This window comes from Chenopodium quinoa, unplaced genomic scaffold, assembly GCF_001683475.1.
Source record: "Chenopodium quinoa cultivar QQ74 unplaced genomic scaffold, ASM168347v1, whole genome shotgun sequence".
NCBI lineage: Eukaryota > Viridiplantae > Streptophyta > Magnoliopsida > Caryophyllales > Amaranthaceae > Chenopodium > Chenopodium quinoa.
This window is the reverse complement of record NW_018743331.1, coordinates 6,669,595-6,733,191: the sequence shown is the minus strand read 5'-3', so window position 1 is coordinate 6,733,191 and position 63,597 is coordinate 6,669,595. Positions and strand designations below refer to the sequence as shown.

General features: G+C 38.7%; 1 protein-coding gene across 1 annotated transcript; it reads right to left on the bottom strand.

Moving 5' to 3' along the window:
- Window positions 1-8,337: 8,337 nt before the first annotated feature.
- On the bottom strand, window positions 8,338-13,241 carry LOC110737847 (protein trichome birefringence-like 41). The gene is made up of 5 exons (XM_021918192.1): window positions 12,672-13,241; window positions 10,733-10,904; window positions 9,448-9,623; window positions 9,179-9,337; window positions 8,338-8,745 (listed from the first exon to the last, which is right to left on the bottom strand). Exons 1-5 carry the CDS (start codon window positions 12,935-12,937, stop codon window positions 8,457-8,459), a joined length of 1,062 nt encoding a protein of 353 aa, XP_021773884.1. The 5' UTR covers window positions 12,938-13,241; the 3' UTR covers window positions 8,338-8,456.
- Between the last annotated feature and the right edge of the window lie 50,356 nt (window positions 13,242-63,597).

Here is a 63,597-nt window from a genome sequence, read left to right as displayed (position 1 = left end):
GAAGATATTGATCATAATCACTTTGGTTGCGATGATCAGAAAAATGTTGGGCGAGTAAACATGCATTTGAAAGAAAGTTTTGAGCACAAGGATTATAAACAGAAGAAAAACAAAATGTCATGTTATATAATAGTTGTAAAAATTGCATATATCTTTCACATTTATCCCAATCATCCTCGTATATAGCATTTTGTGGGAATTTTTGGTTGTAAAAAATTGTTAAAGGATTCTTATATTCAATTGCCTTGGTTAGCATGTCATAGGTGGAATTCCACCTAGTTGGACAATCGGATTTGATTTTTATTGCTCTTATCTTTTGTTGTCTTATAAAACCTTTTCATTCTTAGTATCTCATGTTTGAACTATTAATAGACATAATAACTTCTCTAGTTTTGTTATAGTATGGACCAATTGCTTTAATTCCATCTTGTACACATAAGTTAAGAACATGGCAAACACATCTATATGAAGTGTGTCACCATCTAATATTACATCAGTTAAATTTTGTTTCACTAAATTAGCAGTATATGTCATTGAGGTTGCATTGTCAAATGTCATAGACATGATTTTTTCTGTAAGATTGTATTCATTTATAGCTTCCATTAAATGGTGAGCAATGTTAATACCGGTGTGGGGGTATTCTAGCATTTTGAAATAGATTATTCGTTTTTGTAACAACAATTGATCATCTACCCAATGGCAAGTCACACATAAATAGTGATATTTATAACCACTAACCCAATAATCGGCTGTCAAAGACACTCTACAATTAAGTTTACTCAATTCGTCTTGTAACCGCATTTGGTACTCGGAACGAACGATTTTCCTAGAGATTCTTTTATGTTGGGGTTGTAATGCTTTGTTAATGTAAGTGTTAAATGGGTCACTTTCGGAGAAAAGAAAAGTTTGTTCGGCGTATACTATCATTTTCCCTAGTTCATCCCTATCCCTCTCACAGTTGTAGGTAAAGCCGTGTGGATGGAATTAGGAAATTTTTGGCTGGGTTGAATCACTAGATGGTTGTGCACATTTTCTAAAGTGTCTACTTAAGTGTCCTGTCCGAGAGTTGGATGTGGCCGAGTATAGTTTACCATATGTTTTACATTTTGCTCTTGTTTGGTCTTTATTTAGCAAAAAATAATTCCATACATCACTTTTGTGGCTTTTAATATTTTCCATGTCTTGTGCGGTTAACCATTTCTCTTGTGCGTTTCGGATTTAGGTGTTTGTAGATTCGGGGGTTTGTTGTTGAGTAGTAGAATCGGAGGTAAATGGGCTATCTTTTTTGTTACCTTGGCTAGTATAAAAATTTTGTGGGTCAAAGAAATTAGATGGAATTGACCGAATTGTGGAAATTAGTTTTGTGGTGGAATTTGGTTTTGTGGAAATTGGGTTTGTGGAAATCCGGGCATATTCATGTTATAGGGTTGAAAATTGGAAGTACCACCATGCCTAAATTTCACAAAACCTAGGGGGGCGGTTCGGGGTCATTGGTTGGACTCGGAATTGGGGGGGTCATTGGATTAGGTGATTCCCTAGAACTATTACCACGGACAAATTGGGCTTTCCTAGTGGATGATGGGTTGTTCATCTTTGGTGATTCCGTAATTAAAAAATTAACAATTTTAATAATAACAATAATAATAATAATTAATTACAACAATTATAACAATAACAATAACAATAATAATAATTAATAACAACAGTTATAACAATAATTATAACAATAATAATAAGTAATAACAACAACAATAACAAAGATTAGTTAGATCTTACAACCGTGCTTCAACGCTTTCCACTAATTACGTTTACGAACTTTTAATTTTTTCGATATTAATAAATAATAATTAGAGAATATAAGAGATTAAGAAAAAGTTGAGTTATGATTTGGAATTGAAGGAAATGGGGTATTTATAGTAATTTTGGGGCAAAATAGCCATTGGGAGCTTAGGAAATAGCCGTTGAAGACAAAATAGCTGTTGGGAGCTTAGGCAGAAATGGCTATATTTCGTGGGCTAGGCCATGCCACGGGCCGTGCTTTGCGGGCCGCCTACGTGCCAAAAAACGGGCCAACACGGCGGGCTCGTGCCTTGCCGTGCCTGTTTTCTAGCTGGCTTGGCCGCGGCACGGCCCATGGCACGCCTGGCAACCAGCGAGCTGTGTCATGCCGCGCCGACCAGCGGGCCGTGCAGGGCCGCCCGTAGGCTTGCACGGCCCGTGCCCACTTTTAATCGCCAATGAGTTTTAGGAAAACTCATAAACCTCGTTCATGCCTTTCTCCCAAATAGAGTTCAAGTGATATTTAGCATGAATCATAAGTTTACCCATGCCCAAATTGGTCTACTTTACCAGAAATGAGTACGGGAGTGGGGGTACTAAAATAACGTTCCTTTTAGGGAGGAATCGCTATTCTAGCCCTAGTGTGGTCTCTACTAGCTCTTCCTTTTTCACAATTTCATCACCAAACAATATATGCAACGTGATACCTAAAACTAAGTTAGTTGATTTTATTTACAAGCGTTAATCACATAAAGATTACATTGCAATGAATGTCGTTATTCTTTTGTTATTCAAATTTGTGAAATGAACAATATTCGCCTTGACTTAAGTGATAAAACAACAATTAATTATTCAATTCTAGTCTTTAATTAACGTAAGAATCTATGTGAAATTAATTAATTAAAAGTTTGTTTAAAGTGATCAAAACAACAGTAATCAATCAGTTAAATTTATTTAAACAATAAAAGAAAAGTGATTTATCTAAGTGCTCAGGAAACTAACCGTTCTTCTTTTATGCTAAATCTCCATTTTAGATGTTTATGAACCTTCTTTCTTCTTCGTACCTCCAAGGAATTCAAATAGATGGATTAGGGTTGAAGAGTAGTTGGGAAGAAAGGAGAAAAGTAGTATGATAGTAAGAGGGTTTGAGAGATTAGGGTTTTCAGAATTTAGGGTTTAGAATTCTGGTCTTTTTTGTGTCTTTAGGGTTAAACGAAGACCCCTATTTATAGGCATAGGAATCTAGGTTTAGGGTTTTAGAGCCGCGGCGTCAGGTGGCGCGCACAACTCTCGGAGTCGCGCTGGAGAGTCTAGCGAAACTCTTTGACTTGCGCTCGGCAGGCGCACACAACTCTGATAGTTGTGCGCGGTGCGGTTTGCCTTATACGAAAATGTGTATTTAAAACTTTCATAAGTTTTGATTGCGAATTCCGATTAAGGAATATAAGATGTCATTGGAAAGATTTGATTGTATAATTTCCAATTCCGTTGGAATTAGGTTAAAATATATTATGGATCAAAAGATATATCCGTTTGAGTGCAAGGGTATCGGTTTTAGCGTCCGACTTAGTATTTTGATGATAACTTGTTCGTTTTAACTCGGAATTGGGCTTATAATATACCGTTGGAAATATTTTTGAAAGGGCTATCCATCTGTATAGGTCTTACACGGAAATCTGATGGTTGGTTTATCTAATTGGCTCGGTTTTTTAAAAACGTAAGATCCATTGGATCCAATCATTGCATTTGACGCATTTAGGTCCGTTATTAATCAAGTTTAAACATGTATGAGCACGTTTTAGGCCTAATTATTTATCGGACTAGGATCTAAGATAACTTGGTCTCAAATATGGGTTTTAAGTTAACTTCATAATGCATTTCGTAGTCCATAAACACTTCAACTTTGATCTAGCATGAAGAACGGGTTTTTGTAACATCATTGCACGTCCTGTCGGACAGGAGGCCAAAAGTAGGTGTCTACTGGGATCGAAAAAGAGGTTAATATTTCAATTACAATCTAATGAATCAGACGAAAATTTTCTGCACGGCTACAACAGATCGATAGACCCCCTCGCCGAAGAAGGCTATAAATCACAGTGAAATGAAAGAGGGTATGAAGAATGTACGATTTACAACAACGATCGTAGCTTTGCTTGCGAAATGTTGTTATTTTTTGAATTAATTATTATGTATTTGGTAGATCTAAATCTCTCTGTAGATGTCGTATGACTTTTATGTATGAATTAATTTTATTTAAAATATATATATGTAGCACTAAGGGTTACAAATAAGCATTTATCATTCTTAAATTAATTTAGAAATGAATGGCAAAATCACAAGCAAATCAGTGTTGTTTTTTTTTTATATATTAATTTGTTTTTTCTATTTGTTTTTTTTATATATTAATTTGTTTTTTCTATTTTTAGCTCTTTACAATCTACATGTTTCCCTAAGGGCTAGTTATGTATATCATTTTCCTTAATCTATATCTTATACTTAAGCAATAAATTTGCTTTTTTTATTTTATATATTTTACAGCTACAATTGCATTAAAATATTATTTGATTTCAAAACTACAATAAATCGAAAGACACCACTGTATCAAACATCAATGTGAAAGAGGGTATTCATCCATAATATCAAATCTCATCTACAACGATCGTGATTTTATCCAATTTGAATATTATTTGATCCAATTTATATTATATTTGCTAGTTTTGATTTATATTGTAAATGTACGTAGTATGACTTTGTGTATATAATTGATATGCAATGATTGATATATACTTTTTTTTATGGGAATGATTGATATATACTTATATAGTTTTTATTTATAGTAAATAAAAGGAAAATTTGACTTTTACCACCTCAAAAAAACCACTTATTGGCTTTTACCACCTACATAAAAAAAGGTTTTATTTTACCACCACATAAAAAAATGAAAGTTAGCTTTTACCGCCAATCACCTCCAACTAAAAGATTCCGTCCATAAATCCGATAGTGGGACCAACCATGTATACATGTCACTATATTATTGGGTAAATTTTTTTAACAAATAATAAAAATAACAAAAAAAATTAAAATTTTTTTTAAAAAAAAATCAGCCATCAACTGGCGGTTGCTGCCACCGCCAGGCCGGCTACCAGCCCCACTGCCGGACCGACTACTAGCCCCATCGCCGGACCGACTACCATCCCCACCGCTAGACCGCTACCAGCCCCACCACCAATTCGCCACACATCAGCCACAACCACCGCACCGCATCGCACAATGCACAAGCCACCACTACCGGATTCCGACCCCCTTTCCACCAATTTCCAACCTCAAAAACCTAGCCACCGATTTCCGACCACCCATAAAGCCCCCTCCTAATTCCGGCCACTCTTAAAAACCCTAGCCACCACCAAATTTCGCACTCCTAAGCTAAAACCCTAGCCACCACCTAATTCCGACCACCTCCCTAGCCCACACCAAATTCCGACGACCCCTCCTTAGTCCCACATGAAATTCCGACCTACCGAGGTAAGTTGATTTCATTGCCGATTGGTTGACATGGAAGATCGGGGAAGATGAAGAGAAAATGTCAAAAAGGTGGGCCCTACTAACACATTCATGGACGGAATCCGTCAGTTGGTGGTAAAATCCAATTTCTGGTAATTTATTGGTGGTAAAATAAAACTTTTTTTTATGTAGGTGGTAAAAGCCAATAAGTCGTTTTTTGGAGGTGGTAAAAATCAAAATTTCCTAAATCATAACCTATTTTAAAAATAATTTTATTTTAAAAAAGAACTTTTATATATTCAATATTATTAGGAAAACCAAATATTTGTTCAGGATTTATTTAGTTTATTCTATAAATAAATTTTGTTTTATAGATTTTTTTTTAACTATCAATATTAATCTATAAATATAATACTCTGTCTGCATTGTCTACAAAATTAATTTCTAAACTCCTTCTGCAATACTTTTCTTTTACGTCCACATTATAATAATTGCTTGCAACACTTTTTTATTTGGTCGGTAAGGATCTACTTTTATTTTGTTATTTCTTTCTTCCAATATAACCTTATTTTCACAAATATGGTACTACATCATCCCATAATGTTTTTCCCATTTTCCATTTTGGCTATCCCATATTGTTTTTCCCATTTTCCATTTCAAGTATCCCAATTTATTTTTTATTTTTTTCATTTTCTGGACACTATGAAAAGACCAAATTGCTTTCGTATTTTTTTTTTTGTTTTTATTCACTCAACTACCTAAAATATCCCATATTTCTTTAAATATTTACGCCCTCACTCATGTGCGTACTTTTTTCTTGCACCAAGGATTTGTGTCCCACTCACATTTCTTATACAAAGAAAATAATACACTACCCATTTAAACATTAAAAACAATTAAAACAGTGCTATAAATCTATAAATTCAAAAGAATTATGCAATGGAGAGCATAAATAAATCCTAAAAAATAGTACAATTCTATTTTTATTACTTAAACATTTCATTAAAAATACGGATTTTTCACCATATACCCTTGAGTTATTTTTTTTATGTGAATTGCTAAACCACGTCCGGTATTTATCAGGTAACGCCCGTATTTTAACATGACTTTACAAACATGCCCCCATATAAAATGTACCCAATTTCACTTTCACTTTCTTTAACCAATATCTAACTTGTTACCCCACCAACCAACAAACAACCATCACCTACGAACAACCACCACGTCATAAATATTTTTAAAAAATTGCTTTACTATTCACCAATTAGCGCAAACGATGAATGACGAGTTTAAGGAAGCAACGACGCCACTGGAAAGGTCGTCGGAGCATACGGAGTCGGTGAATGCTCTGAATTTTTATCGGTTTTTTTTTTTATTTTTTTTTGTTTTGTAATCATAGAAGGAACACCTTAAATTTTAGAATCACCCTTGGAATATTCTAAAATTTCAAGCGTTCAAGGGGGGAAACGCCTGAAATTTTAGAAAGTTCCGGGGAAGACTCTAAAATTTCAAGTGTTCCTCCCATGGAACATTCTAAAATTTCAGGCGTTCGTCTGGAACGACTAAAATTAAAAAAAAATGTAAAACAAGTACCTGATCGCCAACCCCCTTACCTTTTCAATTTCTTGACATTGTCCCTTATAGCCGGTCGCAACCCTTGGTGGCAACGGAATTGTGGCGGCTTTGTTTGGTGGTGAAGGAATTGTGGTGGTTTGCTTGGTGGTGGTGGTTTTCTTGGTGGTGGTGGTTTGGTTAGTGGTGGTTGTGGATGAAATTTTTAAGGTGAAGAGAGAGAGAAAAGTAAAAGTGAAAGTAAGAGAGAGAAGATTGACGAGTTATTTAAGAATGGGTTACTTAAGGTAGTTCATATAAAAATACGAGCGTTACCCGGTAAATATCGGACGTGGTTTAGTACCCCCTTTTTTTATTCACCATATACCCATTTTTTTTTTCAAATTCACCATAAACACTCGAGTTTCAAAAAATTATCACCAGATGCCCTTAATGACTAACGACAGTTAATTCCGTTTGTCATTAGGGTTAATTATGCCACGTGGCTTCATCTTATTGGTTTTTAAATTAATTAATTAATTATTTTTTTATAAACTTAAAAAAAACACCACCTTAAACCCTTACCAGCCACCTTAGCCAAGTTACCTCCCCACAACTGCCACCCAACCAAGCCTCTTTGCCGCCGACGCCCCTCCCCAACGCGACGGCGCCACCCTTCCTTTGAACCCCGCGCTGATGCCCGCCCATTCTCCTAAACCACCATGCCCCACCCCCCTCTTGAACTGTTAAAACCCCTCCCTGCCTTTCAACCTTAGCCGAAAATCAGGCAACCACCCCGAAACCACTTCGTCGGCAGCCCAAATCCCCTCCCCCCACGTCACCGTCACCCACCATAGCCGATAACAATCACCTCGACACCCTTAAACCCCAAAATCGAAATCCCCAAATTAAAATTGAAACCCTAGATTTCAATTTAAGGGATTTTTAATTTGGGGTTTTGGTGTAGTAGTTCAAGGGGTGGAGATAGCAGGGGAAGGGGCGGTTTGGGTTTGCCGGCGCGGGGAGGGGTTCTTGGACTTCGGCGGTGGGGAGGGTTTTTCGAGGGAGAGGAGGAGGGGGTTTTTTGATTTGGGGCAGGGGTGTTTGTCGAGGGTGGGGAATAGAGGAGGGAAGGGGGTTGTGGGTGGAGGGGATGGAATCGCCGGCGAGGGATGGGTCACGCCGACACTGGCACGGGGGAGGGGGTGGATGCCGGCGGCCAGCTAGTAGGGGGATGGGTTGGTGGGGGAAGGGGGGTGGCTTGGGTTTATATTTTTAAGCTTTTATTTTTGTATTAATTATAATTATTTTAATTAATTAACTTAAAAAATTAAAAGAGAACCAATCCTAGCGTGCCACGTGGAATATTTAGTCTTAATGACTAACGGAGGTTGACGTCGTTAGTCAATTAGGGTATTTGGTGATAATTTTTTGAAATTCAAGTGTTTTTGGTGAATTTGAAAAAAAAAGTTGGGCATATGGTGAATAAAAAATAACAGGGGTATATGGTGAAAAATCCGTTAAAAATAAATGTGTAATTCAACATATTAAGTCTATCAAGAATGAGACTTTAATTGTGTATACCTTAATTAATCATAAAAAATGAAAATTAAAGGCCTAAAAAACTATAAAGAAGCATAAAGGAGTAAATTCCAAGTATCAGGAACACCAGCAAGACACCAATGTGTGCAATCTCCACCAGTTTTTGAGGCACCATATTTCTGTGGATGTGCATCGGGCCTTAATTGGGTCAACAATGAGACGTCCAAAAAGAAAGGTGGGTTATTCATTTGGCCCAATATGTTCTTCACTATACCAATTCCTGGGCTTGGTGGCGCTGGGCTTTTTGATCCAAGTATTGGTTGTGTCTCCTTATAACAACCTTGTGCTGTTGGTTTCCCAAAATCAATGCCACTGCCAATTTCATGAAAATTATGTCATTTAGGATGTGTTAGAATATAAAATCAAAGTTGGCAAATATTTAGTAATTGTCTTTTATATGTTGCTTTAATTATAAAAAACAAAAAGACAAAGAAAAAAGAGAGGTTATTGTATTGGTACATGTAACATACACATGGAGTAATAACATCTCGTTTGTAATTTGACGGACTATATGATATAAGTATTTAGTTAAGTGGTCAGATAAGATGATAAGAAGAATACAAGTTCAGTTCATGTCATCTACAATTCTACGTAGTACTATTTTGTATAGCTACGAGTACTTTGTCTTTTAAATCTATTGTTCTACCTATAAATAGCTGATTATCTACAATATGCATGTAGTGTAATTTCTAATTGAAGCATAATATAGTTTTCACGGTGAAGGATAAGGCAAGTATTATCTTACTGATAGTGCGATGCTGAGATGCCTTGATAAAAAACTTTGGTTCTACTATGATCAAGCGCAGAATCAACCCATTTTGCCCAAGTTCCTAGCCCAATCTTGAATGCCTCTATCCGATTCATATCCTTCTTTGTTTCATTTCCCAATTGTATGAAATCCCATCTACAAATGTACTCAAATATACATTAACAACATTTTAGCAAAATGCTTTAAGTAGTAGATACTTGAAAAGTATAAAAAAAAAAAAAATATAAAAATAGAGTGAGACATACGGTTGCTGGGGTGGAATGTAAAACCACCAATGCCAACTATCAAAGATGAGCAAGTCAAAATCAGTCCATGCATCACCACCCTTGATAGACTCAAGCTTTAAAATTCTGCCTGTTGGTTCCACATCTACGTCCACTAGGAATTGATGCCATTGCATATTAATTGTGAGATTATACTCCTGCAATTCCAAAAACATATTTGAAAATTAGTCATATCTCGAAGAGAAAATTGTTTGTTTATTTTTCATAATTTTTTAAAATTAAATACTTGAACTTACACATATTTAACTCAATCAAGTAGTGTGTGGTCCAAGTAATGTCCGAGTTACTACTTTAAATATTCATATTATAATGTATAAGTTTCTAAATACATAAAGTGCATAATAAATATTAGTAAACAATATAGGAAGAAAAAATAAACCAAAATAAGCACCTCCAATCAAAATTAGATGTAATTCATTTGAGTTAAATGTAAAAACATAAGTAAATTGGCTTAGATGGTTAGAACTTCTAACTTAATTACCATTGGTCATGTGTTCAACACTATAAAAATTAGTGAATGCAAAGATGTCACATGACACGTATACTTTGTATGTTATGAAACTTTTTTTTTCTTTTTTCTAGATCAATAGGAACATAGGTCTCTTTCCCTCCTAATTTAAGTTACACAAAATCTTATATGTGGTTGGTCACACCGTGTGGCCGGCCACTATAGAGCTTACTTCGTTAGTGTAATGGGGGTTACTTGTTCAGTGTTAAAGGGGTTATTTCGTCATTGTTGTAGAGTTACTCGGTCAGTGTTATAGGGGTTACTCGGTCGGTAATATAAAGGTTACTTAATCAATGTTATAGGGTTTACTTTAAGTGACCACACGGTGTGGCCGGCCGTACACAACACGGGCTGTTTAAGTTAATTAACCACCGAGTACAACGAAATCCAACATTTTATTCTACCCAACATGTCAAGTCATTAGCAACCCCGTCACTATCGTCCCCATTACAACTACATGTCTACATTCAACACTTAGCCGATAAACCCAATAGTGCCTTATCATTGGCGGCTCTATATACCACTTGTCTCATTCACCCAACGTAACGAGCAACCAAGTGTATAAAATTGCCTATTTTTTAGGGTGTTTAGAGAGCCACAAGGACAGACGATGAGAATCAATTCCAAGATCAATTAATATTGGTTTAAAAATTATTGTAATTTAGTCACCATGAATTAGTTAAGAATTGATAGTGCAATAGATTGAATGGTTAATAATAAGCTAATTAAGTGACTTACAGGAAATTGAAAGGAATACATGGGTTGTTGTTGCGTCAAGTTGTATGTAGCGTTTGGATTGCCCGCATGAAGCATGCAAGTAAGAGATTGCCATTGATTAAGGCTTAGTGAATCGCCCACAAACAATATTTTCTTTCCACTAAATTTTGTGAAAAAATCATTTACATCATACCTGTATTTTAAGTTAAAAAAAGGGGGTCAATTAAATTGAACTAATAAATCAATTTCATACTTTGCAAGTAGCTTGAAAATTATTATATTCACCTAAATGCGGGATGCATCACCCTAGATTAATTTTAATCATTAATCATTTGATGAATAAATGAGCAATAATTATCTAAACAATCGAAAGATACCTACGAGAGTACCTTGTACCCGTGTTTGTATAAAAATCACTATAATAGCTAAATTATATATCTTAAAGAATAAGCGGGAAAAACGTACAAAATGATATACTACGTATTTTATTTTTATCACCAAATCACCAACCGATTGTTTTGAAAGAAAATCCAGTAGAGCGTAGATCATCTTACTCAGTTCACGTAGCTTTTTTTTTTTTTTTTTTTTTTTTTTCATTTGAGAGCCATAAGTATAGGGGTGAGAATTGATGCTAGGATCTCCTGGAATCAGGTGGAAAGCTCTTACCATTTGAGTAATCCCTTATTCTCAGTATTATTATAATTGTTGTTATATTCTTATATGACTCCAATTACTATTTAGAAAAACCGAAATTAAAGCAAGAAAAATAAATAAAGCGTGATATATTTTTCTTATATGTTGTGTATAGCTTACCTACCAAGAGTCCAAGAGTACCAACTAATGGGATGTGTGTACCAAACAACATTAGCTTTAACTAGAGTGAAAAATATATCCAGCTACTATGGGATTACATACACTTTCTTATCCAATTTGAAAAATAGGATAAATGGCAAAGTTTTCTTATTTAATCAGGGGTGTAATGAAATACAAAATATGTAAGATCTTTAATTTTTCATTGTCTGAAAAAAAATTATTTATGATAATCTCAAACAATAATGTGCTAATTAATACACAATGGTTTGTTGCGCATTCTTCTTTAACTTGGTTATCATCCTACGGTAATCTTACAGCATATATGCTATGTCTATCCGATTTTAGAGTCAAGAGTAATTCATGTTAATTAAATCTCACATTATATATATTAAAAATTGATATTTATTATTGAGTCTAAAGATATAGGAATATATAATTTGTATAATTTAATTTTCTATGAGTATTTCATAATTTATTTGTCTAGGATCGAATATTAACATATACTTCGTGTAATAAAATTGTCAAGCAATATTGCAAGATATTTATTATTCTACTACGTAAGTATATATTATTCATGACTAACACGAGGTCAATACAAGAAATCATTATGTTCAAGGGTCACGGGTAAACAATATCACGTGATTCATGTTAGTTAATTGACTGGTGTAAATTATTTTCAAATTATCTGGTTTTAAAAATTATCGAAATATAGTATTTTCTCTGTTTTTATTTGTTGTTTAAGTTTGAAATTTTTTGTGAGAGAAAACAGGTCAAATCGTAATCAACAAAAAAATCGATAAGAGTATATATAACTTGTAAAATAGTATCCCATTTCTTATTATTTGCAACAAGGGAAGAATACTCTTTATTAAAAATACCGGAATAATTAAAAATAAAGGTAGTATTATTAATGATTACATTTTTAATTATTATTTTAATTAAATTATTACGAAAGATATGTCTAACAATAAATTTGTGAAAAACAAGCAAAGTATTTATGGAACATAAGAACGTAAAAGTAATAAGAGAATGTTATGTGTATATTCTCATAATTTTCTCTAACACAAAGAATCTTGTAGTAACACATTCAATAATATTTAAAAATAATTATCTTGTAACACATTCAATAATATTGAGATAGAGTTACCTGGTAAGATTACATCCAGTAGGCTGCCATCTATAGCCAAGGTAAGACTTATCTGGCCTTCCATTCTTTTGGCAATCAAATTGTTTACGCAAAAATGGACATACCGACGAATCGTATAACGGGTAACTCGGATCCGACACCCAACTCCCCTCAAATCTGTTGCAACCATCATCAGCCGCCATCGATTCTGAGATCGTGACTGATAGAACCGTAAGCAACACAATAACGGGAAGAATAACAATCGAAGTACACCTCCGACGTACCATTTTGTTTGAACAATGATTGTGTCACAACTCGAGAGAGTCCAGACTAAAAATAATGTGTGATAGATAATATGGTTTGCTAAAACAAAATTTATGCTACTTATATATATATAAATATATGCGTAACATCTATATGTTAGATAAGAGCTATAAAAATGAAGGAGTATTATTTTTGTTACCTTTTTGTGAGGTTAGATAATTAGCTTATAAAATGAATAATACATGCATGCATACATATATACAGCTAATTAGTTTGATGTAAGAGATTTGTTTTGCTTTCACATCATGATTTCATTTTATTTCCTTCCTTTATTGAAAGATTAACGTATCAAAGCAAATATATTGATTGAGATGTGATATATATCTATCGTTATAAAATGTGAGATTATATTGCAAATTTTTTTATCCCAAATTCTTGTACGTGGTTGACACAGTGTGGCCCGCTAGATGTTACTTCGTTAGTGTTATATGGGTTACTCAGTCGTCAGTGTTACATGTGTTAGTTTGTTAATGTTATAGAGGTTACTCGGTCAGTGTTATATGAATCTTTTTATAAGAGGTCACATGATATGAACAGCCGCACACAAAAGTATAGTTATTATTATTTTATTTTATTTTATTTTATTTTTATTTTTATTTTTTTTTAAGAAATCTTGTGAACAGAATTAATAATATTATTTATACATATATATGTCATTTTATTAAGAATTATTATTTTTGTTTTGATTGTCATTATTATACTGTTATATATATATAGTATATACCAGTCTTATAAGCAATACTAATGTAGTGGTAAAAGTAACAGATTCTTTTTTTCTATGAGATCCTTTTCATGTTTTCGTTAATAATAATAATGGAGTGATGATAATAGCTGATATTCTTGGATTAATTGAAAGTTGAAACTTTAATAATTTTATGGAGTGACAAGCTAGATTCATATTCTGGGTCCCATAATAATTTGGTACATGCAATCATGCAAGTCCATTAAAAAGTTTGTGTTTACAGAATAAGAAGTGGATGGTGCGCTCAAGGTTTACAATTTTTGTAAACTTAGCTTCAAAGGGAAGGCAATATTATAAATATATATATTTTTTTTTAATCTTATAAAACCTAAGCTTTAACAACTTAAAATAAAATAAATTGATGTACTACCTCCTTTTTATTAAAGTTTGACTCACTTACTATTTATGGGGTCAAAATTAAATAACTTTTTATAATTTTTCCCTTATACATAGTTGAAGATATTCATGGTCGAATATGGTCATTGAAGATCGCACAAATGCAAAATGAGTTGAATTATCAGGAACGGAGAGAAAATAATTTATTGGATGGAGAATCATTTTTAATTTATTGATTTGGAAAGAAAGATTGTTTATATATATGCACATATATTATTTTAAAGATGGAAATAATAATAATAATAATAATAATAATAATAATAATAATAATAATAATAATAATAATAATAATACATTCCAAATCTTATTATAAGGTTTGATTATATTTTCACCAAAAAAAAAGGTTAGATAATATTATGTTAGGTGGAATATTTGCGAAAAATATATATCTAGGCATATTCCAACCAATTAGTTGATATGAATTTGATAAATTCAAAGTATTTAAAAAATCTAAAAACAAAACATCATAATAGACTAATGTTAAAAAAAGGAAAAAGGAATAATGTTTTTTTTTCTTTTGGACATCAGCATAATAGACTTATAATAAAAATTACAAACTATGGAGTAGGTTCGATAAACTACCCAAAGAAGCTTTACTAACTCCAATGGTACAACTATTACATATAAAACTACAGAACATCATCCTTGCAAGAAACAACCGGCTTGAAATAGAGAAAATACAAGTTTATAACCTTGATAAACAAAAATTGTTTATCAAGGGGTGTATATGTAAATTATATCTAACTTTTGGTTAACTATTATTTTCTCTCTCATCCTTCAACCTTTTGGTGTTTTCTGATTTTCTCTTTTCTCCTTCAACCTTTTGTTGTTTTCTCTCTCCTCCTTCAACCTTCAATTTCAATGGTGGAAATCTGAAACCCAAAGTCCCAAACCCAGAAACAACTTCTTCCTCCACGGCACCACCACCTATGGTAGTTCAAAATGCCGCCACGAATAAAAGGCTTTCCCTAAGGGGTTGATATGAACCTAATTTACACTCTTTTCTAGTAGGGTGTCTTTTTGTTTCGCCGCGAAGCAGCCATTGTTGATGAAGAAGAGGAGGACTACGGGAAGAAGAGGAAGACGACGACGGGACAAAGAGGATGAAGAGGAAGGCTTTTGTGGGTTTGATTGGCGGAAGGCAGATAGAGGTTGTGGCTGTGATGGGTTTCGGATGGTGGTCGATGTGATGGTGGTGGACCACATGATGGCTATGGTAGTGCTGCCGGTGGAAGATTTGAGAATGGTGGGAGGAAGAAGATGAATGGTAACAAATGGTGAATTAACACCGTTAACTCTAAAAATCTTTTCAACTTGTCATAGTGGCCCAGAAACAATAAAAATATATATTTTTTAATCAAAAGATTAAACACAATTTTCAATGCAACTTATTTACGAAAATGCCATTTGATAAACATATTTGTTCATCAAGGTTATAAACTGGGGCTTGCTCCTTGAAAAACCAAGTGTTTGCCTTCGAACATGCTTTAGGAGATACCTAATGTTATCATTGTTATCTTTGCATCCCATATACCGTTGATCTTGGAGAATGGATAAAAGAGCACAGAACACATAGTTGTTGGTTGTTAACAATACACGAGCTCAAAAAGATACCAATAGTCCTTAACATTAGGCAAAAGGGGTAGGAACAACTGACGACCTAGGCTTGACAACACACTTAGAGTCACTTTAAAAGGTGACTCGGTACCCTTAACCATGGTACCTTTGGCCTCTTCTCTTAGAAAAAGACCATTACCATACTAAAAAACCCCCAAAAGAAACATGTATAATTCTAATTTTAAATACGTAGAAATTATACTCTTGGGAGTTGGATAAGGAAATTAAATAAGAATAATGGAGGGAATATTACTTTGTGAAAAAAAAAGTCACAAATAATTTTTCTATTGTTAGCAAAAAAATTCATACATTTTCTGTTGGAAATATAGGCTATATGAACTTATGAAGGCTTTTAAAGCCATTGATCCAACATTTTTGCCTAAGGTTTATGTTCATTATCTCTATTACATAAAGGAACTATTAAGGACTTTTGTGCCTGCGCTGAAAGCCAAAAACATAGCTTGAAGCCTTGAACCAATGAATGAGGTTAACGAATTTTTCATTCATAATTACACAAATATTTCATTTTCACTTGGTTCTAAACATTCAAATCAATAAATAAACGTGTTTCATTAAATAAAATTAATAAATAGACGTATCAAAAGAGACTAATTAATTAAGCAATTCAGTTAATACGTAAGTTCATGTTTATCAATTGTCAAATAAACATTGATTGAATTTGGATAGTAGCTAAATCACATAGGTTGTCCAAATCCTAAGTTAATTGGTTCACATGGAATTAGTCCCCTTCTCTCCATATTCCCCACCCACCAATACGTAAGTTGTTCTCATTTCATTTCATAAAGATAATAAGAAAGTAGTTATCATAAGCAAGCAACTTGATTCAATTATTGATTGCATAGTTGCATGAAGTTTTAGAAATCCATAGTATTTGGGCCCGAGTAATGCTCGTGGTCATTTTATAGAACTTGTAAAGTAAGTAGACATGTAGTTTATAAAATTATAAGTCAGTCTTTTCTTAATTAAATTTTATTTTTACATTATCATCTCTTACTATATTTTGATTGTTTTTTTCCTTTGCAAAAGAGAACATGAAATATTACTTGGCTTAGTGGTAACTTGTAAGGCATTTATTGTTTGATCTTGAGGTTGTATCAATTGTATGTTTAAATCATATGAATACCCACAATATCTTTATTTTTTGACTTAAGTTGATAATATGCATGAAATTGAAAAAGAAACAATAAATGAAGGCATGTAAAATTTTAATTTGGAACGCTTATTTTATTTATAAATATATAAAATAAAGTATTACTCGAGATGGGTTACTCGGGGTAGTTCTGAATATGATTGTATGGATGTTTTCTCCCAAAGTGTTTTTATTTTGGCGGGCAATCTATTAACTATTACTAAAACAAAACATTGCTGACATCATCAAATCTCAAATTATCCTACGTCTCATTCTAACATTAAAAATTTTCCCTCCATTTTTTCTATGTTTGATGTCATCATTTATTTTATTTTTTTAAACCTACACTATACATTATTCTAATAAAAAATATTACCTGTCTTTTTTACACATACGATAAAAGTTTATTTCTTGCATAATAATGAAAATTAATTAAATTGTGCAACGCACGAGTCTAATCTAGTGATTTAGGCCCTGTTCACTTTACCTTTTTTTGTTGACCTAAAATTATTTTTACTGAACTGAAATTATATTTGCTGAACTGAAATTATTTTTATTGAACTGAAATTAATTTTACTGAACTGAAATTAATTTTTCTGAACTAAAATTATTTTTGCTGAACTAAAATTATTTTTACTGATTTTCTATTATATTTTTCTTTACTGATTTTTATTGAACTGAAATTATTTTACTGATCGAACTGAACTTATTTTTGCTGAATTGAACTTGTTTTACTGAAATGTAATTAATTTTACTAAACTAAAATTATTTTTACTGAATATTATTTTGGTAAGGTGAAGTAAACATGGCCTTAACATAAAAAAGCCTCCCTAACGTTTTTCTTCAAAAAAAAAAGTATGGATAATCAAGTGCTTTATCCAAGCTAAGTTCAGTGAATTACTCCCTCCGTTTCGCATTAGTTGCAACACTTTTCATTTTCGGCCGTTTCATATTAGTTGCAACACTACTATATTTGGAAAGGGCCCACCATTAATTTATAATTTCTCTCTCCCATTAACCCCACTTTCACAAATATTTTATTATTTCTCTTTCCTACCAACCCCACTCACACTACTTTTTTTATTATTTCTATCTCTACTAACAATACTTTATATTATAGTCTATAAGCCTAATCTATAATTTTCTTAAACTATGAACCAAGCCTATAGTTACAGCTAATGCGAAGCGAAGGGAGTACAACATGAAATATCTATCTACTGATCATTGAGCGTGCAATCGCGTGCTGGATCCCCCAATCTTGTGGAACTAATTTTGAAGGAGGGAAATCGGGACACGATGCTTCAGGGAATGATATATATACTTGTAATTGAAATGTGGTGATGTTAATTTGTACTTGTAAAGTTGTAAGGTGAAGAAAGATGTAATGTTGTATTTATAAGTGAATAGAGATGTTTAATCAAGTGTTTGATTATTTGGGGTGACTTCAAATATGTTCATCCTGTACTTATTTATTTACAAGGTTAAATTCTTTGAAATATAATAAATTTTCACAATAAAAAGTACAAAGAACGCAAACAAAGTTATGAAATTTTATGACAATAATATTTTGGAAAAAATACTCTTTAATAATTTATTATTGTCGATTTATTTCTAATAATCTCAGTTAAAGTTTATCATCTAGTAATCTCAACTACGGTGTCAGATGCCTTCAGTGGTCCCAATAACCGGTAACCTGCTGAAAGGGTAATAATTTTTTTTAAAAAGCCACGTGTCATCACGTGATTAGTTAAAAAATAAAAAACAAAAACCATTCCCAGCCTTCCCCTCCCCTTCCCCTACCGTGAACCCTAGGCCAACCCAACCCACCGTAAACCGACCGGCCGACCACCTCTTTAACCTCCTGAAAACAGCCGACCGACCCCTCCACCTCCGAAACACACTTCCCAGTCCTCTAAGCACCCGAAACTCCGGCCGCGTGTCAAACCCAGTCAAGGTCGAAACGAGGGGGGGTCTGGGCGTCGCTTATTTTAGAGGGTTAGGGGAGATGTTCGGCGGGCTAGGGGTTGGCCGTTGGGCTTCGTGGAGGCGGAAGAGGAGAGGGTGGTGGTTGTTATGGTTTTTAGGGTTTTTTTTTTTATATATATTTTTTTTAAATTTTAGACCAACCACATGCTGACACGTGTATTAGTTACATGTTACAACAAGTCGTTGACCGGTTGGGATCACTAGAGGTAAATTGACCCCATAGTTGAGATTATTAGAAGTAAATCCCAATAATTGGGATTATTAAAGTGTATTTTCCTAATATTTTACCAAATGTAAAAGGTAATTAAATACAACAAAGTTTATTTAAATTTATTTTCTTAAAAAATATTAATCATAAATAATATTGTTTTTGTACCCATTTGAGTGTACTATTCTATGACTAAATATTGATACCTTAGTTACGAATTACTTTTTATTAAATTGTTTTGTTTTTTTTTATTTTAAAAAATGCATTATCAGTTTTGCATGTTTCATATGCTGATTTATGTACCATTAATTATGTAAAACCTATACTATATAGGAAATTTTGCAAACAACTACCTATTTAAGTCTCTGTTTTGAAAACAACTACCTTTTAATTTTTTTTTTTAAAACAACTACAACAAACTTGTAAAAAGTTAGAGTAGCACTACCACTTTTAAAATTCCGGCAAGAATCTCCGGTGAGTGGGGCCCACATTCGTCCTTTTCCTCCAATTTTTGACTTGGACTTGAACCCTAATTTTAAAATTTATGTATATTATGAATTGGACATGATTTAATTCGCAAATACCTTGCAAATACATGGATAACAACCAATTAATAAACCCTAATGTGAATAAATATGTCAATATACCCAAAAAGCCAAAAATTGCAAAACCCTAATTTCCCCAATTTCCCCAATTTCCCAATTACGAACCCAAATTAACATATAAAACTATGAAATTACTTGATTTGATGTTCTTGCCAGAATTTGGGCATATAAAACTATAAAACTATGTCAAAATTGGAGGAAAAGGACGAATGTGGGCCCCACTCACCGGAGATTCTTGCCGGAATTTTAAAAGTGGTAGTGCTACTCTAACTTTTTACAAGTTTGTGGTAGTTGTTTTAAATTTTTTTTTTAAAAGGTAGTTGTTTTCAAAACAGAGACTTAAATAGGTAGTTGTTCACAAAATTTCCTACTATATATTTAAAGACGTTCCTTTACATGACACTCTTTAAAGTATATGCGCCATGTCACAATGCCACATCACTATCCAAAATATATGCACGCACCACATAAGCTTGCCACTTCATTTAAAAAAAATATTATGTTTTGAGCTAGATTCAAACCCGTAACCTCCAACACATAAAGGTGATACATTTACCATCTCAACCAACTTTTATTAATATTTTAATTTTCACATAACATTATATTTATATATTCCTTTCATTTATTAAGTAAATTAGAGGCTATATAATTTATTTATTTTTCACAAAGTTAGAAAATAAATACATAAGGTACAAAAAGTGTGACCAGAAGCAACGCCTGGACTAAACTAGCAATTTGAGACATCACCCGGCCACACACTAGTGTATACTTAAAAAGGGGGTGGGGTGCATGGATTTATTTTATTTTATAAAGTGTAGTATTGTGCATAGGAAAAGTCATTTATGTTTAATGGATATGTGGTTGTTCTTTTCTCAAGTACTATGCATTACTTTGAAGTTGGAAATGTATATTTATTGATCTGAATCAGAAAACGAACTGTAAATAGTGTTATAAGATGTTTACGAGAAATATGTTTCCTATAGCAATGATAGTTTCATACTTTCATAGAGCATGATTCTAATCCTTTGTATTATGCAAGTACTCTCAATTAAGTACGAAATATATTTACAGAGTACAAACATAATCGAATTTTACATCAAAGAAATCGAATTTTACATCAAAGAAATATGCAGGGAAAAAAAAATCAAAATTCACCAAAAAATGCACTAGTAGAAAAATAGAAATTAGTACCGAAGATATAGTACCGGTTATTAAAAACCGGTAGGCAAAAAAACAATGGCACCGGTTAACCAATGCTATTTGTTTTAGAAAATAAATTCCCGAAAACAAAACAAATGGCACCGATTAACCGGTGCCCCAAAATCTCTATTATAAACCCTTTACTCTCATCCGCCTCTTTTCATTCTCTGATCTCCTCTCTCGTCTGTTCTTCTCTCTCCTCTCTCGCTCATCTGTTCTTCTCTCCTTCTCTTTTCCCTTTTCTTGTTTTCTTTCTCTGTACTCCTCTCCTCGTTTCCCCCTCCTGACTTCCTCTTCTTCATTCTCTCTCCTCTCATCGTTTTCTTTTCTCACTTCTTCATCTCTGATATCGCGTTCTTCTCTCCTTCTCTCTCATCTCTCATTCTTCTTCCTCTTCTCAACAACCACGAAGTTTCGAAACCAATCAAGAAGCAACCATTGCCGCCGCCGTCAATAATTCGAACCATGCAAGCATCAGCCACTGTCATTAGAACCAAGTGGTAAATTGCCTTGATTTTTTTTTAGGTTTAATTGTTGTAATATTGCGGGTTTCTGGGTTCTGGATTTTTTTTGGGTTTCTGGGTTTTGAGCTTTCAGGGCTTCTTTGGGTTTTTTTTGGGTTTTGGATTTCTTTGAGTTTCTGGGTTTTTCTGGGTTCGAAATTTCTAGGGTTTTCTGGGTTCAAAATTTCTGGGTTTTTCTTTGTTCGAAGTTTCTGGGTTCTGTATTCGATATTTCTAGGTTTTTCTAGAATCGAAATTTCTAGGTTTTTTTTTGGTTTTTTCTTGGTTTCGGTTTCTGGGTTGTTAATTTTTCTTGGTTTTTTCTCGGTTTATTGTGGGTAATTTTATTAATATTGGTGTTTTAATTGATGCAGGTAGTACTCCACATAGAAGAAGGATTCAAGATTCAAGGCCATGATTGATTTTGTTGTTCATTATTGTTTTTTTTTTTTTTTTTTTTTTTTTGAAGGTATAATGGGCACCAGTTAACCGATGCCAATTGTAGTTAAAACCAAAATACAAAAAGCGCCGCACGTACTTTAGCATCGGTTAACCGGTGCTAATTCTTAATTTTCCCACCAGTTTTGAACCGGTGCGAAAAGTGTTTCTTTTTAGCAACCCTCAAATCCGGACCGGTTCAAAACCAGTGCAAAAGGGGGGTTTTGAAATGGTGCGGATTTACATTTTTCGCCTAGTGATGATTCATTATTCATATGTGATACTGACTAATACCTGAATATGATTTATTTAAAAACATTTATATATAATACCGACTGATTCATGTGATACTTGCGACACTTCTACACCCTGTTAACCCAATCTGGTCTCTAAGACAAAACAAACCTGGAAAAAATCATAACCCGCGACTGTCTACAACATAACAATCTTATACTCATAAACAAAACTATAAACCTCATACTCCTACTTACGAACTTTCCCTTTTCATTAGGTTTTCTAGTGCTTCACACTTTTACAGTGAATTTCCTTTAGGTCTACTCTCCAAATTAATTTGTTACCCGTAAGCAATTTCCAAAACACATCAATCACAACTTTTATCTGGGCTATGTAAGATTCGAACTCATATCTTATGCATGATAGCACATTGCTATACCAATTAAGCTAATAGCCTTCATATACCTCAACTAATCTATATGATATAATTTTAAATACCCGCCTCAAATTACACATAGCTCAAAGAATGCTATAAAATACTTGGTCAGAAAATGAGCTTGTGCTGTGTAGCTATCAAATATTTGGTATAAAACATTATCAAATATACTGACCTATAGTCCTCGCATTATCTTCCTGAGTTATAAACTCAAGAGAGATTGGAGAAAACGGCTTAACCTTGCATTGCTAATTGCGACAAATATATTAAACAATAAAAGAGGCCTAACTTGCCTAAACTCCTAACAAGATAAACTTGAAAAATATACAATATTAACATGCATAAACCAACCGACTTCTAATACTCCCCCTCAAGTTGGAGCATGCAAATTACGAATGCCCAACTTGCGTAACAGAAACCCAAACTGTTGTCGACCAAGAGCCTTCGTAAGAATATCTGCTAACATATGAAGTAGAAATATTACCCTTCAACAACTCATCACGAACAAAATGACAATCTACCTCAATATGCTTTGTACAATCATGGAACAATGGATTCTTAGCTATAATTAAGGCCGACTGACTATCACAAAACAACTTCATAGATTTCGAATGTTCAACACCAAGAGCAAATAACAACTGCTTCAACCATTTCAACTCAGAAGTAGTGACTGCCATAGACCGGTTTTGGCTTCAGCCGAGGATCGAGATACGGTAACAGGTTGTTTCTTAGTCTTACAAGTAACAGGTGAACGACCTAAAAATATAAAATAACCTTATAAGGAACGCCGAGTCTAAGGACATGCCCCCCAATCACTGTCACAAAACATCGTCAAACGTAAATCCTTCATAGGTCGCAACAAGATGCCTTGTTCTGGACTACCCTTAAGGTAGCACAAGACATGAATAGTCGCATCCCAATGAGAAACCTGCAGATCACTAAAAAATTGAGCCAAAACATGCACCGAATAACTCAACTCTGGTCGAGTAACTGACAAATATACCAATCGTCCAACCAACAGACGATATTGTTCCGGATAAGCAAACGGCTCACCGGAAGCATGGGCAAGACGATGATTCTGCTCCATCGGAGTATCAATGGGTTTGCAACCTAACATACCTGCCTCAGTCAAGATATCCAAAGCGTAATTTTGTTGAGAGAGAAAGATACCCTTCGGACTACGAGCAACCTCAATGTCTAAGAAATACTTAAGCACACCCAAATCCTTCATATAGAAGCATTTGCACAAATAGGCTTTAAACTGAAAAATGGCATCATGAGAGGACCCTGTAATAATCAAATCATCGACAAAGACAAGAACATGCAAAGAGACACTGCCCTGTACATAGCCAAACAGAGAGTAATAAGCATATGTGTTTTTAAACCTAAAACCTCGTAGAGCACTAGACAACTTCGAAAACCATTGTATCAGGGCTTGTTTCCAGCCGTATAAAGACTTCCGCAACCTGCAAACTTTTCCAGGTGTCGGAGTATCGTACCTTGGAGGAAACTGCATATACACCTCTTCATCCAAATCACCATGAAGAAATGCATTATGAACATCCATCTGATGTAACTCCCAATTCAAAGAGACACCAACAACTAGAAAAAGACGTACCGTACCCATCTTTGCAACAGGAGCAAACGTCTCATTATAATCAACACCGGTAACCTGTCAATTGCCATGAACAACCAAACGAGCCTTGAGGCGTTCCACCTTCGACTTGTCGGTGTGCTTGATTTTATACACCCAACCACTACCGATCGCCCTTTTTCCGGGAGGAAGATCCTCAACGGTCCATGTTCCATTACGCTCAAGAGTGTCAATCTCATCTTGCATCGTCTTACGCCAACCGACGTCTTTAACTGCCTTTTTAAACGAAGACGACTCCTTTCCCTTAGTGATCGTCGCCAAAAAACACCTGTGTCCCATAGAAAAACGATTATATTCAACATGACAAGCTATTGGGAAAGGTTTACCTGAAGAGCGTGATTGAGAAGGGACGACAATTGATGGAGTGGGGTCTATATTTTCAGTGATGACAGTATTCGTGACATAGTGACAATGCCACGACGGAGGACGTTTTCAAAATTATCACGACCAAGAACCTCCTCAGACGATGACGAATTCCCCCTCAAATTCAAAGGTGTAGTAACCATAGTCTCATCAACAATTTCTCGTTTAAGAACACTCGAAGACCGTGCATCACCGCGCGAACCACCTACATCAAGCACCTCGGCCTGCCAGAAAATCGCTGAAACTGGTGCGGACTACTTAGCAGGGAGCTGATGCACCTGCTGCGGCTATTGGTCTGCTGACTCAGGGCTGCTGTGCTGACTATGGCTAACGCCCGAGTGAAATCCAGCGGGCTAGACAATGTGCTGGTGTGGTGCTCAACTATACTACCAGTAGGCGCTGGGTGCCGAGGGGGTAAAACAGCAGTAGCAGGCTGCTCCGCGGCATGGCTGCAGCTGGGCAGCTGCTCCCGCGGCTAGGCTGAGGAGCTTGCTGTCTTGGCCAATGAACCACTCGGCTGAACACCTTGAGACAAAAAAATTTAACACCCCCAAATCTCACTCTACGGAAATACTAGTATAATACGTATAATTATGTCGTAGAGATAGATTTAGGCGTATTACTGCCGCGTGATTAAGCAAGGCTACTAAAAAATACTTAACTCAATAACAAAACTTGTAGCGGAAAACTCAACTTTATTTTATTAACACTTATAAAAATAGTAACATTGTTATAAGTACTCAAAATAAAGACAAAACCAACATTCATAAACTAGGTGAAGCAAATCCCGGGACTCTCACATGCTCATTCATGACTCCTCCTGAAAATAGTCAACATTGCTTACCATTACGGTAAACAGGCCGAATCAAAACAAATAGGAAATACGAATTAGCAAAATATGCTAAGTACGATAAGTGCAAGATAACGTAAACTTAATTTATTTGCAAACATGCTTTTTAAACCAATTCCAATAATTAATCCAATAATTCAAAAACTTATGATTAAAACCAATTCTCAATATTCTCAAAACAATTCCAATAACTCAATAATAATGATTAATAAAATCAATTATTTTCAAAAACTCAATCTCCTCTCTAAGTGTGTACACCCCCAAGCTAGTCTCCTACTATTTCAAGGCTATTCTTGGAGAAAGACTAGGTCATACTAAGTCCATAGTCTTCAATGAATCCGCATAATGGGATTAATATAATAATCATGCTTGGAAAGCTTTTTAAATAATAATTTAATAAATCCTCTTCAAATAAAATCAACCTTTATAATAGGGTAACTCAAAACTCCTTTATATTTAATTCAACATAATTTCAAAATCAACCTTTAATAAATACTTGAGAATTAAATCTCATATATAACTCTTCAAAAATCAATAACCGTTCCTTTCAAGATCAAAACCTTTTATTTAATTCCAAAAGCTTTTCAAATCCATTCCTTTATTTAAACATGATAACTAACTCAAACCATTCAAAAAATGATATTAAAATCAATCCTTCAAATATGTTTATTAGACCAAATATTAAAATTAATTCCTCCAAACATACTTTATTTCATAAATCATAATTTAAATCAATTTAATTCAATCAACAATAAAATCATATAAAATTAAACATGTTATTTAAACCAATCACTTTCAAAGGTATCCAGCCACCTAAACGTACCTTAATTCCGGATATCAATCAACACTTCGCATTTTCAAAATTCAATTACGAATACACCTTGCAATTAACATAACCATAAGGTTATAACACTTGGGGAATAATCAAGGATGAAATAAGTTAGGAAAATAAGATGATAAAATATTTAGTAGATGGGAAATAAAAATTAAGGAAAATAATAGATTTAAGGGAGATAATTAAAAATACAATTTACCAAAATAAGTCACCCAAATTTTAACCAAGATGGCCGAAAATTTTGAGCTTCCATAGCTCAAATTTTCGGACCACTTTAGTAGTATTTAGGAAATTATATTGCTAGATTTAAGGATTAAAAATGATTGTGTAAATAATATATTTTGTATAAAATAATTAATTAGGAAAATACCAATTATTCACTAATTAATTTCACTAAGAAAATCCGAAAATTCCTAGTTAATTATATAGGAAATTCGGCTTTTTTTAATAAATAGGAAAATATTATTTTTGCTTCATAAAAATATTTGAAATATATATAAATAATATGGTTTTTAAAATAAAATAAATGGATAATAAATCTTATCCAAAGTCCAATAATAATTGATTTTTAAAATACTTTTGGCGCAAAAATTCAAATATCATTTTGGCTCCAAAATTCAAATAGTAAAATAAATTATTAAAATACCCTTTTAAGTGAATATTAATTAATTAGAAAATACGTTTCAAATATACGGGGTATTACAAAAAATCAGCCCTCCCTTCATCATCCCACGCCAAGGGGTTAGAAAAATACCGTTCCCACAACACTCGTCGCTCATCGAAAAGAGATTCAAGATACGGAAATTGATCCTAAAAAAAAATGAACGTCGCTGTTTCGGGGTTTTCTGGTGTCCTGCAGGAGAGTTACAATTTCGGGACTGGAACCGTGCGCCTGTACTTGCAAAACAACGGAGACTCCGGGTGGTGGGAGCTCCGCCTTCGACGGTCAAATTAGTACTTGTTTGAGGAGTGAATGATGCGGAAAGTAAAGATGGGAGATCTGGTTCCTCTAGGGGAGGAGTGATCAATGTTTTTTCTCTAGGTGAGAGTAATTAATTTGCTTCCTCCCCTTTAATGAGGATTAATTGGAGTATTTATATGCCTTTGGATGCGTGCCAATCCTAGGTTTAGGTCAACCTAGGGCTGATTGGGCTTCCACAAGTCTTTGGGCCGGTTTTCCCATTTGGCATGGGGGAGGACACGTGTCTTGACACAACTGGTCCATGGTGGATAGATCAACGCCTGACACGTGGCAGGCTACTATTGGTCCACGTGGCGGACACATGGCAGAACCTGATTGGTCCACTTGTCAGGCGGTGATTGGTAGGGAAAAATCCCCTAATCATTTGCCCCTCACAGGTGGCACGTGACTGTTCACATGTCACCTGTGACAGGTCTCGGCCTGTAATAGGCGACGGCTTGCTACAGGTGTCCCCCTATGACGGGCCGAGCATTTTTCCCGCTCATTTTCTGAATTTGGAGGCGACTCTTCGCATTCTCTTTTTCCCTATATATAAAGGCATGTTGACCAAGTCTTTTGTTCACATTTGCGAACTTTTTCAAGAGAACTCTCGGACCCCTGAACTTGAGCTCTGATACTTTGCAACTTTTGACTTGCCAGGATGACTGTTTTACTAGGCGCCTACTCGATCAAGCTTTTCAGAACTTAAGTTTCAAGTAACTGTCTGTTCCTTTATTCTTCTTTCTTTTGTAATTTTTCTTCTCTCATTTTTTTTTTTGAAAACGAGACCTCAAAAGCATCCGGTACGGCCTAGGTTAACAATCAGCCGGTCACCGGGGACGGCTGAGTCTAGGACTAGGGGTGCCGACTGCCCTGCGATACTTCAAACTTTGCGCAAGTCCCGGAATCCAACTGTCTTTGTATCTATGTAGGACAGTATGGAAAGAACAAAAAAGACCAAGATAATAGAAAACTCTGATGGCTCCTCTTTCCGGGTTCCGATTAGTGAAACATCGGACCAGCCGCCTGATAACGTAGGGACCCAAGGCGCCCCTTCTGCCGAGAGCTCTGAAGAGGGAGCTAAGGTAGCCCCTTCCCAATTTATTGTTGACCTAGCCAGTCAGCAGACAGCCCCTGAAGAGGAGGAGGGGTCGGCCCCCTCAGGGAGTGGGGAGGAGTCGAACTCTTTTGATAGCGAGTCTGATTCTAGCTCTTCAAGCCGCCTATCCATAAGCTTAGAGGAGAAGCATAATCGCTTGCATGAGGCGAGAGCTTCTCATGCAGCTGAAAAGGGGGAAGGCTGGTCGGAACCATCCGCCTCTCATAGGGAGTTGAATACTCCTTATTACTGTCATGTACCCAAGGGCCGAATCAAGGCCATGAAAGAGCGAATAGAAACTTTTCTTTCAGACCATACGATGGGTCCGGATTATCAAGCATTTGTGCCGGATGGTGAGGATACCATCGTCTGGCGCGAGGGCTCTAGCTATGGGGACACCTGTTTTGGCTATTACGAGGCGGACATCAAAGCTGGATTGCGATTTCCCCTGCATCCGGCCGTTCAACAAATCCTCGATGGATACGAGGTGGGGCTTTGGCAATTAGCCCCGAACTCCTGGTTCAACATCCTTGGCTATGTAGCCGGATGTGAAATGCACGGGGCAGAGCCGAATTTCGAGGCGTTCGCCCATATGAACTACCTCAGCCGGACCCCCAAAGCAAGCGGTAGCGGCTGGTATCAAATAACGAGCCATAAGGGCTACCTTATGACCAAGGGCAAAGAAAATAAATGGAAGGATTGGAGAAACACCTTCCTCATCATTTCTAGCCCCGACCGCCTGCTGAACAAGCGCTACAACAGGTGGAACAAGGATTCGCCTCTTCTAGCAGGCGGTCGCAGCATGCCGCTTGTCCCCCTCAAGGCCAAGGAAGAGATCCTGGACCGAGGGCTTTTTAAAGTAGAGATTAGGGCAAACTCTACTACTTGGGTACGAGAGTAGGTGCCCCTAAACTGCGTCCCAGAGTTTCAATGGCTCTATGACGAGTTTTTCCTGACCGCTTGCGGCCTTAGCAGTCGGTCCTCCAGAGGTAGCCGACCTCTTGAATACATGCACCCTTCTTTTGATTTGTTTTCAAAATTTTTCTAACTCTTCTGGTTCTTGTTTGTAGTTGAAGCTATGGACCAAATCTCTGCGTCCAAGAAGGCGGCTGCTATGCTGCGAGCCTCCATTATGCAACAGAAGCGGACCTCTTCTGATTCTCCTGCCAAGGGGACGCCCACAGTGAGTTTCATGCCTTAGCATTTGTCTTAAAAAGTTGTTTAAATAAGTATTGACCACTCGTCTTCTTCGCAGGCGGGCACTTCCAAACCCTCCTCCTCCCACCAACCGGACTCGAAAGTTCGGAAGACGAATGGTGGGAGTACGCCTGGTTCTGCCAGGAAACAGTTGGTTGACAAGCAGCCGGTCACCCCACAAAGTGTGGGGAACCCACCACTTGTTTTCAATCGGCCACCGAGAGGTATAGGCTGCTCTTTCAGACTTAGCTTCTTTCCTCATCACTTTCTTCATGTTTCTGATGTTTCTCTTTGTTTTTGATGCAGGCGGCCCTACAGAACCGGACTTGGTCCAAATGGCCAAGTCCATGATTAAGGTCGTCCCTCAAGAGGAGAGGGATGCGGTCAAGGGAGTCGGCACCCTTGACTTAGACGGCATCATGGGTCTCCTTTCTGAGGTAGACTTAGAAAATTTTTTAATTTGGTTTCTTTGCATGCCGCCTGCTTTCCTCAAACCCGACGCTTGTTTTTCCTTTTCCCAGACCGTGCTGAGAGTACACGGCTTCCGAAGGCTAATTAGCGCCAAAAATAAAGAGGTAAAGGCTGCTAAAGATGTGGCCGCCTCTGACGTAGATAAGGCAATGTTTCAAATTGCCCAAAATGAAATTTTGACAACTGATATTCTTTATTATCAGGCGCAGGCCACTTCCACTATTCGAACTGAGTTGGAGGCGGCCAAAAAGAAAAATGATGAGCTGGAGGCGACAGTAAAGAGTCTCCGAGATGAGCTGAGGCCGCTTAGGCAGAAAATTACCCAGTTCGACACCATGGAGAAATCCTTGGCTGCTGCCAAAGAGCGCCTGCAATAGCAGGAGAAAAGCCTCACTGATGAGCTCTCGGCCAAGGCCGAAAAAGAGAAAATGGAGCTGGCCCAAGTCATGATGGTGGACTCGGCTCAAATCATGAGGATGACTTGGACGACTCTCTTCCCAAAAGCTCATTATGCCGCCTGGGAGAAAAAATTCAATGCTTGTACTGAAAAGTCTAATCAACAAGTCATGAGGCAGGCGGCTGAGGATGACAAGGCGGCCGAGTCCAGCTCAGAAGAGGAAGAGGAGGTGACGGTGGCCCTGCAGCCGATTGTGGTAGATGCATCTAAAGACGCTTCCCCTGATGCCGAAACAAGTAAGAAGGAAGCCTCCCAGAACTAGGCGTCCCTTGCTGATCAGGCGGCAGTCAATACTGAACCTCTACCTCAATCTTAAAGCTTTTTGTCTTTAACTTTTTCTTCAGCCTATGTGCCGTTTATTTTTGTCTCTTTACCCGGCCAGGGGGCAGGGTATTTGAATATTTTGCCGGTCTTTATGGCCGGCTGTTTACATGAATTCGGCGACGATCTTTTGGTCGTTTTTGCTCATTGAATTTTGTTTCAAGTTTATTTTTGCTAAGTGTCGAGGATCCTTGATTGATATCCGCTTGCATGTCATACCGACTGTTTTGGCTAAATTTGTAAGCCAAAAGTTGCGAACAGGTACAAAGTAACGACTGCCTATGCCCCTGGACGACTGGTTGTCTTGGTTCCAGGTTAGGCGATCAGTCGACCATTGATCCAGTCGGACCCCAACATATTTTAGGCAATACGTTAGGTTTGTTTAACTTTTTCAAGTTAGAAAGGGACATAGCGCTTATAACTAGCCCGCCTGTTAGTTAAGATAGAAATAGTACTTGAGTCCTTGCTTGCCAAAAAGCAGTCGACCTACGAACCAGATTTTCAAACATGTTTGGTTTGAAAAGAAACCGTATTAGCACGGTCGGGGTACGAGAGTTCTGGTTCGACTTTAGACAGGCGGACTCATCATACCTTTTGAATCCTTACTAAGTATGAGGGAGCGACTTGTGAGCAAGCTTTGTGGTTACCCATTCGTCATTTTTTACACTTGAGTAGTAGAAGAACCAAGCGGCAAAGGCCGGCTGGTCTCCTTGATTCGCCAAGGTTTGTTGGCTATTAACCCAAGTAGTGATAACCTAGTAGGAACAGGGGTTTGAATGCCTCTGTTTGCCAAAAAACTGGCGGTCTATTCAAACCTTTTAGGTTCCATACCAAGTTTGTGGGAGTGATTATAAGTTAACATTGGTGTTACTCTGTTGCGGTCACTCCTGCTTAAGTAGTAGAGGTATCAGGCGGCGGAGGCCGGCTGGGCCCCTTGATTCGCCAATGTTTGTTGGCTATTAACTCAAGAGGTACCGACTGTACTTATCCCAAGTAATACAGTCGGCTATCCGACGCGAATGTTAATTTCTAACACTTGTTTGGTTTAGTGTTAGAGTTATCCTTGTCTCAAAAATGGCTACGTGGTTGTCCTTGGGGACAGTCGTCTGGGTGCTGTGTAATTAGTTTATAGAAAAATGTTCCACCCAAAAGGGAGCTGCTCTCTGCGACGAATTTCATCCGAATGGATGCTGCCGGACGCCTGCTATGATGTTGGGACAGGTCGTATTAGTTTAAAGATTGGATCAGTTGGCTAGGCGCCTGGTCTGATTATTCGGCTGTAAGCCATAGATAGTTTTTGACGAACTAAGTATAGGAGAGTAGTCGACTGTATATTTACAGGCGGCGTGCCCCTCTTTATTGAATGTAAATTGGAGTGAAATGGAGAGTAGCCAACCGTTTTACCAGTCTGGCATGCCCCTCAATTGATTGAAAAAGTGGAGAATAGCCAGTTGCTCATGGAGCAGGTGGCATGCCCCTCATAATAGATGAAGTAAAATAGCAAACTTTTATTACTAGCCCTTGGCTATTTACATCATTCATAAATAATACTTCTTTAGATTATCTACATTTTAGGTTCGAGGCAAGGGTTGGCCGTCTGGTGTTTTTAGGTGGTAAGTGCCGTCTCGGACCTCTTCATAGATTCGGTAGGGTCCCTCCCAGTTGGGAGTTAATTTGCCTGACTTATTTGCCCTACCGACTGATTCCATTTTTCTTAGTACAAAGTCTCCCACCTTGAGTGGACGCCTGTGCACTCTTTTGTTATATGACCTTGTCATTCTCAGGCGGTAGATTTCATGGCGCAGGGCTGCATTGCCCCTTCTTTCTGGAAGTGAGTCCAATGCCATGCGCATGGACTCCCAGTTCGCCTCTTCGTCATACAACATTACTCGAAGAGTCGGCTCGTAGTGTTTAATTGGAAGAACAGCTTCTGCACCATAAGTTAGGAGGAATGGAGTTTCTCCAGTTGACCCTTTTTCAGTCGTCCTAATGGCCCAGAGAACATGTGGTAGTTCGTCTGCCCATAGGCCCCCTGCTCGCTCAATCTTCTTCTTAAGTCCGTCTGAGATGATCTTATTGAAAGCTTCTACCTGGCCATTTGCTTGAGGAGAACCGACTGATGCAAAGCGGTGCGAGATGCCTTGGTCTCCCAGCCAACTTTTGAGAACAAGCGTCTCAAATTAGGGAACATTATAAAAAACCATAGACATGGGCACCCCAAACCGAGTGATGACATTTTTCCAGATGAATGAAATCACATCCTTCGTCTTGATTCCCTTAACAGCCTCTGCCTCTACCCATTTGGTGAAGTAGTCGACTGCAACAAGTATGTACTTCCTGCCGCCTGTAGCAGGCGTATAGGGACCCAAAATATCCATGCCCCACTTAGAAAACGGTAGTGGGCTATGGATGTCAGTGAGATCAGTAGCCGGACGGTGAATTAATTTGCCAAACCTTTGACACTTATCACATTTTTTAACCATTCCCATGGCGTCTGCTTCTAAGGTAGGCCAGAAGTAACCCTGCCGCCTTGCTCGTTGAGCAAGCGACCTGCCGTCTTCATGAGAGGGGCAGTATCTAGAGTGCAGATCTTCTAAGACCTCTCGTCCTTTTTATGGGGTAACACATTTCAAGAGGGGTTGAAGGTACCCTTTCTTGAAGAGTTCCCCTTTTCGTATCTCAAAGCTGGGCGCTCGCTTTTTCAGTAAAGCCGCCTGGTAATGATCATCCGACGAGGTGCCGTCTGTTAAGTATGACCTGATTGGGTCCATCCATGTTGAACTTTGATCCAGAATTCCAATAGGATCTTCTCCAATACTTCTTTTCTCCATAACCTCCTAGAAGACGGTTCTTGGAGGGTCACAGGAGGCCGAGGATGCCAACTTTGAAAGAGCATCCGCCTGGTTGTTTTCAGATCTTGGTACTTGAGTCAGATGAAACTCTTCAAGGGACCCGACTGCTTGTCGTACCGCCTGCAAATATTTAAACATGGCTGGATGGGTTGCCTCGTATTCGCCATTATACTGACTCACTATCAATTGTGAGTCCGAGCAGGCGTCTATCCTTTTTGCCCAGCCGCCTTGCACATGCGGATACCAGCCAGTAAAGCTTCATATTCTACCTCATTGTTCGAGGCTTGGAAGTTGAAACGTAAAGCATACTCATACCTGTCGCCTTCTGGAGACTGACATATGACGCCTGCTCCACAACCATTTGAGGTGGAGCTCCCGTCCACATAAACCTTCCAGACTTGGTCTGGAATTTGAGAATCAGAGGGCCGAGTCATCTCTACAATAAATTCAGCAAAGGCTTGCCCCTTTACTGCTTTCCTAGGCTCAAATGTGATTTCAAGGCTCTGAATCTCTATCGCCCATTTGATTATCCGGCCTGACGACTCAAATGTCAGTGGCCGCTTGATTGGCTGATCAGTGTATACAACGACTGAATGTGCCAAGAAGTAAGGCTTTAATTTTCTTACGGCCATGAAGAGGGCAAGACCAAATTTTTCCACTAGGGGGTACCTCAACTCGACATTTTTTAACACATGGTTGACAAAGTAAACCGGGAGCTGGTAGCCGTCTCTTTCAGCAAGGAGGACGACACTTAGAGCATGGTCAGACACTGCAAGATACATGTAGAGCACTTCTTTAGGCAAGGGACTAACCAGCCTTGCCAAGGAATGCAGATGAACTTTTAGATTTTGGAAGGCCGCCTCAGCATCCGGCCCCCATTCAAACCTTTCCTTCTTCTTTATTGCCTGGAAAAAATAAAGGCACTTGTCGCCTGACCGGTTGAGGAATCTTCCTAGAGCCGCTAGACAACCTGTTAACTTTTGAACCTCTCGGACTGTGGAGGGCGACTACATGTCAATGACGTCTTTCACTTTCTCAGGGTTCGCCTCTATACCTCTTTGATTAATGAGGAATCCGAGAAACTTTCCATACTCAACCCCAAAAACACACTTCTTGGGATTGAGTATGACATGGTGCTGCCTGAGTGTGGTGAATGTTTCTCGGAGGTCCGCCAGATGATCCATCTGAAGTTTGGACTTAACAATCATATCATCTACGTATGCCTCGACATTCCTTCCAATTTGGTCAAAGAAGACCGTATTAATCATTCTTTGGAAGGTGGCCAGGGTGTTCTTCAAACCAAAAGGCATGACCGTGTAGCTGTACAACCCTTGATCAGTGACGAAGGCCGTCTTCTCCTGATCTTTCTTCCACAAAGGAATCTGATGGAAGCCAGAGTATGCGTCCATGAAGCTCATTAAAGAATGGCCGGCTGTTGAGTCGACCTGACTGTCAATTTTAGGCAAAGGATAGCTATCTTTGGGACATGCCTTGTTCAAATCCGTGTAGTCCACACACATTCGCCAGGTACCATTCTGCTTCTTTACTAGTACCACATTTGCAACCCAGTCAGGGAAGTAACATTGCCGAATGAATCCTGCATCAAGCAACTTTTTAACCTCAGCAGCAGCCGCCTGACTTCTTTCTTCACCATGGTTCCGCTTCTTTTGCCTGACCGGCTTCTTTTTAGGATCCACAGCCAATTTATGTACCGCCAGGTCAGGACTGATGCCTGGCATTTCATGAACTTCGAATGCAAAGATATCTTTGAATTCCTTCAACAGTTGGTGAAAATCTTCACCCAAAGCTTCAAGAGCAGTCGTCCCAACCTTGACTGTTCGGTGGGGACGTGAGTCGTCCAGGACAACATCCGTGTGCTCGCCAGCCGACTCAGGTACCGCCTGTCTGACTCTCATAATTTGAGTAAGTATACCTCATGGAGGTATTGTGCAGACTATCTTGAAAATCTGAAGTAGAGGCCGACTCTGACAGTCGGTCATTCTTCTTCTGCTCTAGCAACAACCGAGCATCTGAGTATGTCTTCTTTGACCCATTCGCTTGTACATGACGAATGGGCTTTCTCTTCCCAGGTGAGGGGAAGCGGTACTTTGTTAAGTCAATCACAGGCGGCTCCCACTTCCTAGATTTAGGGTGAGGAGTCGCCTCTCGACCCTGTACAGGTTTCCTTCTTCCAGACTGAGAATGTTTCCTAGCCGACTGCTCCTTGGAGGGAGCAGACATCTTCTTATTAGTCAACTCTTGGATTTCTCCCTTGAATCCCGTCATGAAAGTCATGAGTTCATTCCTTGTAATGGGAGCAGATCCTTCAGCCACATGTTGTTGCTTAGGCGGTTGGCCGGCTGGGTTGTTGGGTCCAGCTTGGTAATCCACCCGTTCTTTCCTTTCAATGTGACGGGTGCGTTGGGCCCTTAAGGTCCCGTCTGAGGCCGTGTGTGCTTCAACCTCGACCTCATTCTCAGTGTCTTGGTCTGAGTAGACTTGAGGGTTGTCCATGGGACGCTTCTCACTTAGAGTCGGTACAGACTGTGATTCCATCTCAAAAGTACTCTCCCCACAGACGGCGCCAAATGTTTCGGGGTTTTCTGGTGTCCTGCGGGAGAGTTACAATTCCGGGACTGGAACCGTGCGCCTGTACCTGCAAAACAACGGAGACTCCGGGTGGTGGGAGCTCCGTCTCCGACGGTCAAGTTAGTACTTGTTTGAGGAGTAAATGATGCGGAAAGTAAAGATGGGAGATCTGGTTCCTCTAGGGGAGGAGTGATCAATGTGTTTAGGTTTTCTCTAGGTAAGAGTAATTAATTTGCTTCCTCCCCTTTAATGAGGATTAATTGAAGTATTTATATGCCTTGGGATGCGTGCCAGTCCTAGGTTTAGGTCAACCTAGGGCTGATTGGGCTTCCACTAGTCTTTGGGCCTAAGTGGCCGGTTTTCCCATTTGGCATGGGGGAGGACACGTGTAGTGACACAACTGGTCCATGGTGGACAGATCAACGCCTGACACGTGGCAGGCTACTATTGGCCCACGTGGCGGACACATGGAAGAACCTGATTGGTCCACTTGTTAGACGGTGATTGGTAGGGAAAAATCCCCTAATCAATCGCGACTAATAAAAAACTAATTACTAGTCAAATCATAAAGGCGCCACCCTTTCTTACCATGAGGATACGCAGCAAAAATGCACTTCCGGCTCCGAGAATCAAACTTATCGTTATTCTGAGGATGATTTGCAGCATAAGCAAGACAACCAAAGACCCGCAAACTATCATATGAAGGTGTTTGACCGAACAAGCACTCATGAGGAGTTTTCCCTTTAAGAACCGGGGTAGGGTGCGATTAATGAGATGCACCGCCGTCATAACACATTCTCCCCAAAAATATTAGGTAACTTAGTTTGAAACCGAAGAGCACGGGCCACATTTAAAAATGTGACGATGTTTGCGTTCAACTCGACCATTATGCTGAGTCGTGTCAACACACGACGTCTGATGTAAAATGTCTTTCTTAGCAAAGAAAAACCCAAAAGTGAGAAACTCTTGGCCATTATCACTACGAACCACCGTCACTTTTCCGGCCAAATTGAGTCTTAGCCATAGCACAAAACTCACGAATCAACTGTGAAGCTTCATATTTGAGAAACACCCAAGTAGCACTAGAAAAATCATCAACAATGGTTAGAAAATAACGAATATCACAATGAATTAAATCAACTATGTCAGTTGCTCTATTCTTACTCAACGGAAAAGGATTGCGGAGTTGCTTCCCCATAAAACATATGTCACAATTGAACGAGCAACCAAAAACACTACTATGATCATGACGACTACCAAACACTCCCGGAAGAGAACTAACCACTTGCAATGAGGAGTGCTTGAGAAGCTTGTGCCATAACAAACTTGCATCTGAAACCACCACTTTATTTGCTTGCGAATGTCGGACACGAAGCAGACGAAAAATATAAACCCCATCACATTGCTCCCCTACTCCAACCAGGTTCTTCAAACTACGGTCCTGAATAATGCATAGCTTATCAGTGAACATAATAAAATAGCATTGTTTCTCTAATAATTGAGACACGGATAACAAATTGCATTGAAGGGAAGGAACATAAAGAACATGATCAAGAACCAAACCACCAGACAAAATAACTCGCCTTTCTTTTGTAGGTGTCGTACTCTTTCCATTAGGCAAACCAACAGGTGACGAAATATCAAATAAATCTGTAAATAAGTCAATATTACCAGTCATATGATTTGAAGCTTCAGTGTCAATGTGCCAATCAACGGAATTATAGGTACCAAGTGTACCATTAGACGAAGTACTCGAGCTCTGCACGACAGCTAGAAGTTCCTTCCATTGCTCATCGGTGATAGTAGGAACACCTCTAAAATCAGCTTCACTAATATGCTCAAATGTACAATTAGACCGGACCCCCATTGAAAGAGATAATCGATAGCAAAAAAAAAAAAAAACTCAATAAACACAATAGAGCACCAACCATACGCACCAAAAACAAATAAAGCACCAAACTAGCTCAACAACAAGCTGAGATACGAGCTATGGAACCACAATACAAACTGGAACGTATTGAAGCACAAATACGACCAAAAATGCATCACCACAGTACACAAACCAAGGCAAGAACACAAGAAATCCAACTTGCACCCACTAAAAGGATGACAACAATAAAAATTAAGAGGCAAGCCACGTACTAGAACTCCCATTAATTTGATAAAATGCACTAGCTATTTCTTCCTTCAATAATAAAAATAAGCAACCACCAACCTTAAGAACGAATAGCACAAGAACAAGAACAATATGCAATACCAACACGGAACACCAACAACAGCACCCCGCAAGAGAGGCACCACACCGTACGCAACACCAACAACAACACCTCCGCAATAGAGGCACCACACAGCACCCACTAGCAGCGCACCACACACACAACAAGACATGTACAACACCACACCCGCAACACCACACGCACAAAAACGAACCTCGCAGCACCACGACACTGCAGCACTACAGCACACACACCACACCTAGGCAGCGCACCAACCAACCGAACACAGACCAACAAGCGCAACAAGCAGTTGAATAAACAAAAAACTAGAAAATAGGGATTAAATCCCTAAATTTGACCAAACAAAATTTTGTAGAAAGATATAAAAAAAAAAAAAAAAAAAATCGAAGCCTCCGATCCCAAAAAATTGCGGAATAAGAATCTCAGAAAATTGCGGGATTAAAACTAAAGGAATGAACACACCAGGATCGAAAAAATTCTCTAGAAATTAGGGAGGCACTGATACCATAATAAACTCAAGAGAGATTGGAGAAAATGGCTTAACCTTGCATGATAATTGGGACAAATATATATACACAATACAAGAGACCTAACTTCCCTAAAACTCCTAACAAGATATACTTGACAAATATACAATATTAAAATATATAAACAAACCGACTTCTAATACTGAGAGGGATCGTAGCTCTTTTCATTAGCAATATTGATGTTTTCTTGCTTGTGCTTTGAGGTGAAAGTAACATAGATTTTCCAAGAGAATTGCAATGTTAATATGTATTGATAGCTAGTTTTGCATGGCACATATAAAATAATTTAGCATACATTTATTCAAAAAGTAAGGATAAAATAGAATGGTATAAAGTATCGTGTAATATTAGAAAGATAAGCTACATAATTTTTTTAAAAATCTTATACTCTATAATGGATGGGTGTTGTCTAACACCTACTATACATATAGAACATATGTAGTATATTTTTGGGAAGAATACTATTGTTGAAATCGTTACGGAAAAAGTTAAGTAAAAATAATTATATTTTAGGAAAAATACATTTTAATAATCCCAATTAAGGTTTATTTTTTTGATAGTCCTATCTATTATACGACTTTGCTTCCAATAGACCCAATCGGGCAACACCAATTCAATGACTTGTTGTAACAGGTTACTGTAGACACCTAAAAAAGTCTCCCCAAGACCAAAACCAATGATGAACAACCTTTCACTGCCATTATTTGGTCGAGTCGAGTATTTAATCTCGGGAGTATGTGCTTAAAATCAATATTCAGTCAAACATATTCAATCTACAAATCAGTCCAAACATGTAGTCAAACACAGTCCAACCCGCATTTCAACCCAACCCATTTTAATTCATTTCGTGATATTTATTAATTAAGCCCGATTAATAAATAATACTTCCTCCGTTCTATTAATATTGCAACAATGGACTTTTTACACTATTCATCACTCTTGTTTGACCATATAATATATTTTATACGTTAAGCAAAATATAGTCATGTGGGATCTTATTAGATTTGTCTCATAAAATACTTTCACAATATCAACTTTTTATAATTTTTACTCTTACGGAATTATAGATATTTAACATATAAAATGTGCTTTGGGATGCGTAATTTTATCCTTGTTGCAATATTATTGGAACGGAGGAAGTAAAACTCTAAGCCTGAAATAAGTTCGAAATAGCTGAAACGGCGCCTAATTATCACGTGCTTATTGCTTAAGAAAAAGATAAAACTGAATTTAGAGGTAATTCAGTAAAACATAAATGCCGCGACCCGGCAAATTCCGTCGCGCCACGACAACATTTGCCGCGTCACGACAATTTTGCCATAGCGCGACAATTTTTTAGGGTTTCTCCGCGGCACATTTCAATTCTAGGGTTCCGTCCTTCACCCTCATATTTTCTCTATAAATAAGAGGATGATTTTTTTAGTTTTGTGGCACCAAACAATTCTCTCTTTCTCTCTTATAGACCAAAAACATTCTCTCTTTCTCTCTTAAGCTTTAGCCTATATACTAGCCTTCCCTATTCTCTCATCATACATCCCTTAAGCACTCCCCAGAGTCCATACAACAACCAAAGTTCCATACTTAAACCAAGGCGTGAAAGGTAGAACTGACGAGGGTTTGGACCAAATCCACTCTACTTTTTATTTAGTTTAAATTCAATATAATTTTTATTTTTGTTAAAGTTACTAGCAATTTATTCATGATGTAGCAATTCAAAGAAACGCCAAATGTGAGTAATTAATTCACTTAATTACACTTTTTATTATTTTAGTTGGTAGTATCATGATAAGGTTTATTATTACTTGATTTGACTAATGATATTATGGTTAAATTGCTTCCAATGTTGATGTTGAATTTATTTTATTTATTGATTACCATATTGCATGTTAAAAGGAATATGTAATTGAATATCACGCTTAATAAGATAATTTGAATGACCGATTTAGGTTCATTATTAATCTTATTGTTTAATTGAAGTGATCACAATATTTTAGAATTATATGTTGCATTAACATTCAACCAATTTAGCCTAATAATGGTTTGGAGAAAATTGAATCTTTGTTTGTATGCCTTTGAGATTGCAGGAATCATTTTTCGCTATAAGAATCGAGTAGAGGCCAATACAGGTGAATGTGACTCCATGGATCACTTCGTACCATCATCCCCCATCCTCCTTTCGCTGTTTCGAACCATATGGAGTTAGTAATCTCATGGATTATGGATGGGGTATAACCTTCACGGGTCAATGGTTGTTGCATTTGCCTTTTGTTGTCCCTTATCGTGGTTGCCTTAAATGATCTGTGAACGGTTTACAAGTTCCTTAAAAACTTGTTGGCGGCTCCCTACTTTGCTTTGTCCCTAATCACGTCCCTAATCGTATGTCAATTCCCACTTCCTATAAGTTCCAAGAATATTTCACAACATGCTTAAGTAGGCGCGCTTCGAACAACGCCTACAATTTGGAGACTCCACTAGGGAGGATTCTCGATTATTTATCGATTTGAGTGCGTGATCGATATTTAATTGAGATAAGCGGATGAGACTTAAAAGATTCTTTAATCGCATTTCTGTGATTAATTTGGCATTTTTGCATATGAATTGACGTTTTAACGTCGTATTTAGGTTCGGCTCGTAGGAAAAATCGAATAATCTGATCACGATTGCAAAATTAGAGGCATGGATTAATTTCTTGTGTACTGCGCAACGGCAAAATTGCCGAGGCACGACAAATTTTGTCGCGACGCATTAGACTTTGCCGTGATGCAGCGGATTTTGCCGTGACGCGGCAGAGTTTGTAATGACGCGACAAAGTTTGTCAAGGGGCACCAGTCCTGAAAATTTCTCTGCGATTATGCTTTTTTCTCGTAATTAGCTTCCTTTGTTTTTTTTTTTTTTTTTTTTTTTTTTTCTGAAAAACCGTATGTGTTCTACATACGTTTTAGCCCCGGGGATTTAAGCTTTATCGACTTGAAAACGTTCATGATAATAAGGGTTCATCCGAGTTATTAAATCCACACAAACCATGGGTCACAAACTTGCGGAGCCGCCCGTTGGCATACACCCTCAAGGGAGCGTCCAAACTCTTAACCATGGTACCCTTTTGACACCTAATAAACTTGACCATAGTGGAACATAGAGCTTGACCATAGGTTGCAAACTTTTTCATTGCATTACGACTACGTGCATTATGTGTGCATCTTTGATGGTTTAATCTTAACCTTAATGATCGTTCTTTGTTTATGGTGTTGGTTTATTCCTAATGAATTCCAATGGACCGTACTCACTTAGTAATTAGCACAAATTCTAAAATTGACAAAAATTGGAAAATCGCTCAAAACATAACTTGGAGCTGATTACCGTGCCACGGCAGTGTTGTCGTGCCACGGCAATCAGCACCGTGTCATGGCAAGTTACATCGCACCACGGTGATTTTTTCCATGTCACGACTGTAGTGCCATGTCACGGTGCGCAGGGAATAGTCCAATCATCTCATATTTTAGTCTTCCGTGCTATTTTGGTCCTCGCGTCAGTCATTTTATTATTGTTTACATGTTTAGCCATGCGATCATACCACGAGTCTTATAACATCACTTAATCACTCATGAGTCAAGTATAGTCCACTCACTTTCTTATTTTTTTTCTTTAATGGTCACTCATGAGTCGTGCACCATGTCGTTTATGATTGTATACTAGGTTCATGCACCCTATTTTCCTTCATAATAAAAAAAATGAGTGTAGTTTTCTCACCTGTTTTCAAAATGTTGTCTTTCCCCCTTCTCTCCTATTTTGAGTAGTGAGTCAAACCATTAAACAAATTTGTTCTATATCGCAGCACTTGGTTGAGAGGTAGGGGTAGATTGGTATGGTTCGAGTCACTGCCGCAACAACTTCTTAGACCTAAGAGGCGTTCAAGGAAGACTCCGTCATCTTTATATCACCTATCCCCTCCAGTTCACTTTTAATTCATTCCAATGGCCACTAAAGGAGATATTGAGAACATTTAAAAGTCCATTGATGCACTCACAACCATGATGCAAGGCCTTTCCACGAAGGTCAAGGCCATGGAAGAAAACGATGTGTCTACCTAAAAACTGAAAGAGAAGGTGAGCAAGATAAAAGAAGAAGTCACCTATGTGGAACAACTTACCACTTCTTTGCTAGTTAAGGATAAGCTCCCTAAAAAGTTCTCCACTGCTGATATACCAAAGTTCAAGCCTACTGACAACCCAATATTCCATTTGAAGGCCTTCTCTACAACCATAGCTCTCAAGGGTTTGGACGTGGCACTCTTCCCTATGGTGTTCCCTCTCTCCTTAGAGCAGGCTTGCCAACAGTGGTTTTTTTCTCTTAATGCCAAGTACACTACAACTTGACAAGATGTCACTGAAAGTTTCATGGATCGTTACAAGTGTAACATTCAAGCTAGAACATCTGAATGTGAACTCTCCATTCTCAAATAAAAAGAGAATGAAGGCTTCAGCGCTTATCTGAGCAGGTGGAGGGAAACAACTGCACTCTTGGTAGATCCTCCCAAAGAAAAGGAGATGGTTCATCTCTTTATCCAGAATTTGACTCACAAGTATAAGAAACATCTCAAATTCTTGCCATTGAACACTTTTGAAGCTGTATACGATGTTGGCATCAATATTGAGGACGAGCTAATAAAGATTGCTTGTAGTAATAACAATAATAACACTTAGAAAAACAAGAAGAACGACATTCCTTCTTCTTCGTCTTCTAAGCCCGAAAATACTACCAACAATGTAAGCCAGGTGGATCTCAATGAAGTTTTAGCTCTCAATGCTCCATTGCCCAAGAAAAGGAGAACTTGTACTCCTTTATGAATGACGTATGACGTTGCTTTTGATCGCCTCTACAATCAAGGCTTGATCACACCTATTGGGACATTTCCAGAGCTAAAACCTGAATAAAGGAGCATCAAGTGGAATCCCAATGCCCACTGCAAGTTCCATCAAGGAAGGAGCCACACTACTGAGCAATGTTGGAATTTGAAGGACGCTATTCAAGATCTAGTTGATGCAAAAAAACTTATTGTCCCTCCAAGCGGCAAGAAGTAATGAAGACAAGGCTCACGGCGAGTCCTCGTGTAAGATTTCATGATTTCTTTTTCTTATTATTTTTTTTCCATTCCCATCTTTATGTCTAGCATAGGTTTTTCTTTTAATTCCCAGAATTTATCGTGTTTTTATGTTCAATTTATTCACCCATTCATCAATAAAATGAGCATTCTTTTCCTTTACATCTCGATCATGTCATTTTTTCGTTAAAAAAAAATCAATTGCTAAACCAAACACAAGGTATACCAATGATTTGAGGCATCTTTGCAACCCATTATTCCCATCAACATTTCAAACACTTTTCCATTTCTTCCTTAACCACTTTGAGCATTGTTTAACGATTGGCCCTCATTTATTCAACACACATTCACCTAACCTTGGGATGGGAAGGTGTGTGATTTGTGTAACGTTCAAAAGCAAGTTCAAAAGAAGAAAAAGAAAAAAGAAAAAATAAAACAATGTTTAAGGGCAAGTGTTCCAATGTCTTTCATATGAACGTGTCTTAAATTGCGTCTCTCATCGAGTGCTTGGTACCGTGCCTGAGAAACATGAATGCCAAGTGAGTGATGGACTGCATGATCCGAGATTGCCCACATTGATTCAATAGAATAAAAAGAACAAAAATTAAAAAAAAAAAGTGAAAAATAAAACTTGCATTTAAATTTCAAGTACATAATTACACATCTTGAGGGGCTTCTCTTGGGTCTTGAGCCTTTTTCCCTTTTCTTCTCCAAACCATTAGCTTAATCACGTTACAACCCTCAAAATACCTTTTTGAGGTGTACACATACTTGTGCGAAGTTCAGCTAGAGCTACGTTCGGCCTGATTCTTAACGGACACATAGGCAACCTCACAACGAGGTGCGACCACATTCATATCCAGCATGATCGTGTCAAAGCATCTCCAATACTCATCCCTATCCATCTAGAGCTAGACCTGGGGGCTTGAACACACACCACTTAGCTTACCTAGCCTAAAGAGTCATCATCTTTGACTCTTCTTACATCTATTTCCATCTCCACAACCTTTGCACTCAGCCTTAATATCACTTTCACACACTTCATTCACATATTCATGGCCATATCCTCCTTCCTTTAGGAACCTCCTATCATGAAATCTTGTTCCCACACCATGTACGCTTCACGATAATATCAAGCAAACATCATCATCGTTCAAAAGCATCAATGAATACTTGCTTAACTTCCTAAGAAATATTCACTATTGCATACATCACATATTGTGCTTAGCTCCCTGACCTCAGCAACATTCAGCACGATTTTTTGTTTCAATTTCTTAGCTCCTTGACCTAAGCAATACTCAGCAATCACCACTATATGATACTTAGCTTCCTGACCTAAGCAACACACATTGACAACAAACTACTGTGCTTAGCTTCATGACCTAATTGCATTCATTGATCGTGTCACATGATGTAATTGTCCTTAGCCTCCTGGCCTAATAACATTCGTCATGCATAAATTATTTTCAAGACAAGCGAGTCAATTTGACAAGAAGGAAATCCACGCGATTCAACTCACTTTGCTCAACGGGGAAGCTCAAAACTTCTTCCTATTTTCAATCATTTTTTCTTTTGGGGAAGTTAAAAAAAAATTTCTAAAATTTTTCTTTTGGGGAAGTTCAAAAACTTTTTCAAAAATTGTCTAGCGATGGAAGTTCAAAAACAAAACTTCATTTTTTCACGTCTTTCTTTTTCGGGAGAAAGTCGGTATCCTCCACTCATGATAAAAAATGACAGATTTTTTTTACTTTTGCATTTTCAGTTGCTTGTGTCTGGGCACACATTCAAACTATAAATATACAAACACAATCACAAGTCATACACATGTCATGTCATGTCATGTCAAGCTTGATCAAGTCAGTTGGTCAAGTAAACCACAGTTTATACGAGTCCTTTGGCAAATCCCATTTTGTAGGTATCAGGTACAACCCACGTTTAGGTATAATCGAACCATCTATAGCCCACGTTCGGGGATAATTGAACCATCTAATGCCCACGTTCGGGGATAATCGAACCATCTACAACCCATGTTCAAGGATAATTAAACCATCAACAGCCCATGTTCGGGGATAATCAAACCATCAACAACCCACGTTCGGGGATAATCGAACCATCAACAGCCCACGTTCCATCAATAGCCCACGTTCGAGGATAATAAAACCATCATCATTCTTCAATACTCAGTGATCATCTCCGGGCACGGAGAATTATCATCCGGTGGATTTCTCGAGACGTACAAAAATAACAAAACATATTTGTTGCCATGTACTGGTGTTAGATACGCATTCTATCCCTTCGCTCTTTTATTTGGAACTAACGCTTTTCTAAAGGTATCGGTGTATAAAGAGTGATTTAGGATCGCAGAACGTCTTAAATAATTCTCTGTCCCAATCAACTACTTTGACTATCGTTTCCGAAACTGACGTTTCTAAAAACTCAGTCAAAGTGGGGGCTTCTGTAGACACCTAAAAATGTCTCCCCAAAACCAAACCCGATGATAAATAACCTTTCCCTGCCTTTATTTAGTCGATTCGAGTATTTAATTTTGGGAGTGCTTAAAATCCATATTCAGTCAAACATATTTAATCCACAAATTAGTCCAAACATATAGTCAAACACAGTCTAACCCGCATTTCAACCTAACCCATTTTAATTCATCTTGTCATATTTATTAATTAAGCCTGATTAATATATAACAAAACCCAAAGCCTGTAATAAGTCTGGAATAGCTGAAACGACGCCTAATTATCACGTGCTTAATGCTTAAGATAAAGATAAAACTGAATTTAGACGTAATTCAGGAAAACACAAATGTCGCAACACGGCAAAATCTGTTGCGACATGACAATTTTGTCATGACACGGTAATTTTCTAGGGTTTCTTAGCGATGCATTTCAATTCTAGGGTTCCGTGCTTCACCCTTCGTATTTTCTCTATAAATACGAGGCTGATTTCATCAATTTCGGGGCACCAAACAATACTTTCTTTCTCTCTTATAGACCAAAAACATTCTCTCTTTCTCTCTTATGCTTTAGCCTATATACTAGCCTTCCCTATTCTCATCACACCCTTTAAGCACTCCTCAGAGTCCATACAACACCCGAAATTCCATACTTAAACCAAGGCGTGAAAGGTAGAATTGATTGAGGGTTTGAACCAAATCCACTCTACTTTTTTATTTTGTTTAAATTCAATTTAATTTATACTTTTATTGAACTTACTAACAATTTATTCATGATGTAGCAATTCAAAGAAACGCAGAACGTAACTAATTAATTCACTTAATTACTCTTTTAATTATTCTTGTTGCTAGTACCATGATTAAGTTTATTATTATTTGACTTGACAAATGATATTATAGTTAAATTGCTTCCAATGCTGATGTTTATTTTATTATATTTATTGATCACCATATTGCATGTTTAAAGGAATATGTAAGTGAATATCACGCTTTATAAGATAATTTGAACGACCGGTTTAGGTCCTTTTTAATCTTATTGTGTAATTGAAGCGATCCCAATATTTTAGAATTATATGTTGCATTAACATTCAACCAATTTACATTAACATTCAACCAATTTAGCCTAATAATGGTTTTGAGCAAATTGAATCATAGTTTGTATGCCTTTGAGATCACAGGAATCACTTTTCGCTATAAGAATCGAGTAGAGGCCAATATAAGAATCAAGTAGAGGCCAATACAGGTGAATGTGACTCCATGAATCACTTCATACCATCATCCCCGATCCTCCTTTCGTGGTTTCGAACCATATGGAGTTAGTAATCTCATGGATTATGAATGGGGTGTAATCTTCACGGGTCAATCCTTGTTGCCTTTCGTTGTCCCTTATCGTGGTTGCGTTAAATGATCCGTGAACGGTTTACAAGTTTATTAAAAACATGTTGGCAGCTCCCCACTTTGCTTTGTCCCCAATCGTGTCCCTAGTCGTATGTCAATTTCTACTTCCTGTGGGTGCCAAGCATATTCATAACATGCTTAGGTAGGCGCGCTTTGAACGACGCCTACAATTTATCGACTCCACTAGGGAAGATTCTCGGTTATTTATCGATGTGAGTGATCGGTATTTAATTGAGATAAGTGGATAAGACTTGAAAGATTCTTGAATCGTATTTCCGTGAATAATTTGGAATTTTTTGCATATGCATTAACTTTTTAACATCGTATTTAGGTTTGCCTCCTAGGAAAAATCGAATAACCTGATCACGTTCGAAAAAATAGAGGCACATATTAAATTTTTTGTCTAGCGCGCAACGATAAAATTGTCGTGGCAAGGCGGATTTTGTCGCGATGCGTAAGACTTTGTCGTGACATGGCAGAGTTTGCCGTGACGCGGCAAAGTTTGCTGAGGCGTGGCAGTCCTGAAATTTTTTCTGTGGTTTTGCTTTTTTCTCATAATTAGCTTCCTTCATTATTTCTGAAACACCGTATGTGTTCTACATACGTTTTAGCCCCGGGGGATTTAAGCTCTATCGACTGGAAAATGTTCATGATAATAAGGGTTCATCTGAGTTATTAAATCCACACAAACCATGGAGTCGAGTTCGATTTAATCATGAAATTACGGATTCGGCCGTTGGCATACACCCTCAAGGGAGGCTGCCTTGCTAACGCATCTAAACTCTTAACCATGGTACCATTTTTACACCAAATAAACTTGACCATAGTGGAACATAGAGCATGACCATAGGTTGCGAACTTTTTCATTGCCTTACGACTACGTGCCTTATGTGTGCTTCTTTGATTGTTTAATCCTAACCTTAATGATCGTTCTTCGTCTATGGTGTTGGTTTATTTCTAATGAATGCCAATGGACCGTACTCACTTAGTAATTAGCGCAAACTCTAAAATTGACAAAAATTTGGAAAACGCATAAAATTTAACTTGGAGCTGATTTACCGTGCCACAACAGTGTTGTCGCGCCATGGCAATCAACACCGTGTCATGGCAAGTTGCACCGCACCACAGTTCTTTCTGCTGTGTCATGACAGTAGTGTCGTGTCACGGTGCATAGGGAATAGTCCAATCATCTCATATTTTTAGTCTTCTGTGCTATTTTGGTCCTCGCTTCAGTCGGTTTTTTACTGTTTACATGGTGTAGACACCTGATTGTGTCTCCCCAATAACCAAACCCAGTGATGAGTACCTTTCATGTCTTTGATTATCGATTTAGGTGAAGAGTTGAAGAGTCTCGTAAATCTCCCTTACGCCTTAACCATTTCTAACCTTTCCTAAATTTTTTAAAACTAAAATCATTCATTTCGTGCCCTTAAAACCAAAATCATTCATTTCGTGTCCTTAAAATAATTCATTTCGTGCCCTTTTTATGAAAATTGTCTAAACTAGTTTATTTTTGTCTATAGTCTAGTTGCAATAATTATATAGTTGGATGGGGTTTGAAAAGAGATTTCCAACGATATATTATAAGCCCAAATTCGAGTTATAATGAGGATGTTATGGGCGAAATACTAAACTGGGCCCAAGGCGAGCCTTACCTGCGGACCCAATGATTATGTGGAGGGTCCATTAACCTTAATCTCATTCCTAAAACCCATTAGGATTTATTACAGGTTTTTAGAATTCTCTAAAAGGTTGTTTTGAGTCCTAAATCCATTAGGATTTATTATTGGCTTCCAGAATCTTCTAGAAGGTTATAATTTATCTTGTTTTTTGAAAAGATAAAGATTAAGAATTTTCTATTAAATAAAATACTTGTTTTTTAATGATTTAATTCTGATAAATTTAGAATACGTACGGAAACACGGTTTATCCAATTTGATTGGGAGTTGGATTCCGTATGAATTCTTTCTTTTGAAAAACATCGCGTCGTGATGGAATTATCGCATTGCGACGGACTCTGTCGTGTCGCGATGGACCTCTTCGCGCGCGATGTAAGCAGTTTTATTTCGATTCGAATTCAGACTCTTTTTCTGATCTTTTTTCCCTATAAATAGGGGATGATTTCCTCTGTTTTGATTCACCAACAATCATCATCTCTTTCTCTCTTTAAGCTAAAGCTTATTCTTTCTCTCTCTCTCTTGATTTTCTAAGCCTAGCTAAACACATCAAACACACATCCTTAGTTCTTCTTGATTTGATCACCATACCTCATTCACGAGACTCGAATACTCCTAACCAAGCTCGAAGTTGCCTTATACCTTGACGTGAAAGATTGATAGTTCTGAGGGTTTGGTCCCAAATCTATATTTCAATTATTATTTGATTGTTTGATTTAATCTTTCTTGAAGTTACTAACGTGTGTATTCTTTTGATAGAAAGAGGTACGAGGCTTCAAAATGAGTATTCCAATTGCTCTATTCCTTTAGAAATCAGGCTTAGATTATTATTTTAACTCCTAGTATCATGTTAGGATGCTTTTATTGCTTTCTAGTATCATGTCTAGGATAAAGCTTTGATTTTTGTTTAGTGACATGCTAAGATTTGTTATTAATCCGTTTAGTATCATGCCTAGGATCTTATTATTAATTATGCTTTAATGTGGATTTTATTATAATGATGATTGTTGTGTCATTAATTATGCATTGCTTAATTATTCATATATTATTGTTATTGCTTAATCACACTTTTTCTGCAGGTTTAAGGGAATTTGTACTTGAAATCATGCTTAATAAGATAATTAATAATTTAGCTTAGGCTAATATGATTTTAATTCAAGTGATCGCTAATAGTAGATTTATTTGTGCATTAATAGTCAACCAACGTAGATTAAATATGCTTCGGATTAATTTATTGATTATATGTTGATCGAAAAGCACACATGAATATGATAAGAATAAAGTAAAGGCCTATTTAGGGCGGGTTCAATCACTTTTAGGTTGGATTCGTACCATCATCCTCGAATATCCAGTCATGGTTCAGGACCACTATGGAGTTAGCGATCTTTATGATCGTGAACGGGGTGTAACCTTCACACCTGTGGACGGTTTACAAGTTCCTAAAACTTGTTGGCACCTCTTTTTCTCTAGTTATTCCTTCCCTTTGGACGCCACCATGCTTAAATGCATGATCACAATGGGGCTCAAAGTTGGTGTTTGAAATATTCCCTACAGTTTTTGGTGACTCCACTGGGAGGATTTCTACTTTTTGGTTCCTAAAATTTATTTTGGCAATTGACTTTAGAATCAGTGGATGAGACTTGAAACGTTCTAGATATTTATGTGCGTAAATTTGATTAACATTGTGGCATAATCATAAAAAGGTCCCATTGGCAAAACAATCCGAAATGCGCAAAAAAAATAAAATGTTTACACATAGGAAAATTGGGAAATATCTTTCACAACTAGAATCGAAAAGATACTAGGAAAAGTCGGAAAATTTTTAGAACACAGAAAGCTGTCGCGAAGTGCTGGAACTATTGCAAGACAGCAGTTTCCATCGCCATGTGATGGCTCCATCGCAACGCGATGTACCTTGTTTTCTTGCGTCGAGTTCTTCAAACATCGAGCCAGAAATCTTCCTTCTTGTTTTGACTGATTCTAGTACTGTCTCGCCGATTTTACTTCCTGATTGAGTTTTTCCTTCTTTTCTGAAACCCATATGTTTTCTACATATGTATTTAGCCCTTTGGAACTCACGCTCCATCTACCTAATCGAACGCTCCGTGCAACGATAGGTACATCCGAGTTTGTGAATTCACCAAACCATGGAAGAAAGTTTAACTTGCGGGGTCCCATCCATACGCGCCAACCCTTCCAAAGATAAGGCTTCCGCGCGATGCATCTGTACTCATAACCGTGGACTCTCTTTGACTACCAAAATCCTTGAACTTTAGAGAACTAGAGCCATGGTTAGGTTGCAAACTCATTGCTTTATGTTGTAACTACTTGACTACTTGTGCATTACTTACTTGTGCATACCTTACTTGTGATTAAACTAACTGTTTGTGTTGACTTGTGTTCGTAAATAAAGTCTTAACAAACTAATCAGTAACTATAAAGGACTTTCCTTAATTAATTGATTAATTAATTTATTAATTTGAACTTATAAATATGTCTAAAATCGAGTCATAGTTCCTTTTTTACTTTTAGTCAACCCGGATTTTTTTTTAATTCCCGTATCCTTCAAGTTCACAGATTTGGTCGTGTCATATACCGTTGCGAAGCTTTTTCCGAGAGGAACGCTTTGGTGTAAAATTCGTCTCGAATTGGGTTTGTGGTAAACCAGAATCCTTAGGAAAAGCTCTCGGGTAGGGGTATCTGATTTTCTACTTCGGACCTATAGCAAACGACCTTGGATTTGGGTATGCTATATGTCATGCGAAGCATTTTCAGTTGCCCCCAAGTTGGTATAGAGCTCTTTGCCATTTAAGCTCTTTGTTTTCTAGAATCCTCACTTTCGGGTGCCTGAGGTGGTTGTCCTTTGTTTAGGCTGTTGAAGGGGTGTGTGAAGCTCGGATGTGAGCTTGTAATACACCGTTCGAAGGTTTTTCAGAGGCGGTCATGGCCGGATTGAGTTTGGATGTGTTTGAAATGGTGCCACGTCAGGGTCAGGGCTTCAGAGTGGCTGTTTGAGCTATTCTCGGGATCGAGATTTCCAAGATTGATCCTAGGACTCTAGGAGGAGTGTTTGAATGCCTAAGCTATATTCTAGGGCTTTAGAAAGATATTTAATAGATGTTCCAAGCGTTTTGTTGGGACCCACTACTCTCTTGTACCTTTCCGCTCGCTACCATTCGTCATTGAGCCTGACTGGGGAGACGATGGCCGAGTTTGTAGAGAGTTCAACCTCGTAAGACGATGTCCAAATTATGTCAAAAGGGACGGAGGGTAATCATAATGCTTCTACGCTTGCAACCACCATTACCTGCAAAAGGCAAACAGCTGTAGTCGATCAGTAGCGGCCTAAAAAATTCAGTTGGTGAATTCGTCCTCTGTTGTAGGCATGTCGAAAAAAATTTCCATTGCTTTGTCTATTAGTGGTCTGATGTGTAGACCCTTGCGCTGTAATTTCATTTAACTCGTTTCGATTTTGCGCCTCGTTTTTTGTGCAACCACTTCGGCTTTCCGAAGCTGTCACGTCATGCTTTTTTGTACTGAAGTCGGACATTCGGAGGAAAAAAACAGTCGTCGGAGGGCAAATTGGGCAGGAAAGCTGACGTGGACCAATGAAAATTGGCTACGTCAGCATCACGTGCCCTGCGTGGCACGCGTGTGGCCTGCATGGCACACATGGCCAGGCGTGCTACGCAGGTGGTGTTTTTGGGGGTTATAAATACTTCCTTCCCCCACAGTCATTGTCACATTTCTTCATTTGGTTTCCTTCCAAAATCTCCCTCTAACTTCTCTCTAAGTCCTTACGAGGTAATTTTGCTTTTGTGGGTTGTTTTTCGGGGTTTTTAAGAAGCTTTTAGGAGGATTTCATGGGTTTTTTCGGAGTAGCTTTGGATTTCTTCAGTTTTCTTTTGTCTCATACTAGCCATCATGTCAGGGTATTTTTTTATGCTTTTGTTTATCGTTCTTGAAACATAAAATTAGGAAATGAACTAAAACCGTAGGCTAGAAGAATTGTTTGGTAGAAATATGGTAATGTGTTTGCCTTTTTGTGATGCTTGAATTTTGACTTCGAACCTTGGATTTGAATCGAGGAGATTTGAATTTTGAATTTTGAAACTTGAAGCTTAAATTTTGAAAGGCTGATTTTAATTTTTAACTTTAAATCTTGAATTTTGAATTTTGAATCTTGAATCTTGTATTTTGAGCTTGGAGGGTCGACCTTGAACTTTGAACTTCAAATCTTGAATTTTGAATCTTGAATCTTGAACTTGAAAGGTTGAGTTTGAATTTTGAATTTATAACGTTGAATTTAGAAGGATTGGATTTGAAATCGTAAACTTTGAACTCGAATGTGAGGGGTTTGAAATCAGAATTTTGAGCTCGAATTCTTGAATTGCATTTTGAACGTTTAACTTGGATAGGAATATTTGATCAGGATAGGTCCAAGGTGTTTGAGATTAGGTAGGTCAGCTTTGTAGATTGTGAGCTTATTATAGACTAGTGTCTCCTTCGGATTAGCCCCCATGTTATGACCCTGCCCTATTTGAAATCTGTGTAGTCGCCGTCACACTAGAGACACCGTTCCAGATCGTCATGGAGAAGATTAGAGGAGGATTCTCAGTCCTCTGATGAGGTGCAAGAGAGCGACCGTGGTTCTCGCGGCGTGTCTACCTCCTCTTCCAGGGACTATTGGATCATGCCTGGCTGGACTCTAGACCAGCTCATCTTTTGTCCGGACCTCCACTTCCCGGAGCGTCCGAGGCGTGGCATCGTGAGTTTTCTTGTGATGTGTCTTTTAACTTACTTTTTGCCTTTTGCTGTTTGATTTATGTTGATGACACTCGTTCTCTTAGCAAAGCGACATTGAGCTGCGGTCATACTACTCTCATGTCACTATTGACAAGATAGGTAGAGCGTTCTTTACCCCAAAATGGCGGCAGCTCTTCCAGACTACATGTTTGGATATCGTCTATTCAACTTTGTCGTTTATGCGTTCTTCGCGCCGTATGCTGATGGCGCTGATGCAGTTTTGGTGGGACACCACCAACACATTCAACATGCCGTTTGGATAGATGACCATCACTCCCCTCGACTTTCTGCAGATCACGGGCTTGCCTTTCACGGAGAGGCCCATTCAGGAGGTAGAGGTTGTCTGGCGCAGTGAGATTGTCGGATGGTTCTTGGGCCCGATTCCTCGCCTGGTTGATCAGGTGACGAAGCAAGCGGCTACTATCACCTCGTTCAGGAACGTCTTGTTCCTTGAACAGGACGACCTAACTGAGGTCATGAAAGTGAGGCTTTGGTGCCTCGTCGTCCTAGAGTATCTCTGCTTTCCTCCAAGGAACAGTAGAATCACCCTTCGCTTTCTTCCGATGTTGGAGCATCTATCGGAAGTCATCACCTATGACATAGACAGCATGGCCTATGCCCAGCTCCTGTTCAAGATGCGTCGCTGCTGTCGAACAAGATCTTTAGATATAACGCTAGGGATCTCTGGCGTTGCCGTGATTAAGGTAAATCTATTTGTAGATTTTCATTCGTTGACTTGTTGTTTGTTTGTTGCCTTTTCTGAAACCATTTTTCTTTTCTTTCTTCAATTTTAGGCTTACGAGTATTTCCGTACTCTGGCTCCAGTTTGTCTTGGGGGTCTCAACTACCCCGCTATGGCTTCTTGGGGTGACGTCCCTAGGAAGCAGTGATCCATGAAGAGCTGGCGGAAGGCACTCCGTGAGCTTAAGATGAACCAGGTCTGTGTTTTGCTCTTTTGTATGTTTAGCTTGTCCAGTTATCTTTGTAAACTGACTTTGTTTTACTGTAGGTTACTTGGTCGCCTTAGGACAACATGGTCGGCCTCGACAAGGTTGTTTCTTAGGCGATGACTTTCCAGCACTGCCCTATAAAGGCAGTGGCTTGGTTCGTATGACATTTGGGTGAGAGGGTAGTCGCCCAATACTCCCATGTTCGGCAAGAGGTGCCGAAGGATCCACCAGTTCTGATGATGGATCTTGGTACCTTCCGTGACGAGTGCATGGTGGCTGTTATCGGCGGTACTTTCGGTGCCGACTGGGTGCTTAACGCATCAGACTTCATTATGTATGGTCTGACTTACAAGCACCATGTGGCTCAATTCTCTATTCTTGCTCGATTCTCTATTCTTGCTTTAAAGGTTTTTCTGTATATTTTTTCCAGATTGAGGAGCTGAGCCTGACTCCATACCCATATCTACACTCCGACTTGGTGTACACTGACCGCATTGGTCGAGATGTTCAAGTCCCAGTTCCTGACGTTCCCGAGAGCTGGCGTCTAGGGGCTCGTTCTTTCCCTACCTCTTATCACCCTGTATGCTTCTTTGTACTTTAGGTTTTCTGTTCTTTACCATTGTTTCCTTGCGGTTTCTGATGCTTGTTGTTTGTGTATTGCAGCGATCCCGTGAAGTGATGTTTAGGATTGTAGAGCTGATGGCCCGTCTGCGCTACATGATGGTGAAGTGGCACAGGAAGACAACTTGCTCTAGCACTCAGGCACGTCCCACTGCATTCCCTTACTTGCCTTACTTCTCTTTCGCCCGCAATATCCTGACCCCCTGTTACGTGCAAGATGTTGTCGGGGCTCAGCGGCAGTAATCTCGACGGGAGAGGAGGGTTCCCCAGCACTTTGAGGCAGGCAGACCGCCACCTAGGCCTCAAACCCATCCTTAGGGAGGTGGTTCCAGTCGTTCGACTCCTCGGACCGAGCAGCCCAAGCCTAGTCGCGCGAAGCGGCGCCAGCGGGTAGAGGAGCAAGAGCCTGAGCAGGATGCCTCATATGCTCCAGAGGGCAGTGTACTCCCTGTGGATGATACCGAGTTTAGGGTCTCGGAGTTGCTGCAGTCAGACCACGATCGGGCGTGCCGTTCCACATGGTTAGTTTTGTTTCTTATGTCTTTGATTTTGTTGAACAATTTTTTTGTAATAACTTTTATCATGTCTTGAATATTTTATGCCTTTGACTAGGCGTTTGACCTTAACACTTGACTGTTCGCCCATGTTTTTAAATGCACGACTTTGACTCGATTTGCGCACTTTGACTTTTGACTTGACTTGACTCAGTAAAGAAAGACTTTTCTCGATTGACTTGTGGCTGCGACAACTAACTGATGCACATTAAAGTGAGTGCAGATTCGAAACTGACTTTGGTAAGCGAAAAATATGCGTGCATGTTGGATGAGAAAAAGATGCCAAAAAAGTTATCCTTTTTTTAGACTTGACTGACTAATGATGGGTATCCTAACTCTCTACAAAAAAAAAGACGGAAAAAAGAAACCCGGGGTGAATAGAACTATATTTTTATTTCTATTTCGAGCAACACTGTGCGTGTTCAAGTACAATTGCAAGGGGCGCGCTGTACGCAAGCCTACTGGCAAGTAGGTGACCTACGTGGCACGCATGGGCCTGCGTGACACGCAGGGCATGTACGTGGCTCGCACAGGTCTGCTTGCCACGCAACCCCCCTTTGTCGAGGCTATAAAAGGGTGGGATGCTTCGTGCATTTCCTCACTTTTTCTTTCCCACTTTCTTACACTAAATCTTCATTCTCTTTCTAACATTCTCTTAATCTCCTTTTCATTCTCTTTCCCAAAAAGATTCTTGTTATTTTACATGGCGTCCTTTCGCTCTATCAAGTTTGACTAGCTTCACCACTTGACCCCGACCAAGAAAATGGGGGTCAAGAACCTTGATATGGGCACTCTTGTGTCACTAGAGTCAGTGAGGCTTGACCTCGGTCTGTTGCACGCTGCGGCATCATGCTGGGATGCCAAGGCTCACGTGTTCCGTTTCAGGTGGAACGAGCTTAGCCATCTCTCGGAGGAGTTTGCTGCCATTTTAGGACTGAGGTGTGAGGGGACAGGTCCTTGCGTTCCTACCACCATAGCCCCTACTATATGTGAGTACGACGAGTATTTTGGGCTCGAGGATAAGGACACCTCGTCTTTTATCCTCGGTAGTCACTTGAGCATGGAGACCTTCTTTCTCTATTTTCTTACCCCAAGACGCCTCTAGAGTGCTCGGCGTACCATCTTAAGGCCTTCGTTCTTAAACATGAGGCGTTGCTTATTGAATTTTCCTTGTATTTTTAGGTCTGGCTCATGGAGAGGCTCTCTTTTGTTGCCTACCTTACTTTAATAGAGCAGTATAAACCGAAGGGCTTCACTACTCGTCCTCGCTTGGTCGAGGATCGGACGCCCTTCGAGTGGTAGCACCTCTTCCACTCGGGGGAGTTTAAGTTCCGATGGACTGTGCCTTGCTGGAAGATTACCAAGGTGCGGGTGCCTTGGGGGGGCAGTGCAATGTCGATCCCCAGTCTGTCCGTGATCACCTTCTACTTCCTTGAGTGGGTGTTGCGTTAGTTGGGGAGACGTCAGGTGATCCCCCGCTTTGCCATAGAGCGCCTTTCTGTTCATGCGCTCAAAGAAGATAGCGCCCGAAGGTGAGTGCGATTCTTCATGGCGCAAGCCCTGTGGTCGGCGGTGTCTCCCACCGAGTCAACCATGCTGAGCCCCGAGTACCTCCAGTGGCTCCAAAGCAACAGAAAGAGGGGCACCAGCGCCACATTTGAGTCATGGAGCTCCGTGAGGCGACCTTCTGTCGTCGCCTCGGATGCTAGCAGCCAGCCGAGCTATCGGGTTGCGTCTCCGCCGAGGGAAACCTCCTTCGTTCCCCCGTTAGCCAAGGAGTAGGCTCTTTGGCGTGGTGTTCCTTCCTTAGAGCGGTTGTTTCACTCTCCCATGGAGGTACTCAGCCCTAAGCCTAGACTCCAGAGCGTGGTCATGAGCGAGACTGGGAGCTGTGACTAGACTCGTGACTTTGCGGCACTTTGGGGGGTTAACTCATTGTTTGTACTTTACTTTTCAGGATTTTTAGGGAGTAGTTTGTACGATAGGCTGTATTTGTGATGTTGTGCTTTTCGAGGCTCGTTTGTTTAGGTTTTGGTTTAGGAAAGGCTTTGTAATGTAGGTTCGGTGTTTCAAAAAGTAATGAAAATGAACCCTTTATTTGAAAACAAAATTGCTAGATTTTAAAGAGACATTAGTTGATTTTACGTTTGTATGGACCCGCATCCTTCAAAGAAGGAAGCTGCCTACGTATCCCATGTGGAATCAGGCCAAACGTAGCTCTGTTGTTGTGAAACAACTAAGAATAGCCAAATCGGGCGTTCTAGGCGTAAAACCTTTTTAGTTGATCAAGATTTGTTAGTGAGTGGAACTCTGTGCCATCAACGTTTGTGATTTAAACGACTCCTCCTGATAAGATTTCTTGCCCACAAATGACCCTGTGAAATTAGGGCGGAATTTCCCTCTTGGGTCCATCACTAATTTTCCGTAGCGCCTTTAGCACTAGATCACCTTCTTTGATATTTCTTGCTTTCACATTATTGTTGAAGTGATTAGCACTCTAAGTTGATAGAGTCGTACGTGATGGGCTGCTCGAAGGCGCTTTTCGTCTAAGAGTGTAAGCTCATCGTACCTTGCTTTCACCCAATTTGCTTCGGGTAATTGACTTTCTAGAACTATTTGTAATGAGGGTAGTTCTAGCTCGATGGGTTGTACGACTTCCGAACTGTATACCAAGGAGTACAGGGTCATGCTGGTGAAGGTGCGGATTGATGTGCGGTATCCACACAAAGCGAAATGTAGCTTCCTTGGCCAATCCTGATAATTTTTAGTCATCCTGGCGATGATGGTTTTGATATTTTTTTTAGAGGCCTCAAGTGCTCTGTTCGCTTGAGGTCGATAAGGAGAAGAGCGGTGATGCTTGATATGATACTTGTTGAGTAAGTCTTTACATTCTCCTTGAAAGTGCGTTTCTTGGTCACTGACCATCTCAAATGGGACACCATACCGGTAGATGATGTTTTCTGCGATGAATAGGGCCACTTGTTTGGACCCTAGTATGCGGTATGACTTAGCTTCTACTCATTTGGTGAAGTAGTCAATCGCGACCAGTATTATAGGCTCGTATTTTCTGCGAGATTGCACGAGGGGGATACCTTTGAGGCCTACGATTGTGGGTGCAAAGAATTAAATGCTTGCTATTGCGTATTGTGAGTATGCTTGGCTTAGAAGATTGTGAATTACTAAATAACATGAGTAGAGGAAGCCGCCACTGTGCTTTTTTTAGGAGCCACGGAACCCGGTATTATGCGTAGCCCTGAAGGGCTAGAGGACTCCATTGTTAGGTAGGGCACTAGATCATGGACTCGGGGACGAGGGTGAGAGCGATGTAGTGCACAACGCTCACCCGCATCTAGCGGCCTCTACTCGGCCTCATTCCGCTTTAGATGCTAGTACACAAAAGAGTTAGATCTAGGTGAGTTTGATTAAATATGCACAAAAAGGGCTAAATTTGTATTGTTGTCGCTTTGAGTTTAATCAAATTAAGGGAGCCTAAACCGTTTGTCCGAAATTATCTTTGATTTAATGTGAAAAGCACGTAATTTGTAGGTCTTGTTTAAGCAAATAATATGGGTGAATGAAGCAAGCATGCACTCTTGCGAAAAATAAAGTTGTTAATCCTAAATCAATATTATTAATCATCGAATAATTATTAATTTCGGATCACATGCAAAAACAAGGTTAAAAAATATTAAACAATCATGCAAAAAGGGACGAAAGAATATGAAGCAGCAGCCTCATACACTATACCTTGAGATTCAATTTTCAAGACCCAAGAACAAGACCTGTATGAACCCTAAAAGCGTTTGTTTTGTGCTTGAATGTGTTTGAGAGAATTGTGTTTTAGAGAGAGTGTGTGTGCGTAGAATGTCTGAAAAACAGAATGCCAAAAAAAAAATGAGAAGCCCTCTTTCGAGTCGACCCACGACCCTAATTATAGCCAAGCATGAGACAAGAGGAGCAATAGCCTACGTATGTACGCAGGAGACCTGCTTACATACTGAGGTAAATCTGTATGTTCATGCAGATCTGCTTCCCTTATCTCACGCATATAATATAATACGAAATCTTTAGTTATGGGCAAAACTCCGTACGTATTATCTTCGGCTTCTTTGTTGCTTGCTATGCAAAATATTTTTCTTGAGGAATAATTCTCCTCGTTATTATATTTTATCCCACGATTATACGTGATTATATTTTATTGCGTGCGGATTATTTTATTGCTTTGCGATTTATTTTATTAAAAAACTAATTTTTATTATTTTGAAAATGTTTTTTAATTATGAAAACTGTTTTTGTGATTTTTTCAAATTATGTTAAATAAAGAAAATAAAATAAAAAAAAAATGATAGAAAATTCCATAAAATTCCTGAAAAAAGTTTAAAAAGAAAATAAAAATATAAAAGTCGCAAGCAATATTTTTTATGGCATTTCAAGCTTAGTAATTTTGGGTCGGGCTTTGTTAATGGACTCATTTTGCGGGTTATGATAAAGATTTTGCTCTCGGGTTGGATTTGATCGCGATATTTTTTTCATATCATCGACCTTAATGGACTAAGGACAAATGTAGGTGTCTATACGTATGAACTCGTGTCCTCCTGTCCCAGGGGAGTTATCTTGACGATAACGTCGATTCCCCATGCCTAGAAGGGCCGGGGTGAGCTAGACGAGTAGTGCATTAATGGCGGGACATATTGGAGGTTTGCGCATTTCTGACATGTCTCGCATGTTTTGACAAAGTGGTGGCAATCCTTTTATAAGGTGGATCAATAATACCCAAGCTGAGAAATTTTCTTTGCTAGCATTCGACCATTCATATGGGTGCCATTTACCCCTTTGTGCACATCATTCATGACCCTTTAGGTTTCGCTGCCATCGATGCATCGAAGTAATAATTTCTCGGGGTGCTTTTGGTAGAGGTCTCCTAGGCTGAGATAGTATCCCGTTGCTTGTAGTCAGAGGGGTCGCTTATCCCTGGTTGTCATGTCAGGAGGGTAGTTTCCATCTCTTAAGAACTTGAGGATGTCGATGTACCACGATTCAAACAGTACTCCGTCCTCATCATCTAGGGCCATAACGTGGGCGGCATCGTCCCGTCTCTCAATGGTTATGAGCATTTCCATGTCCCTTAGGCATGTTGATCATGGAGGCTAGCTTTGCCAGCGCATCGGCGAACTGATTTTCTTCTCTAGGTAAATATGCGTATTCTACCTCAGGAATCCTTTTCGGCCAATTCTCGAGATAGGCCTGATATTGTGCCAATGTCTCATTTCGGACTTTCCATCGTCCCGAAATTTGATTGATGATAAGTGAGGAATCGCCGAACACTCTGAGTTTCTTTATCCCCAAGGCGACTAGGGCTTCCATGCCAATGATGCAAGCTTCGTACTCTGCGCCATTGTTGGTGAAATTGAAATTGAGCTTGGTGGAGATCAGAGTGTCGGTTTCATCAGGGGATACCAACAGGACTCCTACTCCGCACCTCTTTTGGTTAAAGGCGTCATCGAAATACAACGACAAACTATCGTCATCGATGACCTTGATTTCCTCATTTGGGAAGTCATAATTTTTTTCATTTTTGTTCTCTGGAGACTTCTTCGTAGGGTTGTCGGCCAAGAAATCAGACAACGTGCCCCTTTGATAGCCTTTTATGGTAAGTATTTCAGATCAAACTCGGCCAGCATGACCAACCACTTTGATAAGCATCCGCTTAGAGCTGGCTTTTCAAAGAGGTGTTTTAGTGGGTCCAGCTTTGACACTACCTAGACCGTATGTGCGAGCATGTAGTGTCGCAGCTTTCTGGTGGCCCACACCAGTGCTACTATCAACTTCTCAAGCTGAGTATATTGGATCTCATACTCAAGCAGCTTCTTGCTTATGTAGTAGATGACATTCTCTTTCTTGTCAACCTCTTGATACAACATGGCGCCCACAGCAGTGTTGTAAAGGGAGGTCTGGCAATGTTAGTGCTAACACTAGTGGGTTTACCAAGTATTCTTTGATTTTTTTAAATGCCTCTTGCCATTTCTAGTCCCAGACCTTGGGCTCATCCTTTTTAAATTTCTAAAAGATAGGGTCACACACCATTGTCAGCTTGATATGAACCTGCTGATATACTAGAGTCGACCTAGAAAACCTCTGATTTCTTTTGCGTTAGACGGTGGTTTCATGCCTGGATTGCCTTGATCTTGGTGGGGTCAGCTTCTATTCCCCGTCGACTGATGACGTACCCCAATAACTTGCCTGAGGTCACACTGAATGCGCATTTCTAAGGGTTGAGTCTCATGTTATACTCCCTCAATTGATCGAAGAATTTTTTGAGGACTATAGCGTGGCTAACCCTGTCCTTAGATTTGACAATCATGTCATCCACGTAGACTTCGATTTCCTTGTGGATCATGTCCTCCATGATGTTCGTTGTCGTCCTTTGATAGGTGGCGCCAGCGTTTTTCAGCCCGAATGGCATCAGCACGTAACAGTAGGCTCCCCATTGAGTAATGAAGGAGGTTTCCATATCCTCCTCGGCCATTTGTATCTGATTATAGCCTGCATACCCGTCCATGAACGACAGAAGTGCATGATTGGCCGTGTTATCCACCAGGATATCTATGTGTGGCAGAGGATAACCATCTTTTGTGCTGGCTCGGTTAAGATCTCGGTAATCTACGCACATCCGTACCCTTCCATCTTTCTTCGTAACAGGCACAACATTGGCTATGCATTTAGGGTACTTAGCCTCTTTTATGAACTTTGCCTCAAGCTGCTTGTTCACCTCTTCTCGAATTTTGAGGGCAACATCTGGTTTCATTCTCCATAACTTCTGCTTCACAGGCTTTATCCCAAGGATGAATGGGATAGTGGGTTGCCCGATGGCTCAATCGATCCCTGTCATGTCCCATATAACCAAGCCAAGATATCGACGTATTCGCTCAGGATGTCTATGAGTTCTTGTCGATCCCAGGGGTCTAGATTTACCCCGATTTGAACTACCCTAGGGTTGCCATTTTTAGATATGTTTACTTTTTCAGTCTCTTTAATTACTGGCGTTTTTTTTCATGTTCTTCGAACACTTTTAGGAGTTCATTTTCATCTTTTTTAAAAGCAAAACAATCAAGGGAAGGGGTAGAGAGCTCG

Coding starts and splice junctions, on each gene's coding strand:
- LOC110737847 (XM_021918192.1), bottom strand. CDS start 12,937: ATGGTACGTCGGAGGTGTACTTCGATTGTTATTCTTCCCGTTATTGTG. Junction 10,905..12,671: donor ACTGGATGTAATCTTACCAG/GTAACTCTATCT, acceptor CTTAAAATACAG/GTATGATGTAAATGATTTTT. Junction 8,746..9,178: donor ATCTCAGCATCGCACTATCA/GTAAGATAATAC, acceptor TGAAATTGGCAG/TGGCATTGATTTTGGGAAAC.